The sequence below is a fragment of the Primulina tabacum genome, chromosome 15 (genome assembly GCF_025594145.1).
Source record: "Primulina tabacum isolate GXHZ01 chromosome 15, ASM2559414v2, whole genome shotgun sequence".
Taxonomy (NCBI): domain Eukaryota; kingdom Viridiplantae; phylum Streptophyta; class Magnoliopsida; order Lamiales; family Gesneriaceae; genus Primulina; species Primulina tabacum.
In genome coordinates, this window is record NC_134564.1 from 29086924 (window position 1) to 29159012 (window position 72089).

General features: G+C 35.5%; 4 protein-coding genes across 10 annotated transcripts; all 4 read left to right on the top strand.

The window, feature by feature from the left end:
- The first annotated feature begins 19892 nt into the window (after window positions 1-19892).
- On the top strand, window positions 19893-29382 carry LOC142525776 (protein TOPLESS-RELATED PROTEIN 2-like). 2 transcript variants are annotated; one of them, XM_075630069.1, is made up of 26 exons: window positions 19893-20244; window positions 20380-20808; window positions 21272-21451; window positions 21542-21655; window positions 21736-21894; window positions 21992-22169; window positions 22251-22353; window positions 22456-22565; window positions 22694-22832; window positions 23038-23147; window positions 23249-23318; window positions 23418-23491; window positions 23564-23659; window positions 23732-23827; window positions 23959-24086; window positions 25340-25574; window positions 25677-25844; window positions 25927-26034; window positions 26155-26301; window positions 26542-26652; window positions 26732-26914; window positions 27008-27136; window positions 27515-27610; window positions 27736-27921; window positions 28190-28362; window positions 28940-29382. In XM_075630069.1, exons 2-26 carry the CDS (start codon window positions 20729-20731, stop codon window positions 29148-29150), a joined length of 3384 nt encoding a protein of 1127 aa, XP_075486184.1. In that variant the 5' UTR covers window positions 19893-20244; window positions 20380-20728; the 3' UTR covers window positions 29151-29382. The 2 variants fall into 2 exon arrangements, with proteins under 2 accessions (XP_075486184.1, XP_075486182.1); XM_075630067.1 differs by having other exon boundaries at window positions 19894-20244; window positions 22251-22377.
- Window positions 29383-34872: 5490 nt separating this feature from the next.
- On the top strand, window positions 34873-37348 carry LOC142527756 (uncharacterized). Of its 3 annotated transcripts, XM_075632673.1 has the most exons (3): window positions 34873-35006; window positions 35750-36147; window positions 36693-37348. In XM_075632673.1, the coding sequence occupies exons 2-3, from the start codon at window positions 35801-35803 to the stop codon at window positions 37180-37182; spliced, it is 837 nt and encodes a 278-aa protein (XP_075488788.1). In that variant the 5' UTR covers window positions 34873-35006; window positions 35750-35800; the 3' UTR covers window positions 37183-37348. The 3 variants fall into 3 exon arrangements, with proteins under 3 accessions (XP_075488788.1, XP_075488787.1, XP_075488789.1); XM_075632672.1 differs by lacking the exon at window positions 34873-35006 and having other exon boundaries at window positions 35013-36147; XM_075632674.1 differs by lacking the exon at window positions 34873-35006 and having other exon boundaries at window positions 35013-36147; window positions 36717-37348.
- A 752-nt stretch (window positions 37349-38100) lies between these two features.
- LOC142527867 (growth-regulating factor 4-like) lies at window positions 38101-42370 on the top strand. Of its 3 annotated transcripts, none has more exons than XM_075632844.1 (5): window positions 38101-38514; window positions 38732-39063; window positions 39900-40272; window positions 40888-41354; window positions 42069-42370. In XM_075632844.1, exons 2-5 carry the CDS (start codon window positions 38832-38834, stop codon window positions 42074-42076), a joined length of 1080 nt encoding a protein of 359 aa, XP_075488959.1. In that variant the 5' UTR covers window positions 38101-38514; window positions 38732-38831; the 3' UTR covers window positions 42077-42370. The 3 variants fall into 3 exon arrangements, with proteins under 3 accessions (XP_075488959.1, XP_075488961.1, XP_075488960.1); XM_075632846.1 differs by having other exon boundaries at window positions 38101-38445; XM_075632845.1 differs by having other exon boundaries at window positions 38101-38373.
- A 22193-nt stretch (window positions 42371-64563) lies between these two features.
- Window positions 64564-67789, top strand: LOC142527151 (WAT1-related protein At1g68170-like). Of its 2 annotated transcripts, XM_075631874.1 has the most exons (7): window positions 64564-64846; window positions 65353-65415; window positions 65544-65660; window positions 66257-66518; window positions 66860-67018; window positions 67105-67256; window positions 67352-67789. In XM_075631874.1, the coding sequence occupies exons 1-7, from the start codon at window positions 64653-64655 to the stop codon at window positions 67629-67631; spliced, it is 1227 nt and encodes a 408-aa protein (XP_075487989.1). In that variant the 5' UTR covers window positions 64564-64652; the 3' UTR covers window positions 67632-67789. The 2 variants fall into 2 exon arrangements, with proteins under 2 accessions (XP_075487989.1, XP_075487990.1); XM_075631875.1 differs by lacking the exon at window positions 65544-65660.
- Window positions 67790-72089: the final 4300 nt, after the last annotated feature.

The window sequence follows — 72089 nt, forward strand, 5'->3', positions numbered from 1 at the left end:
TTACAAGGCTCATGGACTTTTATTTAAATGTCTCAAACACATTTGAGTCCATTTAAACTTTACTTGATATTACTCAAGCCCACTAGTTTAATAATTATTTCTAGTTGGGCTCTACAAGGCCCAATGTTGTTTAATCAATTCAACACTTGAATTAATTTAATTATTTGAACTCTACTAGGTCCACAAGTATTTAATTAATTCAACACTTGAATTAATTTAATTTAGTCCATAATAATGTTTATGAAAATCACAATTTTCAAATACATTATTTGTTTGGCCAACTTTTAATTTAGGAACACTTCCTCAAATTAAAAGTTACATTCTCCTTATAGAAATAATACTTCTATTTTTCCTTACGCTTATAAACTCCTTTATAAGTCGTTCAACATATTGAACTATTTTACTTCTCAACGGGATCTAGAAAGCTAGCACTTGTGTGGCCCTCAATGGTTCATTGACAACTAGCCGTGTGTTCACTTCTCCATGTGATTCGGACTAAACATGTCCTTATACGAGCATACCCCAATTGCTCCATTCTTAATTATCAACTCCTTGATAATAAGAACGTCAGAACTCAAGTCTGATAGTACCCAACCAATCATGTTAAACGCCTAGCAGCGTCGCTTACATGATTATCTAGGTATCAAATGATAGTGTCTGCAAGAACCATTCAATTATGGTTAGCGTACAGTACGGTCCCTTCAGCTCATATATCTCGATCGATTCGACAACCATTGGTATATCGAGAGTTGTCAATAAATCGATACTATGTGTCATGTCGTAGTTGCATCGAAGGTGTAATCTATGAAACCCCTTTCATAATTACCATCATACTCTGATAAGAGATTTCATACTACATACACATGAGTTCACATAGGATATCCATACCCGAAGGTAAGCGGTGAATCCCCGACTAAAATGCATCGACTCCTATATGTTTCGATAAAACACCCAACCTAGCCACCTGATGATCCCATGAGAGTCGGTAAACAAGTCAAAGTGCAATGCTAGCATATAGAGTCTCAATGTTGTCCCGGATCATAAGGACTAATGGTGTACAACCATAAACTAGGACGTTTCCACTCGATAAGTGAGAACCACTTGGAAAATCCTTTATGGAGGGTTGTTCAGTGCACTCTACCAGGAGCAACTATCTGCATGCTCGGACATCACAATGTCCCCTACCAATGAAACATGGTACTCACATCGCAGATATTAGTCTCGAACTCGAGCGGCCTATATTCTTCTTAGCGGCGGCTGAATCGACTAGGAACTATTTAGAATATACAGTATTACAAATATGAGTTTCATGATACTCATCATATGATCATCTCATATTCTTTCTACTATTTTTATATTCAAGGACTTTATTTATGCAACTAGCATGGGTATACATATAAAGATGTGCCAAAACAATAATTTCAAATATTATTAAAATAAAGATTGTTTATACATAGAGTTTCATTGTGAACACTCGGCCAACACTTGGCTCGACGGGCACCTACTCTAACAATCTCTCACTTGCACTAGAGCCAAATACCCATATGCTTCAAACTCATCGATTCGCCATGCTTCTCGAATAATGGTCCAGGTAAAGGCTTAGTTAGTAGATCAGCAACATTATCTGCGGAGCCGACTTTGTCAATCGAGACTTCTCCTCTTTCCACAATCTCTCAAGGATATGGTACTTTCTCAATACATGTTTGGACTTCTGATGAGACCTTGGCTCCTTTGCTTGAGCAATGGCTCCCGTGTTGTCACAAAACACCGGGACAGGAGCAACTCCATTAGGAATGACGCCCAACTCTTGGACGAAATTCCTTATCCAAACAGCCCTCCTTTGCTGCAGCTGATGCATCAATGTATTCTGCCTCGGTGGTGGATCCGCTGTACTGTCTTGCTTGGAACTCTTCCAAGAGACAGCAGCACCATTGAGCATGAATATGAACCCAGAGGTTGACTTCGAGTCATCGATATAACTTTGGAAGCTAGAGTCGGTATAGCCTTCCAATTTCAGTTCTCCACCCCCATAGACCAAGAACAATTTATTGGTCCTTCTCAAATACTTGAGGATGTCTTTCACAGCTTTCCAATGTGGAAGACCAGGGTTCGATTGATATCTACTCACTACACTTAGTGCGAAAGCCACGTCAGGACGTGTAGATATCATCTCATACATGATGCCACCAATCGCAGATGCATATGGAATGCGTGTCATCGCCGCTATCTCTGCATCAGTCTTGGGATACATAGACTTGGATAGGGACACGCCATGACACATTGGTAGATGTCCTCTCTTGGACTCATCCATCGAGAACCTCTTCACGATGGTATCAATGTATGTGGACTGGGTGAGACTTGTTAGAGTAGGTGGCCGTCGAGCCAAGTGTTGGCCGAGTGTTCACAATGAAACTCTATGTATAAACAATCTTTATTTTAATAATATTTGAATTTACTGTTTTGGCACATCTTTATCTGTATATCCATGCTAGTTGCATAGATAAAGTCATTGAATATACAAATAGTAGAAAGAATATGAGATGCTCATATGATGAGTATCATGAAACTCATATTTGGAATACTGTATATTCTAAACAGTTCCTAGTCGATTCAGCCGCCGCTAAGAAGGATATAGGCCGCTCGAGTTTGAGACTAGTATCTGCGATATGAGTACCATGTTTCATTGGTAGGGGACATTGTGATGTCCGAGCATGCAGATAGGTGCTCCTGGTAGAGTGCACTTGTACAACCCTACATAAAGGACTTTCCAAGTGGTTCTCAATTATCGAGTGGAAACGTCCTAGTTTATGGTTGTACACCATTAGTCCTTATGACCTGGGACAACATTGAGACTCTATGTGCTAGCATTACACTTTGACTTGTTACCGACTCTCATGGGGTCATCAGGTGGCAAGGTTGGGTGTTTTGTCGAAACATATAGGAGTCGATGCATTGTAGTCAGGGATTCACCGCTTACCTTCGGGTATGGATATCCTATGATATCTCATGTATATATAGTATGAAATCTCTGATCAGAGTATGGTGGTAATTATGAAAGGGGTTTCATAGATTACACCATCGTCGCAACTACGACATGACACATAGTATCGATTCATTGACAACTCTCGATATAACAATGGTTGTCGAATCGGTCGGGATATATGAGTTGAAGGGACCGTACTGTACGCTAACCATAATTGAATGGTTCTTGCAGGCACTATCATTTGATATCTAGGGAATCATGTAAGCGATGCTGCTAGGCGTTTAACATGATTGGTTGGGTACTATCAGACTTGAGTTCTGACGTTCTTATTATCAAGAAGTTGATAAGTAAGAATGGAGCAATTGAGATATGCTCATATAAGGACATGTTTAGTCCGAATCACATGGAGATGTGAACCCACGGCTAGTTGTATCAATGAACCATTGAGGGTCACACAAGTGCTAACTTTTTAAATCCCGTTAAGAAGTAAAAATAGTTCAATGTGTTGCGTAAGAAAAATAGAAGTATGACTTCTATAAAGAGAATGCAACTTTTAATTTGAGGAAATGTTCCTAAATTAAAAGTTGGCCAAAAAAATAATGTATTTGAAAATTGTGATTTTCATAAACATTATTATGGACTAAATTAAATTAATTCAAGTGTTGAATTAATTAAACACTAGTGAGACTAGTAGAGTCCAAATAATTAAATTAATTCAAGTGTTGAATTAATTAAACAACATTGGCCTTGTAGAGCCCAATTGGAAATAATTATTCAACTAGTGGGCTTGAGTAAAATCAAGTAAAGGTTAAATGATCTCAAATGTGTTTGAGACATTTAAATAAAAGTCCATGGGCCTTGTAATTGTTACAAGCCCAAGTCAAAAATGTGCATGGAGAGGTGAAAGGTTGGGAGACAACTTTTTCAATGTCCAAGGCATGCCATGCTTTTGGGACACCACAACAACTTTTTCACACACCAAGAAAAGTCTCCCTTCAACCCACACATGCTATGGCCGAAATTTTGATGATTTTTCTCTCCATTTTTGCTTCTTCACTTGTTGATGAAAGCACACACTTCTCAAAGAAAAATGCCCTAATTTTTCTAGTGCAAAATTATGGTGGATCTACCTTGTTAGTGGTGAACCTAATTTGAAGGAATGAGTCCAAAAGAAAGGTGAAGCTTGTAGATTTGTCATCCTTTCAAGAGCCAAGTTGTTTACAACTTGGTTGGAGCCATAATATCAATCCTTGTGATTGATAGGTAAAAATTCTAAACACCCTATGTATGACATTTCGTCTTTTTGTATTTGCTACACACTATAGGCTTAGGGTGCTCGGTTTTGTTTTTTTGTTGAAAAACAAATTTTTGAAACTTCCGTTGCGCATTAGGGCACCTTAATTGATCCACTTTCAAGACCAAGCAATCTTCTTGATCTATCTCTATAGATCTGTATTCCCAATATAAAAGATGCTTCACCCAAGTCCTGCATCGAGAACTTACTCGCTAACCATATTTTAGTTGATTGCAACATTCCTACATCATTCCCAATGAGTAGAATGTCATCAACATAAAGCACAAGGAATGTCACAGCACTCCCACTGACCTTCTTATACACACAGGGTTCCTCAGGATTCTTAGTAAAACCAAACTCTTTGATTGTACTATCGAATCTAAGGTTCCAACTCCTATATGCATGCTTTAGACCATAAATAGATCTTTGAAGTTTGCATACCATATGCTCACTTCCGATAGATGTAAACCCTTCAGGTTGAGACATGTAAATCTCTTCCTTAATATCCCCATTAAGAAAGGCTGTCTTGACATCCATCTGCCATATCTCATAGTCATACCATGCAGCTATGGCTAGCAATATCCTTATGGACTTGAACATTGCAACTGGAGAAAAGGTTTCCTCAAAGTCAACTCCTTGTCTTTGAGTATATCCTTTTGCTACCAATCGCGCCTTCAATACCTTCCCATCCGCCCCAAGTTTCCTCTTGTAAATCCATTTACACCCTATGGGAACAATTCTCTCAGGTGGATCCACGAGATTCAACACTTGGTTCGAATGCATGGAATTCATCTCAGATTCCATTGCCTCAAACCACTTGAATGAATCGGCATCAGATAACGCTTCCTTCAAGGTCCTTGGATCACATCCATGGTTAGGCTCATCATGGCCCTCTTCAAGAAGCAGACCATACCTCATAGGTGGTCTTGAGACTCTCTCGGATCTTCTAGGAGCTTGTATCTCCTCTCTTGGCTCTTCGGGTGTGGGTTCTATAATTGTGAGTGTCTCTCGAATCTCTTCGAGTTCTATCATCTCCCCTTTTCTATCCAATAGAAATTCCTTTTCCAAAAAGGTTGCATTCCTAGAAACAAACACATTTGTTTCTTGGGGATGATATAAATAATATCCAACTGAATTCCTTGGATATCCCACAAAGTAACATAAAATGGATCGACTATCCAATTTATCGCCCACTGCATGCTTCACATAAGCAGGGCATCCCCATATTCTAAGATAAGAATATTTGGGTGGCTTACCCATCCATATCTCATACGGTGTCTTATCAACTGCCTTTGAATGGACATTGTTTAACAACAGTGCCGCTGTCTCAAGCGCATATCCCCAAAAGGATGGCGGCAACTCCGTGAACCCCATCATAGACCGAACCATGTCCATCAAAGTCCGGTTACGACTGCTCCGAAACACCATTCAACTGTGGTGTAGCAGGCGGAGTCCACTGCGAGAGAATCCCATTCTCCCTAAGATACTCTTGGAACTCGACACTCAAGTACTCACCACCTCGATCCGATCGAAGTATCTTGATGCTTCGTCCCAACTGTTTCTCTACTTCACTTCTGAATTCTTGGAACCTTTCAAAGACTTCAGACTTTTATTTCATCAAATACACATACTCATACCTCGAAAAGTCATCGGTAAAGGTTATGAAGTAGGCATGTTCATGCTTAGTGGTGATGCTAAGCGGACCACACACAGCGGTATGGATCAAATTCAATAACTCTTTGGCTCGCTCCACATGTCCCTTAAAGGGAATTTTCTTCATCTTTACTTTTAGACAGGATTCACAAGTCGTGAGAGCATTAATATCAGACATATCAAACATGCCTACTCCCACTAGCTTGTTCATCCTTCTTAGGGAAATATGTCCTAATCGAGCATGCCACAATTGTGCCGAATTTAGAGTATCTTGTTTTCGCTTGTTTGTTGTTGTTATTGCTTGGACATTGTTTAGTAGAATATCTTTCAATTTTAAGGTGTAGAGATCGTTTTCAAGTTCTCCAGTACCAATTAAACATTCATTCTTGTAAATGTTGCAAACACCTTTGCTAAATAAACAAGAAAATTCATCTTTATCAAGCATAGAAATGGAAATAATGTTTTTCACCAAATCTGGTACAAACAAAACATCTCTCAAAATCAACTTAAAATCATTGTTCAACAACAAGTAAACATTTCCTACGGCCTTGGCAGCAACTCTTGCTCCATTGCCCATCCTCAAGAAGGTTTCACCTTCCCTAAGCCTTCTACTTCTTCCCATCACCTGCAAATCATTACAGAGATGTGAGCCACAGCCGGTATCCAATACCCAAGAAGTAGAGTTAATTGAAATGTTTACTTCAATATAGAACATACCGTTACCAGAACTCTTCTGGGCAAGATATTTCCTGCAGTTACGCCTCCAATGTCCAGGCTTCTTGCAGTGATGACAAATATCAGCAGTCTTGTCAGCCTTCACTGGTATGGCTGCCACAGCGGGAATTGAAGTCTGCCTCTTCAAGGGCACGTTCTTCTTGGGACATTGGAAAGAATGCTTCTTTCCCATCCCACGTGGATCGGTCTTCGTACCAGATGAAGAACCCACATAAAGAACCGGCTTCTCTTTCTTGATGGTGGACTCAAAGGTCACAAGCATATTCACCAGCTCCTCAAGGGTAGGCTCCAGCTTGTTCATGTTGAAATTCACCACAAAAAGATCAAATGAGCTAGGTAGTGACAAAAGCAATACGTCGGTGGTCAACTCCGAAGGCAACATCAGATCCATGCCAACGAGCTTGTCAACGAGCCCAATCATCTTCAGGCCATGCTCATGGACCGAGGCCCCATCTCGCATGCGCAAAGTGATCAGCTCCTTGACTGGTAGCATGCCTAAGAGGCCGCGTCTGCTCACCAAAGAGCTCCTTGAGATGCAAATGAATGTCAGCAGCATTCTTTGCATCCTCAAAACGCCTCTCCAGCTCAACATTCATAGAAGCCTGCATATAACACCTGGCTTTCAAGTCATGGTCACACCAATCCTTGTAAGTCTGCAATTTCTCAGGAGTGTTGCTAGTCGGAGCCTCAACAGGGGGCAACTCAGTCAGTGTATATGCTATCCTTTCCGAATTCAAGACGATCTTCAGGTTTCTTAGCCAAGTGAAGTAATTAGGTCCAGTTAATATGTGTTTTTCGAGTATTGCAGATAGCGAATTGCGAATCGAAGACATTGTCAAAAATTGTACTGAAAAGTAAAATAGATAAATGTTAATGACTATTTTAAAATATTTAGTAAGATATAAAGTATGGAATTTTACTTTATAAATGTTCACTCCCACTGTTTTGACATCTTTCACTACCCTCTAGTGAAAACGGGAAACTCCTTTCCTCAGTAGGTACGTAAGGTACAATTAGCGAATTATGATCCCGAATAATATCAGTCAATCACAATTCCTAAAAGGTAGTTTCCAATTGCATCACCATGCAACCCTCTACGTAAACTTTTGTCTCACGTTTGATTAAGACTCAATAATATGACGTCGTTCATCTTTACGTGTCAAGCCTTACCCATCGATGTTGAACCTTAATGGACGGTCGCCATGAGTTCCCTCAATAATATGAGCCGAAATCATAGGAGTTCCACGTAGTTCACATCACCATGTCAATGGATGTCACAGCTTTCCGGCACCCAGGGCCCCCCCAATAATATGAGCCGAGCCCCGATCACGGGTAGCGTTCATCATGCATCCATTGTCGATGGAATACATGGAAATTATAAACAACTTTATAATTCCCCTTTTCGGGCTTTATATTAATTTTGAATCTTATTCAAAATGAGGGTTTTTAATTTTGAAAGGTCTCATCATTTATTTTATTTAAAAGCTCGCCATGTTTGATCTTATGTTTGCCGGATTCATGCAACTTTGTTATTATCATAATAATAACGCACATACTCATTATTTATAACATATCATGCATATATTATAAACAGTAAACAAAACAAGGATGATCAATCGTCCCAATACTAATGGCCCGTGTGAGCTAAGCACGGGCCTAGGTCCAATCCTAGGGAAATTCATGGGATGTAAATGCAACTATTACATAAGCTTCCAATATTTACATGTCTTCGATCTTCATAATCATCAAGGCCACCATCTTCCAATCTTGATCTTCTACTATTCTAATATTTACAAATAAATATCCATGACAAATAGGGATACATCTCATGGGTGGGAACATGCCATAAACCAAGCTCCACTTTATAAATTGATAATTATTACAATCATTCAACACAAAATATCATAGCATACACCTAGCAAATTGTGCTTGAGCTTTTGATCATCATTCATGCATAATATCACATATCATACACCATCAATTAATTATCACAATAATTAATTGATCCAATATTATATATCTTGATCCAATCACTAACCGTCACGATTATAAACTAAATTAACAAAGTATACAAACTCTTTTGTCTACTTTCTAATTAATTTATTTATAATCGAATTTCTTGTAAATCACAATTTACTATAAATAATTAAAGTCCAACTTCAATTATTTATTTTATGAGATAATATTAACAACTTTTGTGAATTTAAACTTAAGGGCCCAAAAAATCATTTTTCACCAAAAAATATTTTAGGCCCATTTAAATTCACAAATTGTATTAGTCATCTAATGACCCAATAACTTCAAGGCCCATGACACTTTGATATTCCAAAACACTTTTGAAAATCCTAGTCCTCATCGCCGTTACCGGATTCCGGCCAACAAGCAAAAATTTTTTTTTATTTAAAAACAAGGGGCTGTTCGGTTGCAGCCCAAAATGGGCAGCAACTTGCTGCCCAAAACCACCCCACGACGGCCTCGATTTTTGTTGCAAAAACTCATCTCATGCGGTTAGAAATTGACCTCAATATAATATTATGTATATGCTACACAAAATAGTATCCTTAGCTCATGATACCACTTGAAAGAGGATCGATTAAGGTGCCCGAATGCGCAACGGAAGTTTCAAGAATTGTTTTTATAGCAAGAAAACCGAGCACCCTAAACCTATAATGTGTAGCAAATACGAAAAACACGAAATGTCATACATAGTGTGTTAAGAATATTTTACCTATCAATCACAAGGATTGATGTTATGGCTCCAACTAAGGTGTAAACACCTTAGCTCTTGATGGCAAGACAATCTTCAAGCTCTCATTTCTTTTAAAATTAGGCCCACCACCAACTAGCTAGAACCCCTCTTATTTTGCACTAGAAAAATAAGAAGATTTTTTAAAGAGAAGTGTAGGATTTCGTCAACAATTGAAAAACAAAAATTGGAGAGAAAAACACTTAGGAATTTCGGCCACTATTCATCTTAGGAGAGAAGGGGAAGCTTTTTCTTGGTTGTGTGAAAAGTTAATGTAAGCATGTGCATGCCATGCCTTGGATATTGAAAAAGTAGCTTCCCATATCTTCACCTCCCTTGCATGCTTTTCTATTTGGGCTTGTAACAATTACAAGGCCCATTGACTTTTATTTAAATGTCTCAAACACATTTGAGTCCATTTAAACTTTACTTGATATTACTCAAGCCCACTAGTTTAATAATTATTTCTAGTTGGGCTCTACAAGGCCCAATGTTGTTTAATCAATTCAACACTTGAATTAATTTAATTATTTGAACTCTACTAGGTCCACAAGTATTTAATTAATTCAACACTTGAATTAATTTAATTTAGTCCATAATAATGTTTATGAAAATCACAATTTTCAAATACATTATTTGTTTGGCCAACTTTTAATTTAGGAACACTTCCTCAAATTAAAAGTTACATTCTCCTTACAGAAATAATACTTCTATTTTTCCTTACGCTTATAAACTCCTTTATAAGTCGTTCAACATATTGAACTATTTTACTTCTCAACGGGATCTAGAAAGCTAGCACTTGTGTGGCCCTCAATGGTTCATTGATACAACTAGCCGTGTGTTCACATCTCCATGTGATTCGGACTAAACATGTCCTTATACGAGCATACCCCAATTGCTCCATTCTTAATTATCAACTCCTTGATAACAAGAACGTCAGAATTCAAGTCTGATAGTACCCAACCAATCATGTTAAACGCCTAGCAGCATCGCTTACATGATTATCTAGGTATCAAATGATAGTGCATGCAAGAACCATTCAATTATGGTTAGCGTACAGTACGGTCCCTTCAACTCATATATCCCGACCGATTCGACAACCATTAGTATATCGAGAGTTGTCAATGAATCGATACTATGTGTCATGTCGTAGTTGCATCGATGATGTAATCTATGAAACCCCTTTCATAATTACCACCATACTCTGATAAGAGATTTCATACTACATACACATGAGTTCACATAGGATATCCATATCCGAAGGTAAGCGGTGAATCCCCGACTACAATGCATCGACTCCTATATGTTTCGATAAAACACCCAACCTAGCCAACTGATGTCCCCATGAGAGTCGGTAAACAAGTCAAAGTGCAATGCTAGCATATAGAGTCTCAATGTTGTCCCGGGTCATAAGAACTAATGGTGTACAATCATAAACTAGGACGTTTCCACTCGATAAGTGAGAACCACTTGGAAAGTCCTCTATGGAGGGTTGTTCAGTGCACTCTACCAGGAGCACCTATCTGCATGCTCGGACATCACAATGTACCCTACCAATGAAACATGGTACTCACATCGCAGATACTAGTCTCGAACTCAAGCGGCCTATATCCTTCTTAGCGGCGGCTGAATCGACTAAGAACTATTTAGAATATACAGTATTACAAATATGAGTTTCATGATACTCATCATATGAGCATCTCATATTCTTTCTACTATTTGTATATTTAAGGACTTTATCTGTGCTACTAGCATGGGTATATAGATAAAGAAGTGCCAAAACAATAATTTCAAATATTATTAAAATAAAGATTGTTTATACATAGAGTTTCATTGTGAACACTCGGCCAACACTTGGCTCGACGGGCACCTACTCTAACATGACCTCCTTATAAGTTCTCATGCGTTAAGCTGCTGACGTTACGCCGCTTGATCTGGTTGGCTAAGTAAACCATAAAAGAGTGACGCCATATTTTAACGGGTAATACTGTCTCTGCTAGTGACAAGGTCGATGGTAGGGAAAGGGTGAGACTGATCTCTAAGGGACATGATATAGCAACACCAGATAGACATGCACCTTCCCGTATTCATGGACCTAACATGTAAGGACTCAAAAATTTGAAAGGAGATTCAACAAAAGATAATGACAACTTGGTATCATCTACTGTCATTTAAAAGGGGCATTCAAGAGTTGTTTTGACTCCACAAGTAACATCCATTTTAAGGCTAATGAAGGCCTTAAAAAAGGGCTTTAATGGCCTTGAATGACAGCCTTTTCATCTCACTTTCATGAGCATATAAATACCCTGCAAGATGACCCAAAAGAAGACACAAAACATCCACAAACATTTTGAAAGTTTCAGCAGAAAGTTAGCCATATTTCGAGCTCCCTAGCCGCTATTCTCAAGCCTCGGTTTACCTCCGTACTACCCAAATTTTGTCTCAAGTTTTGAGCTAAAGTTGCTGCTCAAAGTACTGCCACTATCCGAAATCCCTTCAACTTGTTCGAAATTCCAGCAACGTGCCTCGGATTTTCAGCAACCAAGTCTTGTACAAGTTCGAGCGGAATTCCTCCCACAAGTTCCTCACGTTTTAATCCAAAGAAGAGAAAAGTAAGTTGGTTTTTGTTATACTCCTACGTACACTTGCATTTCATAAGTGTACTACTCGATATATATATCAACATACTTGTTCTTCGTAAGTATGTCCACATTTACTTAAAAATACACTATATATGTTTCTTGAAATTCGATCGGCATGATATATTCATTCCTATTTGTTTTGAAAATCCTTGAACAATGTGTTGTTTGATATTAGTTATAATATTTGAAAGAATGTTTGAAATATTTGAAATGCATTGTAATGATTCGAATTACAAATGACAAGGAAATTCTGATGTTTGATATGTTTTGACCCTGATGCGATGAGATATAATAATCATTCATTTGGCCTCACCCCTTAGAGGAGTAACATATAGGGGATTGGTCAGTGAACCATGAAAAGGAGATGATTTTCAATGCTTTTTGTATTTTGTTTATATTCGACTCAACATGCTTATTATTGAAATCATTATAATGTATTCATATCATTATAACCTTGATATTTGTTAGGCACGATTGACCCTCATTTATTGAATATTTCTCCAAATACTCACCTCTTACATTCCCATCCCAGATAAGAATGAGGAATAAATCGAAGATAAAGAGCAATAATATTTTTGGGGATGGTGATGAAGCTAATCCAATCCAATCCAAGACCAGTCTTGTCATTCTGTCTTTTAGTTATATTATCGTGTTTTACGCTTCCGCATGTCGTTTTAATCACATTGTATAGACGATTATTGATTTATGTCATAGACTGGCTTTCGGCTATTTGATGTACTATGTGGCTTGTTGTTACACAATTTTCAAATTGTAAAAAAAAGCCGATGGCACGTCTCGGTTGTAGGGCGTACATTTAAGTGGTATCAGAGCCGCCAGGTTCATAATCTGGCTAGGATCTTCCCGATGTGCATATATTACAAATAAAAAGAATATTGGTAACTTAGGACTCTTATTAGACTTCGGACAGCGCAAGGGACGCTGGGGCGGTATAGTTTGACCGCCCTAGCGCGAAGGGTTCTGGAGTCTGCAACTTTGGTCAGCGCAAGGGGCACTGTGGCGGTAGAGTTTGACCTCCCTAGCACAGAAGGTTCTTGAAATTTGCGAATTTGGGCAGCGTTTGGGGCGCTGGGGTGGTATTATTTGGCGGCCCTAGCGCGGAGCTCTCAAGTTCATTCTTGTTTTGACCTCATTTCATAATCTAGCACATGAATAACATCTTCTAACTTCATTGCTATGCATGATGATTTGAGTATTGCTTGTACGATCTTGACAACGCAACTGTCTGGCGTGCCCGGCCAGATTCATATAAAAAAAATTCCGAACTTTCTATTCTTGGAAATTTTCTCGAAAAATCCTACTGGGTGTCGAAAGACTTTAAGCTATCTGTTAATGTTGCTATCAATTTTATTCTATTGTTCTAAACCTTTTCATTTGTTTTCATTTCAAGAAATGACTTCAAATTCTTCTATGCCTCACACTCGGACCACGGCTCGCATGAATGTTATATACCCGTCCCTGACAAGGATACCATCATTCTTCTATGCCTCGCACTCGGTTTAGGATACATGTTACTTCTTAGCCATCGATTCTACACCTTCCTAACAGTTCCTGGACCAGCCTAAGAATCGTCCTAGCCCAGACCGAGCCCCCTGATCACGCTGTGAATCCCCACATCAGCAACAAGAGCCGCGCGTGTCTGTTTATATGCATATGAGTCTCTTTCTCGCATGGGACTCTTTACCCGAGCCACCACCGAGCCCAAGCCTTCTTGACCCTCACTGGACCTCCCTGAGACACCACCTAGACCATCTAACCAAGCCCTTAGCCCCTTGGTTGCAGCAACCCTCGGCCGCACCTTAAACACGCATGGGAAGAGTCCATGTGTTGGAATTTTTCAAGTTCGCAATCTTGATTTTGATGTTAACAAAACTTGTTATTGTGTTTCTAACATATTTACTCAAGTGTGAAGTTGCAAACACAAGAAGCAAGCTGAAACTGAATTTTGCACAAACTGAATTTCTGGCGAGCTTTGGTATTTTGATAATATCTCTCAACTGGATTATCCAAATGACAATCCGCCAACTGGACTGATTAGAAAACTCAATTTGAAACAAATCGTATTTCACGTCAGTTGGGCAAAATCGGATGTTATCATGGTCTAACTGATCGCTCAATTACCGAACTGATCACACAAAAACATCAATCAGTTGAGTTTGAGCAGCTGCGGTATTTTGGTCATATCTCTCAGCTCGGTTATCGAAATGAAGCGATTCAGTATGCGTTGGAAAGATAAGACAATGATCTACAAATCATCTTCAGAAGTCAAAGTCTGAATCAAAGCTTAAGATGCTGATAAATGACGATGAAATTACTGGTTCTGCACAAACTGAAATCAGCTAGGCTGATTTCAGCACACCAGCTGAAACTGAACCAACTGCTGACCAGCTGACCAACCAACTGAACTGAACCAGCTACTGACCAGCTGAAACTGAACCAGACCAGCTGAAGACCAGTTGAACCAGACCAGCTGAACTGAACCAGCTGAAACTGAACCAGACCAGCTGAAGACCAGTTGAACCAGTCCAACTGAACCGGACCAACTGAACCAGTTGAACTGATTGACCAGTTGAGTTGACCAGAGTTGACCAGTCGAGAAAATGTCCAGCAAGACGAATTTGACCGTTGCAATTTCAGAAACAGTACAGAAACTTTCCAACGGTCATATTCTTGTGTCTAACGTATATATCAGTGTTGGAGCCTATAAATACAACATATTGAAGATCAAACAATAGCTTTTGATGTGGATTCAAAGCATGGGCAGTTAGCATGAAGATATCAGCTAGTTGAGAGCACAAGCCCTTGTGTGAGGATACATTTGAGATATACACTGTAAATGATAAATTCCTCACACACAATCACTCACACATATACAAGAGAGTTGAACTTCAAAGATTAGTTGAGTGAGTCTTGCACAAAGACAATAAACTTGTGTATGTAGCTTTGCATATGAGACATTAAACAATATGCTGATTGTGAGGTGCTTCCTACAATCTTGAGTGCTAGGAGTTCTAGTTGGGTGCTGCCCTTCCGGAATGGGTTTGTACAAGTAGTTGTATAAATCAAAGTCTTCTAGTGGATTCTTCCCAAGGGGAAGAAGGGGTGACGTAGGAGTGTTTGAAATCTCCGAACATCCATAAACAAATTCGTGTCTATTTGTTTATTGCATTTACTCATCATTTTCATAGTTTTAAAGAAGCATTGTTGAAGCATTTTATGTGTTCTTCAAATACCAAAATGTTGCATATCAAGTGTTTGATAAAATACTTCAACTGAATATTTTTACTCATTCAACTTGCATATATTTTAAATGGTTAACAAAATATTTAATCGGTTTCTACGAAGGATTATTTCGAGTATCTTCCGCTTGGTTTTTAACCAAACTCGATTTAATTCATCGGTGTTCAATATTTCAAGAACTGAGCTATTGTAGCTCAACGATTACCCCCCTAATCGATCCCAACACCATGCGATCATGGACTCTTCCCTATCATGAGCCACGTGGCTAGGACCCTACCAGACCCTAGAACATGACCCTGGCTGAGCCCCAACCAGCCCTGACCGTGCCCCAAAGCACCACACACACCAGCCGCCCCCATGAAGTTGCATGCGATCAAGTCCCTCCTAAAAACCTTAGGTGCTTTGTTCCTTTGCCATGCTTGATTCAGCCCTCGAATCCACCTTAAATCATTCGTATTCTACCCAATCAACCCAAGTTGGCAGCCTACCCCTTAGAATCCATAACGTTAAATAAACAAGCGTAAAATCGTTAAATTTTGAAAGTAATCGTTTCATCATAAAAATAATCGAGCGTCGATATTTTTCATGCAACAATAAACAAAATATGCATATTATGGTTTGAATGATACGTAACAAAGGTTTAGTAATGTGCCTTTGCGTTTAAAACACTCGAATATTCAATCGTTGGCGAGGGACGCGAAGAAGAACGAACGGCGATAAATAATCCTTGTTTTTTCCCTCTCCTCCAATTTTCGAAATTTTGTGGGTGAAGTGTGTGTAAGAATCAGCTGATATGATGTTTAGAAGCCTAGGTTTCTATTTTATAGTTTTTAATTTGCATGATAATGGGCTTGAGTTTTGGGCTTTGATTATTAAGAGCAATTGTGCCTATTTAATTTAGTTAAATTGGGCTCAATAACCCTTATTAATTGTAAAATAAAAGTTTATAAGTTTCCAAAAATAGTGCCTTTTGATATTTTAAAAGTACATTTTTTGCCCAAAACCGGCTTCTCGAATAAAATCGAGTTCGTCTAGTAAAATAATTTGAATTCTGACATTTTTAGAAAAATTTAATCATTTTTAATCATATTAAGAAGTCTTGAAAATATTTATTTTATCTCTGTCGTCCCCAGTTTCTTTTCCTCAACCTATTATCGAATATTCAGATAAAATCTACAATTTCATGAAATCATGTCATATAATCATTTAATCATGCAATCATTCCTTTAATCGTATAATATGCATCAAGTAATCATTTAAAATCATTTAAATAAAACAATTAAGCCATTTAAATAATTTGCATGCATGTGGTTTACGTAGGTTGGTTTTTCGAGCGTTACATTATCTGCTACTTGATCTTGCAAATCACCAGCCCCAAAATTGTTATGACTCTTCTTACTCAACTTGTTCTTCGGTTTTATCTGGGAAGGTAGAGTAAGAGGTGAGTATTTTGGGAATACTCAGCAAGTGGGGGTCAAATCGGACACAATATAACAACATGCATTAAATTTTGAAACACAATTCATACATAACCAGACTCATATAACATGCATAACATAGACCAGACACTGAGATTCATCTACTTTCTATGGTTTACTGATATCAGTCCCTAATTTTTACTCCTATAAGGGGGCGAGGCCATATAACGATTACAATCCCATCGTGTAAGGATCATAAACATATCATATTTGGATTTCCGTCCATATACAGTCGAATCCTCACAGTGGCCAAAATCATATGACAATCAACACAAGAAAGAAGTAGAAGGAGAATTTGTACTCGACCGAATTTTCGAAAACGAACATATGCATAATCCGAAAATTTAACTTTAAAACAAGCCCATTTACTTTGGTTTTTGAATGCTAAAAACGTGGTGCACGGTTTCATGGATTGGATTGCTTCTTGCTCCTTGTTCGGGCAGCACTTCGGCTCACGATCTAGGATAACTTTTGACGATTTTTGAGAAAAGTTTCAGCTCGGATAGGCTGCTGGAAATTTCGAAACTTTCAGCTAGGGATCTCGAATTTAGGGTGTGAAGAATGCTAGGAGTGATGAGGTATTTATAAGTGAGGGAAAGGGAGCTAAATTTGGTCCCCAAATCATGCCAAATCTTACAAATTTGACTCCAACCATACCCTTCCATGGATGATGATTTAGCTACCTAAATTGTGGGATTTAATCATTGATTCCTACCCCATAAATTGGTTTGAAAATATGGTGCAAGTGAGGGGAAGATTTTCTTCCATTCTTCTATCTCAAGTTGAATATCATTCAATATTCAAGCACACCATATTTAGGCAAAATTATAGTGGAATTCGAATTTTTGCAATATCATGCCTTAATTCCTTGTATAGTATCTCCCAATCTGCACTTATTTCCTACCAAACTCGAAAATGTGCTTGCCTTAATGTAGATATTATTAACTTGATATTAAGGATTTTCATTATATAAAAATTTCCAATACATAAAGATTTACAATATATTTTCCATGTAACACAAGAATCCAAGATCCTAATTTCCTTGCAAATATAAATATTACAAGGTTTGAAAAAAAAAAGAAAAAAAAAATGGTCCTCACATCCATTGCTTGAAGGACGAGGCACGAAAGAAAGCAAGAGATGAAGCAAAGGTTCCACCATCTAATTACAAAAGGAAGACAACCCATAGGGACAAGACACAGATTAATGAACGTAGCACCCCTTCTCGGGAAGTAAAAGTCCTTACATCTAATCCTAGCCATGGCTCCCACACAATGAATAGGGAAGATAAGTCTTAGGCAATCCTGCCCACTCAATGCATCTCATTTACTACGACCATCTTGGCCGAGTCACTGCCTACGGGAATGAAAATACCAACCTCCCAGAATATGAACTAAAGGTGATCCACAAGATCGCCTCGACATATTTTATGCGAAAGTAAATTTGCATGACATAAGCTTACTTTAAGATTTTTCGAACCACCTCTGTCAAGACACACACTTGTCTGGTTCAACAAACTACCTCCCTAAACCATTGGAAGTTTGGAACAGTTAACTCAACATTTTCTCTATCAGTTCTCGATCAACAAGAAATATCCAAAGACATTGGCATACTTGTTTACAATAATTCAGAAGGAGAGAGAAAGCCCGCGAAAGTATGCGCAACGATTTTCGCAAGTTGTCCATGAGGTTCTTCATGTTAAACATGACTTGCTAGTTGGGATAATGCGGCAAAACCTTTGCCACAAAAATTTAAGGATTCGAAAGTCGGGAAGTCCTCAAGAACATTGGAAAAATTATTAGAAAAGACCGAAAATATATAAGCGTAGAAGAATATATTGAGACACAATACTTGGGGTAGAGAAGAAAGGTGGAAGAGAAATCCTCAAGTATAAAGAAATAAGAGCAAACGACTCAAAGTCACATCAACCTGAAAAAATTCTACGCTCAAGAGTGTCAACTCTTTGAATACTTTATTAACATCATTCTCCTTGTTTTGCATATTGGAAACACTTAGGTTGTAATCTCAAATATTTTGAAGTTTAATAAATTTATTATCAACAAATTTATTTTCTCATATGGCATAATGCATCTCCATTCAAAGAATGTTTAGCTAAAATGTCATAGACCCATTTGGTTGGTCAAAAAAAATATCCAAGCATAAGATGCACGACCAACCTTGCACGAAAGCTAAATCGCTGAATATGCAAGAGGTCCTAACGATAAAATTAAGTCCTGGAATACCTCACCATCCAAAAAGTGAGTTCAGGATTACCCTTTTAAACAAAATCTTGGAAACCTGTTCCACCCCCAAGTGCCACACGTTAAGCATCACATTATGGCTCATGAACCAATTATGAGCAACAATCACGATAAGAATGCACATCCACAATAAACAATACTGTAGGTCATAGCAAGAAGTAACATGGACTATAAAAGAGATGACAAATTATAAGGTCAATTTGATTATTTAGCCTACTTCACCTACAAAAGTCCAAGCGTATTAAGCACTCTTAAAAAGCTTATAGATAGAAGAGCACTCTCACTAAAGCTCAAGCTAGTTTACGCGACTAATTGGATCAGTTTACAAGTAATTCGGATCTTTTTACCCGATCTATATAATTCAAGCAATTGATTTTTTGGCTACATTAGATTACATTTTAATTGTATCACTATATTTTCAAATTTTTAAAACCATCTAAATTCACAAAAAAAAAAAAAAAAAAAAAAAAACTCATCTCTATCATTTGATACCAAACATTAACAATTTTGGTACAAAATGCATAGAAAAATAAGGATAAGTTTTTTTTCTAAATCGTTACTCACTCTTGAATGTGTCATTTCTTTATATTCATCGGACTCTAAAAATTCCTAAATTTTGAGGAGGTAAATGCGAGCTTTAGTTTATTTCCATTATATGGAATTTTAATTTAAAAGTTAGAATTTGATAATACCCACAAATGATTGAATCATAAAATCAAAAATAATTTGAGATATTTTGAAATATAAGCTTATGTCCAAGGAAAACCCAAATCTTACCTTGGGCAAATGGAATCATATTCATGTATGTGGCTGTCGACAGGTGGTAACGCAAATAAATCCCTACACACACACACTGTCTATATATATACTACACGGTCCACACAACAAGCGTTTTCAATTCCAGAACCCACGTTTAGATTTACGCACGATGACATATATAGAATTGGTGAGAGAAAGGGGAGAAACGTACAGAGGAGGCAAGTACTGTGTATGTGTAGCAAAGGAAAGAGTGAGAAAAGGAGGCGTCTTTCTTTAAAGAAAAACCCTAGCTTTGTGCATGGTTGAATTCTGAGCCATTGGGAGTGATTCTGTCTTTTGATTCACCTGAGTGTGTGCTCAGATCCAGGGATCGTACGATTTGGTTAAAATTTTATCGGTTCTTGAGTGGAAGACGGATTTTGAGGAGAAACTGAGGTGGGCTTGTTTGAATTTTTTATTTTATTTTTCATTGTGGGAGGGTTCATTTTGTTAGAAGTTTGGAGCTTCCGACTCTGTGGTGGGGGTGATTTCTGAAGTTTAGATTATTGTAGTGTTTTTTTTTTCTTGTAGGTATTTGGAAAGAGCAGTTCTTGACTCTTGCATTTTGGCTGTGAAGGCAGAAGAAGATTTGTTCTGTTCTTTTGAGTTTTTACTGAAATATACGAGCACATCATGTTTCTTTTGATTGTTGGAATTTGATTTTCCCGCCTTTAAATTACATTGATTCTCGCATCTAGCGCGGTCTGAGATTTGGATATCGTTACTTTTGGGGAATTTGTTGGGTTTGTCAGAGAAAATGGTGTACCTTGTCTGAATATTGATAGAATAGGTGGTGTACAAGTTTCCCTTCTATTTAATCTTCCGGGGTCACTGGTGGATATTTGCGCTGGAGTGGTTGGGGGTACCGGGAGGCGTCACCATGTCGTCCTTGAGTCGAGAACTGGTTTTCTTAATACTGCAGTTCTTGGATGAAGAGAAGTTCAAGAAGACAGTGCACAAGTAAGTTATTTTGTTGGTTTATACCTTAGATGTATACATTTAATGCACGGAAGAAGCTGTCACTTTTGCATTTGCCTGTAATGCAATGAGTTCATAGGAAACAACTCCGTGAAATGGAAAGAATTCACTGGGAAACTTGCCTGAGATATCGGATGTCAATTTTTTTTATTTTTTTTCATTTTTCAGTACAATATCGCTGGAATTAAGATAGAGAACAGGCCTGCTCATATGGTTGTTTAATGTAATGCATCAGCGTCTTCTGATTTTTTATAGTTTCATATTCATATTCTTTTTTTACAGAAGAAACCCCTTATATTCATATACGCATACTTTTTATTTCCATGACATGAACCACTAATTATTGACCAGAAAAACATGTGAAATTGACTGTTTCTTGAAAATTATATTCCATTTTGGTTGAGAAGAGAATTAATTTTTGGAATTGTGCATTTACTCATCTTAGGTTGGAGCAAGAATCTGGTTTTTTCTTCAATATGAAGTATTTTGAGGACCAAGTTCAAGCAGGTGAATGGGAAGAAGTTGAGAAATATTTAAGTGGATTCACGAAAGTTGAGGATAATCGTTATTCAATGAAAATTTTCTTTGAAATTAGAAAGCAGAAGTATCTCGAAGCTCTTGATAGGTACATTTCATTCCAAACCATTTTGATATCTTTGTATATGTCTTGTTCATAATTTTTGTATTTAAATTAAATACGTCCAATAATTTGCAGACTAGACCGAGCAAAAGCTGTTGAGATTCTTGTGAGGGATCTAAAGGTCTTTGCATCATTCAACGAAGATCTTTTTAAAGAGATCACCCAGTTATTGACCCTTGACAATTTTAGGTAACTCTGGCTTGTTAACTCTACTGCTTTTTTCCATGTCTCTAGTAATACTTTTTATTGCTCCATTTATAATATTTTAGGCAGAATGAGCAGCTCTCCAAATATGGGGATACAAAATCTGCGAGAAATATCATGCTGGTTGAACTGAAAAAGCTTATAGAGGCTAACCCATTGTTTCGGGACAAACTTGCATTTCCTGCCTTTAAGGCTTCAAGATTAAGAACACTGATAAACCAAAGGTATGTACTGATATTCAAGTATGAATATCTGATTTTTCTGCTAAGAGGTTCTACTTGTGGTAAGAATGTCAAATATTTTGTTTTCTTGGATTTTCAGTTTAAACTGGCAGCATCAGCTTTGCAAGAATCCACGTCCAAATCCGGATATTAAAACACTCTTTACAGATCATACTTGTGCTTCAAGTAATGGCACACGTGGCCCCCCTCCTGCTAACAACCCTCTCACTGGACCAGTTCCTAAACCTGGTGTTTTTCCACCTCTTGGAGGCCATGGTGTAAGTTGAGTATGGTTTTTTTGCAAAATTATATCATACTCCTTGGCATCTCATATTTTCTTTCTTTCTTTCTTTTGCCAGCCTTTCCAGCCAGTTGTTTCTCCTTCCCCAAGTGCTATTGCGGGCTGGATGTCAAGTGCTAACCTGTCCATTCCTCACGCTGCTGTTGCAGGAGCTCCTCCTGGTCTTGTTCAAGCACCTAATTCTGGTTAGTTAGCTGCAATAAAAGGAATTGTCTCACATTTAATGATTTGATGATTTGTGTTCTATCCCTTGTTATTTTCAGCCGCATTTTTGAAACATCCGAGGGCTCCTCCAGGTGGTCCTGGAATGGATTATCTGACCGCTGACTCTGAGCATTTGATCAAACGCTTTCGGTCTGGGCAACCTGATGAGGTGTGGAAAATAGTTTAATCCATTAATAATGTTATATTGCATTTTCTGTTTCCCCATCATCGTAGCCTCCTAGTTTGGATACTCTTAAGACACTTCTGTAATTTCATTCTCTGTTTTTTGTACTATAGGTTTCCTTTTCTGGATCTTCTCATCCTTCGAACATATATTCACCGGATGACCTTCCCAAAACTGTTATACGGAACCTTAACCAAGGATCTAATGTCATGAGCATGGACTTCCATCCACAACAGCAGACTGTTCTTCTAGGTTGATCCTTCATTGCTCTTTTCGATATAGCTTTTGCGTCTTTGATGGAATCTATTTTCTTCTCATATTCACTTTGATGGATGCAATTTAGCACTGTGTGAGTGTCATTTACCGCTACGTCTCTCTGCAAGCATATAAACATAGAGTTAGTAATATGCAACTCGGAGTATTTTTTAATTTGTGCCAACTGCTATCTGCATTGTAGTTGGAACAAATGTTGGTGATATTAGCATATGGGAAGTTGGGTCCCGAGAAAGGCTAGCACTCAAAACTTTTAAGGTTTGGGACATATCATCTTGTTCAATGCCATTCCAAGTGAGTGTCCACAAAACATTTAATGCTTAGCTTTTTGGTTTTGAAACTCTTTCAGGTTCTCATTGTCGATCTAATTTAAAATTTAATGTGCTGTTGTTCAGACAACTTTGGTTAAAGATGCTACCATATCAGTAAATAGGTGTGTATGGGGCCCAGATGGATCTATACTAGGTAAAAAAGGCCATGGTGTTTCGAGACTCTGCTTAAAATTTCAACTTCTTGACTTTGTCTAGAAGTTACTGATTTTTTTTAAATATTTTACTTTTTAAGGTGTTGCTTTCTCCAAACACATTGTTCAGATATATACTTATAATCCAGCTGGAGAGTTGAGACAACACTTGGAAGTGAGGATTACCTAAAACCTCTCTCTCTTACAAACACAGTTTCAAGTAGTGATGACATTTTTCAAACTGTAGATTGATGCTCATATTGGTGGTGTTAATGATATTGCCTTTGCACATCCCAATAAGCAGCTGTGCATAGTTACATGTGGGGATGACAAGACGATAAAGGTATCAGCCATATGAAACTTGATAGAGTCTTACTCTTTGTTACTTGAAAGTTTATGAACTGTTGTGTTACAGGTGTGGGATGCTGTTGCTGGTCGCAGGCAATATACGTTTGAAGGCCATGAAGCTCCCGTATATTCTGTCTGTCCTCACTATAAAGAGAATATTCAGGTAGATTAGTAGTTTTTGTTATCTCTCTTATTTCAGGCTGAGGTCTTCTACTATTTGCTTAATGATCTTTATTTGGAATATGTGATTTGAATTCATGAAAGGAGGGCAATCTGAATCTATTCAATCTGCAGTTTATATTTTCTACTGCTATTGATGGGAAAATAAAGGCATGGCTTTATGATTCCTTGGGATCAAGAGTAGATTACGATGCCCCTGGACTTTGGTGCACAACAATGGCATACAGCGCTGATGGAACCAGGTGCATTAAAATCCTGTTTTGATATTTTTCGCGTACCGTCGTGACTGACAAATTTAGTTTTCCTACTTTGTGCATTTCTACAAAAAGAATATATTTGACTTCCTTTATCACCGCTGTTATTTCACTTTTTAACATGCCAGAAAATTTAATGATATGAAATCTAGAACTAGAATTGGCTGGGTTTCAGCATCATGCACCAAAGTATTGAAATAAGCATGTGAAGACATGAACCCATTATATGTGGAGTCATTTCATGATATTATCCAACTTCATAGTTAGACTTGTGCAAGTTGGGAATTCTTTGGAAATCACTGAAATTTTTTGAAGTTGATTGTCTACCAGCGGGGGTGACTGCGCTAAAAAAATAGATCACTTTTCAGCCATATATGCGAGTCAAAGAAACCCCTCCCTGTAAGCAGGACATACTCAATAGAAATGCACCAGTACTCAAAGTTGGTCTTCTCTTGGATTTGAAGATGAGAAGTTGTAACCTAGAAAGCAAATGCTCATCTGATCTTTTAGCAAGTACCATAAGACGATAGGGGAATACAAGACAAATAATCAACTTTCCCGTTCTGTTGCTGGTAAACGTGAGATAAACCAACTGTTAAGCTTGATACTGTTTCGAAGAAACAAAAGAAGTGGATATCGAGTTGATTAAGTTATTGAGTGGTCCAGTTGTGTCCAAAGGGATTGATCAAATGAGTACCATATTGACAGGAAGAAGTTGGGGAAGGAAGGTGCCTGAACCATCTACTGCTGTAGAAGTAATGATAGTCTACCCTAGAGTTTCAAATCAGATACTTGCGTTTGTCTACAGGACAACTGCTTAGCTGAAAGAAAATGAGTCATGATCTCCACTCACTGTTAGTAACTGGTCTTTCTATCACATGAGCTCAGCTGACCAGCTTACACTCGAGTATATGTAAAGAGTGTCTTATGTGCTCTTGATGACTTATTGGAAAACTGCACTGGAGTAGTATTTGTTGTGAAATGTACCAAAAATGTAACTTGTGAAACTGAGAATCTGACGATGGCATGCACGCATAAATTAGAAGAGATGAGTTATGATGACAGAATTTGATTCTCCTGTTGTAGTTGAATTATAAATTATAAACTGAAATCAATGTTGTTGGGGAGCAGCAATTTGTGCTTCTTAGTTAGGTTTTAATGTATGCTGATATTTTTATAGGGATGTTTTTGGGCATATGATTAGTCAGATTTAATAAAATATTTATAATTATTCCTTTCAGACTCTTCTCTTGTGGAACAAGCAAAGATGGTGAATCTCACCTTGTTGAGTGGAATGAGAGTGAAGGAGCTATCAAGAGGACATACTCTGGTTTTCGGAAGCGTTCTTTGGGTGTAGTGCAGTTTGACACAACAAGGAACCGTTTTTTAGCTGCTGGTGATGAATTTCAGATAAAATTTTGGGACATGGACAATACCAACACGCTTACTTATACAGATGGCGATGGTGGACTGCCTGTTAGTATTTTTATAAATTAACCTTGATCTTCATGCAGCATACAAAATGTTCTGCGAAAGGGGATAGTCCTGAAGTTGCTATGGATAACATTTTCCTTGCAGGCAAGCCCTAGGTTAAGATTTAACAGAGAAGGCTCATTGCTGGCAGTTACAACAAGTGACAATGGAATTAAGGTTTTGGCAAATGGTGATGGGCAACGCATGTTGAGAATGCTTGAAACCAGAGTGTTTGATGGGGCTCGTGGTTTTTCAGAAGCAGGGAATGTGAAAGTATTTTCTATTTTCTCATGTACCATCCTTCAAATGTTTCATACTTTTAGTTTTAAGTCCTCACATGCAACTTCTATTGCAGCCAGCAATTGCTGGTTCATTAGGTCCCATTCCTAATGTTTCTGCTTCAGTATCGCCCATCTTCGAACGTACTGATAGAACTCAACAATCAATGTCCCTTGGCAATATGGTGATGCTCTTATTTTCATTTCAGTGTACTGTCTATTGATGAGTGTGTAATCCAAATTGAAATTTCGTTACATCTTTGTACCGTTCACCGATTTGCTCATTCCATTTGAAAAAATCACAGGCCACTGTAGAATGTAGTAGGGTGGCTGACGTAAAACCACGGATTCTTGATACCGGTGACAAAGTTAAAAGCTGGAAGTTCCCAGACACAGCTGATTCATCTCAGCTCAAGACTTTGAAGCTTCCTGATCCACTGACAGCTAGCAAGGTATGTTATGTGGAAGATTTTTCGAACTTTGATGGAAGAAAGTATAAATTGAGGAAAAATCTTCATCATTATCTATGTTGAATTAATACTTTGCCTGTAATTGTTGTAAGAGTTGAGTTGCTTAATGCATGCTATATTCTTCATTCTTGAAACTATTTCGACTCATCTCTATATGTTATGCCTCCTTTTGTATTTTTTGTTTCCTTCCCCTTCATATTTAACCAGCTCCATGTCCTGCAGGTTGTGCGGTTGCTGTACACTAATTCTGGTCTAGCTGTGCTTGCGTTGGCTACCAATGCTGTTCATAAGTTGTGGAAGTGGCCCCGCAATGAACGGAACCCATCTGGAAAGGTTGAACTTGAGTATTCTATTCAACATGATTTAATTTGTATTATACAGTTCTTGTAACCCTTTGATCTTTCATGTTCAGTCTTCTGCCTCCAGTGTGCCACAACTGTGGCAGCCTACTAATGGGGCTCTCATGTCTAATGATACGAATGATGTCAAAACTACAGAAGACCCGGTTTCCTGTATTGCCTTGTCAAAAAATGATTCTTATGTAATGTCGGCTTCAGGGGGGAAAGTCTCCTTGTTCAACATGATGACCTTTAAGGTTTGTCAACATTTCAGCTCAAAACCTATTGAAATTTAATTTTCATTTTAGACATCTTTGCGTGTTCATTTAAGAGTGTTCAATTTTGCTCAGGTCATGACGACATTCATGCCACCGCCTCCTGCAGCAACTTATCTTGCATTTCATCCTCAGGACAACAACATAATTGCTATTGGGATGGAAGACTCTACCATACAGATATACAATGTCCGGGTTGACGAGGTAAGCTTTTTGGTTTCCCTATGATCAGAACCTTGGCTGTATATCAGTTTGATGAAGCTACGGTTTCATGGTCGCTGCATTGTTTGGTCATTGGTGGACTAGGGGAGCAAAAACATTCATGGTCTTGCGTTGTCAAAAGAAGAGAACAATGTTTGAGTTAATTCTCTCTTTAATAGCAGCATAAATGATGAATCGATATTAACACAAGTTAAGTTACCTTTAGTTCGTTTTAAATACATCATTTATTTGCTCTTGTTTCTAAACGAAAGGTTTGCAAGTTGTTGGTACCCCATGTCATTAATTTTTATGACCTTTATGAATTGGGTCACTCTGTTAGTTGATATGTTGGGCGCTCATTATGTTCACTTTACGCAATAGGTCAAAACCAAGCTGAAGGGTCACCAAAAACGAATTTCAGGGCTCGCATTTTCACAGAGTTTTAACATATTGGTATCATCTGGAGCTGATGCGCAGGCAAGTCTACTGTTATAGAGATATTTTTAACCTTTATGCACACTTTTTCACGTTGAAACAATTTGGAGTTATGATGCTTGATGATTATTTTTCATGGTAATTTTTTCTAAATAATATCAATGCAGTTGTGTGTCTGGAGCATGGATGGGTGGGAGAAGAAGAAATCACGGCCTGTACAGGCGCCTCCTGGGCATCCCTCTCCTCTTGTAGGAGATACGAGAGTTCAGTTCCATAATAATCAATCTCATCTTCTTGTTGTCCATGAAAGCCAAATTTCAATTTATGATGCTCAACTGGAATGTTCAAGATCGGTGAGTGTATCATCATATCGCTTTGAATTTGTTTCAAATTAGAAGTAGATCAAAGCTAATTCACTTGTTTATCTACTGTTGTACGTCATCAAACTTCTCCTCCTATGTGAGATTTCAGATATTTGGGTGGAAAGTAGTATTTTTGTCACTAGACTCACTCCATCACGTGGTATAGTTAGAGTTTACGACCGTGAATAGTCCTTCGCGTTAATGTAGTTTCTGCCTTCCAAAAAGATTATTTATTGATGTAGTGATACATTAATGTTAGTGGTACCCGAGGGACACACTTTCTGCTGCTATCTCCAGTGCCATATATTCGTGCGACGGCATGATGATTATTACTGGATTTTGTGATGGTGCTGTTGGACTCTTTGATGCTGACAGTTTAAGCCTTCGATGCCGGATAGCACCAACTGCTTACCTATCTTCATCAGTTTCCAGGTATGCAAGTATCCTAGAAACTTGTGAATTCTTGAGATAGACTAATTGAAATGTTTCTTTTTATCATCATAGTTGCCCCACTCCACCCCATTCACCACTGTCTTACAACGAAGACCGGCATGGGTTTACATATTGTTTTAGAAGTAACTTTTTCCAAAATCATGGGAGGTGGCCTAACAATAACTTCATATTTAATTGCACTTACATGTATGCTGTAAATCTGGGAATTAAGATCGACATGTATGTTTGTTGGCATGCTTTAAGTTACAAAGGTCCATGAATAAGTTCATAAATCTACTTAATAAAATATACAGGGGATTGCACACCAAGGGTTTGGACATGTGACATATTTGCTCTGATATTATGTTGGAAACCATTTCCCTAAAAAAGCTTGAGCTCCCTTGGGTCGAATTTGATGCTGAAGAAAGTTACCTATTGAAAATTTACCATCATCTTCAGTATTGCATGCTGCAACCTTTAGTTTATTTATTCCTCTTCTGTTGAATATTTACCCACTTCTCAATGTAATTTCATGGTCCTCTTCTCAATTGTTTGGGGAAAAACTTTTCTTGTGCAGCAACATTACCTTCCCAGTGGTTATAGCAGCTCATCCATCAGATCCAAATCAGTTTGCACTGGGCATGAGCGATGGTGCAGTTCATGTCATCGAGCCTTCAGATGCAGAGACTAAGTGGGGTGGATCGACCCCTCAAGATAACGGGGTCTTACCTTCTATTCCTTCTAGTTCTGCTTTAAATAGTCAGCCATCTGAAACCCCGTCTAGGTGACAATGTTGAAAAGGGGTCTCGAGTGATACAACCAGTCTTAGAACTTGGTTTTTTGGGCATTCTACTGTAAAGTTTCATCTCTTTTTCTTGTTTTCTTGCCTTTCGTCGTCTCTTTCTACAGAAAAAGAAAATCAGTAGAGGGTAGCTCAGCAAATTGTTTTATTCATGTTTCCATGCCTTTTATCTGGTTCATGCTCTACAGTTTTTAATTTTTACAAGTGCTTAACCATGCCATCTTTCTCCATGTGGTGTACAAAGCAAATTTTAAATGCCGCTACTTTATAAATAGAATACAGAAAGTACACCTCTCCCATGCGCAACCCTAAACGCTGCTCCTGTGTGAACCATAGCTTCCCCACGCATCTGTCCGGACGCAACCATATCCTCCTCTGCTCGAGAACTTTTCTCCACTTAAAGAACTATGTCTACTGATTCCATAAATTCTTTACTTATGGTGACGCCTCGGTTGGCAAAAGCTCCTAGACGTTGCTCCTATTCTATCTACTCTACGGCCCATAAACTCAATGGCAAATTTTTTATTTTTTTTGGCCGGCGGACACAATCTGGCAAAATTTTTGTTTGTGTCCGTGGTAAACTGAGATCTTTTTGGTGGAGTCTCCTTACTACCTGTCATCGACCCAAAGTATTCTACTCGGCTTGTTGAAAATTCAATTGTTCTTGCATGGCTCATCAATTCTAGGGAGTGTGGCTATATCTGGTTCAAAACCTCAAAGGATATAAACAAGGCACCGAATTTGCCACCCAATATTTTTCAAATCTTCAAGACGTCTAGCAGGAGTTGGATTTGTTCTTTGAATATGCAAATCCTTGTGCGAATGTTGTGTTAAGCTGCCACGTCACATTGAGAAGCAACACATGTTTGATTTTATGGCTGGTTTAAACATCAACTTGGATGATGTTCGTCGGTGTGTTTTCATACATGATCGTCGTTTAATAGCCTTGAGTTTTTGAATGATTCATAGGAACATCATCCACGGACGTGATCCTTATTTAATCGTGGGTTAAATCTCCTTATTTGATAAAAAGAAATTATTAATTTACTTGTGAATCGTGTCAATTGGCTTAAGCATAGTCATACTCCTTTTGCTCCAAAATCATATATGACATCTACACTGTTCGCTTTGATTCGCGGTGATATTCGGGGTCCATTTCCAATTATTACGTCTCAAGGTAAACTATGGTTCACAACGGTCATTGATGATCACACACTAGTTAGTAATTTTTTTACGGAGTTTCATAAGATGATCCAAATTGAATTTCACTCTCAGATATGCAATTTTCGTACCGATAATGTAAAGAATAGCTTAATGCATTTCTTCGTGACTATATATTTGACAATGAAATCTTGCATCAGAGCTCTTGTGTCGATAATCTACAACAAAATGAGGTGTCAGAGAGAAAAAACCGTCAAATCTTTTGGAGATCGCTCATGCTATCGTGTTCATTGGCCTTGTTCCTAAGTATCTTTGGAGGGATGCCATTTTATTATCCACTGGTCTCATAAACCGATTACCCACTCGACCTCTCTCAACTTTAAGACACACTTGTCTACTCTCACTAACCATTTCCCTCATATTTGTCACTCTTACAAACTTCCGCTTCAAACCTTTGGATGCACCGCATTTGTCCACAGTCATAATCCCAACCACTGTAAGCTTGATCGTCGGGCTGTCAAAACTGTCTTTGTTTGGTACTCTTATACTCAGAAGGGTTATCGGTGCTATTGTCCTCTGACCAAACACTTCTTTGTCTCTCCAGATGTTACTTTTTCGAACATAACCTTTATTTCTCTCCCACTATGCTTCAGGGGAACCTCTGGTGACGCTTGTTGGCAGGGATGAAAATGAGAGCAGGTCAGGGGCGGGTTCTCCATCCCAATCCCAGATTCAATTACCCATTAAGTCATAAAAAAATATATTCAATTTTACTTAAACAATATTGATATAAAAATCTAATTACATATTTAAATATTAATATTATTGAAATAATACACATATAATAACATCGATAATTCATGATTTAATAAACAGGAAACTAATAATAATAATAATTTACTATTATTATATTATTATTATCATTAAGACGAGTTCGAAGACGAGGATAACGTCTAGTAATCTTGTTTTGATATCACTTGAACTTCTTCTTTCTCTGATATAATGTCTCCTAATTCTCTTTCTTTATTTGTATTTATATGTTCTTATTCAAAAACTGAAAGACTGAGACACCGATCTTACTCCTATGATATGATATTTATGCTCTGATTATGGTTCGACTGCACACGAGTGGTTAGAAACAATAAATACTTTAAGTGTTGTAAGTATCCAAAACTGATCATACGAATTTTCCCTTTTGGATAAATACAATACTCAAGCTGTCGGAAAAAAAAATAGGAATGATCTTTAAGTAAATGAGTGGTTTACTTTGATTAGAGCAGAATTGTAAGATTTCGATAATAAAAAGTGGAAGTGTTTACAGTTATAAAGTATTGGAGAAAAGCAAAAAGAAAAAAATCTTTATGGATTTAAGTATCTATCTTGTTTTTTGGCTGTTTTTTTCCTAATCATAGATCCTTCTTGTTCTCTATCTGTTCTGATCTGCTATGCTATTGTTGCTATTGAGGAGGAGGTTGAGGATAATACAATGGTTGCACTGCTTGAAGCTAATTATCTTCAAAATTTGAATGCCTCGAGCCACGACCTCCTTGTCCTTTGCTGCATCCTCTGGGGATAGTAGACCCTCTTGGAGACTGAGAGAATCGATGAACTTGTCTAGTAGCTTGAGGTTGATATTGGGTTGGTCTGATCTGCATTTTCCGACCATTTGGCTTTATCAAAATAATGTCTAGCCAGTTGACTAAGCTGAGGATCTACCTTACATAAAATGTTTGAATATTTTTCTCTACATGACCAACTCAATCTATTGAGTTTGGTCAAAAGCTCCATTCATCGTATAAGTTTTGGTGGCATCTACCATCATGAAGATGTGTGAAATCGCTTGTGGCCTTATTCTGATATACAACAATTTTGTTCTGAAGATTCATGATTTTTTTTTTTTTTTGAAGAGATGATATTTCAATTCCCATGATATCACTTTGAAAGATTTCATCAGACTGAGTCTTGGAGACAAACTTTTCGAGAGATTCTTCTAGCATGGGCTTAGACAGTATGTTGTCTTGAATATTCTACATCAGGAACCTATTTTATTCAATTATTTCTTGAATAGAAACAAATACCCAATCAGAGGGGGTTTAGAACTCAAATTTTATTGATTGTATTGGAGTGGCATGAGCTACATGTCTAACTAGAGCTGAGGAAGTTGGATTATGTGCTTAATCGGAAATTTCAAGTACTTCCTTTTTCTTGATTAAGTGATTTTTCTCTGTGTTGGTCTGGCTCCTCTGCTCTATTTTAAAAGTTGTCAAAGTTAAACATATTAAGCATGCCATCTCCATATGATCTTATTTTTGTATAACTGAATATATTCCATCACTAGGATCTTGAAGTTAAGCTGATTTGTTTACAAGTCTCTGCTCTTGTTCCTGCATCTCTATATCTATTTCTTTAGCATCCTTAAAAACAATGTCTCGATTAATTTTTATATGTTGCTCTATAAGTATATCCTATATTTATGTATCTATGTGTGTTTGTACAAACTGTTAACTGTTTTGTGTGAGGATCAGCTGGTGGTTCCTCTATGCTTGACTTTTGAGGTGTCAAGTCTATCATTTATCCAAAGTCTTCCAGCCTCAGTCTGACTTGCTTTTTCTATGGTGGATTTGTCACGCCCCGAAACTCGGGATTGACATCGGCGTTGTTTAACAATCACACAATCGAAACAACAAGCCTTTGTAGCACAGTATAAACCGAAACCTGTTTATGATTCATAATTTCAATGATTATAACACTCTAACATTAAAAAAAATTTACTATAAAAATATTACGTGACTTTTATATTTTAATATAATATCTAGAAATTCACAAAAATACTATTCAACATAAAAAAATTCATCATGCTTGCACGCATCACTTTAGTTATACATAACAGTTGACCTTATAAGAGGGACACTAATTTTTTTTTCCAAAATTACTCTTAGATTATATATATATATATGTAAATTTGATTATATGTATATATTAGTAATTCTAAGCAATTGTCATCAAATTTGTTCATATTTTTCAACTATTATAGATAAGATAAATAAATTTATTTATATATTATTTTATATATAAAATATCATAATTAAATAAATATGAGAAAAATGTTTTTTATATATAAAAGTCATAAATAAATGTATTCGAAAAATAAAAATGTACTATTAATATTAAAATATTATATTATACGCACGCATCATCATGTCAGCAAGTTATAGATAAATAAAAAACTTTAAGCCGTACTCTATTTTCATGATGCAAGTTATATATAAAATAAAAAATTTTAAACTGTAAAATTCTCTATTATTAAAAATAATTATATATTTTTTTTTACTTTCAAATGCTATTTTTAATGGAGATAGTAATTATTTTTTAAATTATTCATAATTTTTATATATATAAAATAAAAAATTTTAAACTGTAAAATTCTCTATTATTAAAAATAATTATATATTTTTTTTTACTTTCAAATTCTATTTTTAATAGAGATAGTAATTATTTTTTAAATTATTCATAATTTTTTTTATATTTTAGTTTTTAATAATATACATCTTTCTCGTGCTGTAATATAGTAAAATATCATTTATAAATTTATATTTTATCTAAAATATATGTGCATAAGCATCAGTATTGACGACAGTAGAGATGTCGATAATATATACTAGCGATTGAGGTACACACGTTGCGTATAACATAATATTAGATATTCGAAATATTGTTTAATCAATGGCAAAATCTGGTGTAAGATAGTCTCACATGTCGTATTTTGTGAGACAGATCTCTTATTTGGGTCATCCATGAAAAATACTATTTTTTATGCTAAAATTATTACTTTTTATTGTGAATGTCGGTAGGGTTGACATATCTCACATATAAAGATTTTTGAGACCGTCTCACAAGAGACCTACTCTCAATCAATTTATATAATGATATTGGACATTTGTAATTTGATATTAATATTATAATTAATGTGTTCGTACATATTGTTGTGTATGACAAAAAATCTATTTTTCTATTAAACTTAATTTCAATAAAAAATATAATAATATTATGGTAGGAAAAAAAAAAAGTTTTTTTGGTATTGAAAAGGAGGATAAAAAAGAAAAAAAATTTGGTGACCTCCTCAAACAGTTTTTCTAAACCTCTCAACTATTATAATATAAAATAAATAATAAGCTACTTTTGATTTTTTTTAATATTCAAATTATTATGAACATTGAATACATCAAATTTTTTTTATGTGAATAATATATATGCATATATATATTGAAATTAATTTACAATATTTTTTAAAAAAATTCTATGAGATTGTTTTATAAGTTAATTTTATAATAAAGATATTATACAAAAAAAATATTTTTTTTTATTTCGAATATAAATCAAACATCGTGATAAGTGAGACTGTATCATCTAAAGAAATGCAACATGTGACATGAACATCGCATGGTAATTTACGTGCAGCCGTGAAAAAGAGATACAATGATACCTAAATAATTTGCCGTCTTTATATCCTCCACCGTGTTTACCACTTTTATACCCCCACTGACTTTCTTCGATCCCCATCAATATAAAATTGTTAGAAAGATTCAGTTTCATGAGGAAAAAAAATCAATCTTTTTTAAAAGATTGTTTTCCCATATGGATTTGATCACGATATGAACGATTCTTGCTGAAATATATGCTGGTAATGCCTTCTTTCTTTTCCCTTTTTCAGTCGTTTTCAGACTGAATTAACTGAAATTTACACAAATATGTGAAAACTATGAGCTAAAATTACGTAATGATATCATGAGAAAATGGGATTCAATTGCCGTGCATTTTCCTATTTTTATTGTTTCACAGACGTATCGAGTCCGCTGTCCACGTTTTACATATTTTAGCTTTGAATGAACCGCCGCCATAGATATGGGCTTGGTGTTTCAATTTTTTGTACTGCCTTTTTATTTGTTATTTGGTTAATTTCTTACCAGCGATCCATTGTTGACTTTGGTTTTGCCTCTCTCTCATTTTCAAAGTTTGAGAAGAGTCTTAATTTTGAAAATTGGACCGAGAGGAATAATTTGGTTTACCAAACCTCATCGGCTTCCTTTTCTCTTCTTTACAATCATTTTCTTCTTGAATTAGGAGGTATATTTGATCAAGAAAATACTTATATGATCGGTTTTTCAAGAAACTCTTCAGCTATTAAAATTTGATATATATTTCTGTGGACAGGTTGTAAGCTAGATGAATTCAGGGAGAAAAATTTAGGCCTATCGGATTTGATTATTGGGATTTAGATTTTCATGCTTTTGGTTTGTGCTAGTGAGTTGCGGACCGGGAAAGAGGTGAGGGGGAGAGTAGTGGGGTGACTCACTGAGCATAAAAGAGTTGGCTGCGAAAGCGAAAAAGGGAGAACAAACACTTTCTTGGATATGTTGATTTCAGAAGAACTAGAGTAACGAGAAAATCTTGGTCTTGATTTAGTTCACCAAAAAGATGGGTTCTTTTCCAGGGCATGTTCTTCCTGGGACATTGTTTCTTGTTGTTGGAATTTGGCATATTTGGTGCTCAGTAGTTAGGTATGTGTCGAATCCCAAATTGTTTCAGGTCAGAGTTTGGAACCCTGTTCCTGGTTTTGAGGGGAGGTTCAAGTATTTGGAGCTTTACATTATTGCAGTTGGAGGCTTCATTGATCTATGCATTGAATTTTTGTATTCAACCCATCTCAAGATCGTCGTAAATGGAGTCTTGAATCCTTCTCATATGAACAATTTCGAGCACTCTGGAATGCTACTAATGTTCTTCATCTTTGCTGTCATTACACTGCTCTCAGAGAAAACAAGGTGATTATTACTTCTGTGCAGTCTTCCTATCCGTTTCTTCCAATTAAGGTTAAATTGTTTCAGCGAAGCTTAATCAAAATATATTGATTATCTTGTTAAATGATTCAAGATATGGGGTGGGTTTTTGTTTTCTCCATTCTCACAAACCTTAAATAGCCTCAAACCATTTCCTTAAAAATGTAACGACTAACAAGTAGCTGGATTTTTTAGAGGGTCTTTTAACAAACTTGAATTGATGTTTAGGAGGTCTTTAAACGAACTTGAGGCGGTGATGGAGGCTAGATAAGAACATCTCACGGCAACTTTCTAGGATTTTGTTACCTTGTATGATTGTTGCAATTGCAGCTGCTTTTTCATCCTAGCTAACTAACAAGACGGTTAAAGTGAACATAGTTTTCTGAACTTGCTGGTTGTACTTTCTCAAAAACTTTTCAGTTGTCCCCATCTTATCGCAATTTCATGGATTCATTGATCTGCCCCTACCAACAGGCAATGATTTGAAATTGGTTTAACAATTTTTATCTTTAAAAACTATATGATGAAAGGCAGGCTGGTTACTTCTTTGTCAGCTATCTTCCACTTCCAGAAGGTGCGTTATGCTTCATTGCCTCAGCAGCGTTCACTGCAGAATACCTTCTCTTCTACTTCCACTCGACTACGCACAAGGGACTCGAAGGGTATTACCATTTCATCCTTGTCGTCCTTATTGGTCTGTGTATCCTATCCACAATCGCTGGCGCCCTCCTGCCAACCAGTTTTCCAGTGGATTTATGCAGTGGAATTGCCATAGCTCTTCAAGGCCTTTGGTTCTATCAAACGGCATTCACCCTTTACGGCTCGATGATGCCAGAGGGTTGTCGCCTTCGAGAAAGCGAAATAATATGTCATTCGACAGAACACGAAGTTCGCGGTGAGCTACTTGCTAACTTCCAGCTATTCGTGTTGGTCTTTGGAGTTCTTGTTTTTGTTTCAGGGGCGTGTATCTATAACGAGCAACGATTTCGTCACTCTAATCTCACGAATGCAGAAGAATGATGGTATGTAGCACGAGATTTCATTTTTGTGGTGTTGGTTTTCTCCAACTGATCAGTAAGAGTGGTGGTGATCATAGGTAATTTTAGAGGTTTGCATCATGTAAATAAGGGATGATTCGAATTCTTTCACATGAACTATTATAAATAAAGTAATTGACGTATGATAATTGTTTTTAAATCTAATTATTGTTATTAAATTCATTTAGATACGTATTTTATTTTTATTTCAAGATTATTTTATTGATTATATTTTAAAAATAAATTTATATTTATCTAAAAAATTATATTAAGACAAATCAGTTTCATATTCTTCATTAATATTAACTCAAATCTCAATACATATATTACATACTCAAATATAATATATTTTTGAAATATTTATAAATAATATTATTACTCATTGAACAATCAAATATATCCCATATCTATTACTGAGACAAACAAAATCACAAGTTATCTGCTGACAATTAAAATATGTTTGGCATTTTTTGTCCAATTTGGAATCCCAAAAGGTTTACACACTATGCTCATCACTGGACCACAATCCAAACCGACTAAGCACTTCATCATATATATATATATATATATATATATACACACACACATATATATATGTATTGTATGTATATACTGTTAAAAAATTTAACCAATTTTTTAAATGTTGATATTTACAATAAAAAATAATATTTTTAATATAAAAATAATTTTTTTCACGAGTGATAAAATAAAATATATATTTTACAAAATTAATATCGTGAAATTGTTTCAAGTCAGTTTTTGTTTGTAGTTGTTTTATATGTTTAAAATTAAAATATAAATGGAGACAAATTTGTAGCGCCAGCAATTTGCACCCTACCCACCATCCACTCCATGGGTTTGTTCCCCACCGCCACTTCATGCTCCCTGTAATATCAGCATCACACAATAAAGCTCAAAGCTTTATCCCAAAACCCATCTGCCCCTTTACTCGCCTAAGAAAATACCTCAATAATTGTACTCTGCTCTTTTATTGCAAGTCTCAGATTCTCAGACTGCATCATTTGTAGTTAAAGACACTTGCTTTTTCTTCCTTCGACGACCTTGTCTCCCTTCTCTGATCTGAATTCCACCTTCCATGTTTGGCGAAACCCTAGATCTGTCTACCCACTTAACTGAAAACCCTTTCTGTCCAACTGTGCATAACCCACTGCAGGTTTTGAGTTCGCGCGTCTCTATCTCTCTGTGTTTTTTGTGGCGTTTTTCTGGGTTGTTGAGATTTTTCCCGGTTGGACCTATTTTTGAAATACCAGTGTGGCTTTTTCACGAACATTTAATTTGCATGCGCTTCTTTTTAGTTGGTTGGTTGTTCTCTTATATGATATCTGCTTTTATGGGAAGCGAGAGCGAAAATTTTTTGAAACCTTTTTACCATCATAAATTTTTTTTTGAAGAAAGAGAGAAGAAAGTAAGAAATAAAACGGAAAGATAGACACTTGCTTCTGCATGTATGAATTTCTTTGTTGACTGTTGTGATTGTGTTGATTAACTGTTGTGTCTTGATTCTGAATCAGATTCCGTGAGAACTGAAATGTGGATTATATAACTGAAGTAATTTTTGGGTCACAGCTAAAAGAGGTCGAAAACGAGCTAGAATAGAGAGGAGGTAAAAAGATGAGTGGAACAGCGTCAACATCTACGGCAGTTAGGGCGGGGGGAGGTGGAGAGGCAGGTTATGGTGGAGGATATAGGCCACCATTCACTACAATGCAGTTGCAGGAGCTGGAGCACCAAGCCATGATATACAAGTATCTGGTGGCTGGCCTTCCAATCCCACCGGACCTTGTCATGCCTATTCGGCGTAGTTTCGAGTCGATTTCTGCCAGTTTATTCCACCACCCTTCTTGTAAGAATCTATATCTTTTATATATTGCTCACTTGTTTGTGCAATTATGTTCATAACGCGCACTGTGAAAAGGGTATTGTCTTGTGTTCTTGGTAGGAACATATAACAATCACTCAAAAAAATTATTAAGTTGTGGTTGATTGGTATCTTATCAGTATAAGAAGCGAAGCTACCTGTGATTACTTGTAAATGTTAGCGTATAATTGTCAGGTCTGTCGAAGGATTCTTATCTGTTAGTGCACTCGTGTCTATGAGGTTTGAACTGGCGTTTTTGTTTGTGAAAGTGTATGTGTTCTTTGCAATCTGTACCATGTGATGGAAGGGTTTAATGTTATTGAAGTTTCTACTTGCATGTAATCGCCTTTCTGATGCCTTCTCTGAAAAGTGACATTTAGAATTGATCAGCTTAACTAGATGAAACAACCCGCTAGGGAATGATACCACTTGCTCTAGTATTAACTTGTTCTGAAAAATATCTATTTTATTAAATAGTTTTCTGGGGTTAAGTCGATCATGTTCGTGTGCAACCAGATAAGATTGAGTGTTTGAAGGTAAGATCTAAGTACAAAAGAATTGATGTTGACATTCTAATTGAAGGGTGATGGTATTAGACATGTAACTCATGTACAGTTCGTCTTTACTTCTGCATTTTAATTTATTTTCTTTTGTTGGAATTTCATTCTTTCGTAACAACATTAAGATTGCGGGTCAGCTTTAGTGCAGATGTTTCTAATGTAATTCTATACTTCCTGCCTATTCTTGAACTTCAAAATGAAAAATCTTGTTTTTCATCTATGTTCTGACTTTGGGACTCAGCGTTGGTATTCTTCATGCAGTGGGCTATTGTTCATATTATGGGAAGAAATTTGATCCCGAGCCTGGGAGATGCCGAAGGACAGATGGAAAGAAGTGGAGGTGCTCCAAAGACGCACATCCAGACTCGAAATATTGTGAGCGGCACATGCACCGAGGCCGCAACCGTTCAAGAAAGCCTGTGGAATGTCAATCTATTTCCCAATCCTTGTCAACTGCATTGTCTCAAATATCGACTGGGAGCAGTAGTAACAGTGGAAGCTTCCAAGGAAGCAGCAGTGAAAGCTTTCAAAACAGACCGTTTTACCCTACTGTTAATTCAAGTGGATCGTCTCTTGGTAGCAATTTGACAAAGCTGCAGATGGAAACCATGCCCTATGGGATCAAGGAGTTCAGGTACTTTCACTGAACGAGCTATTATTTCCGAATACTTGTTTCTCTCATTTTCCAGTCTTTATAAAAATGGGATAAAATACCTGCGAAAGAGTTTTTGGTGGGTTCCACGTGTATGGAAGTTTAAAAAGTTGTAATCTTTGTTGAAACCACTGATCATTTTTTATAATCAGATAAGGAAAAAGACCGAAAAAGAAAAAAAGAAAAAGTAAATCTTTGCTTGAATTTAATGGGTTCTTTTTTATCAAAAGGATGTGGTTTGGTAACACTCATTGGGGTTTTTCAGATTAGTTATGAGAAAGCCTATCTATGTTCATGGGTTTATATATAATGTGATAAATTAAAATTTACCATCACCTAGTTTGTCTTATTCTTGAATAAAATCTTGAACCCACAAATTGAATGGATTGAATTTTAATTATTGACCAAATTGTTTCCCTCTTGTGTTAGTATGGAGGATTTCCATACGCCCCCCCCCCCCCCCCCCCCCCCCCCCCGTCTTCAGGACAACTCTTTTGGTTTGATCTAGCCTTGTTAAAATTTACCCTTTTTCCTTTCTAATTCAACTCTTTATTTCTCTTGTCTTGTCTCTAATTTTAACTTAAGTTGAACATGCAGGTATATTCATGGGCTGAATTCTGATTCCAATGATAATAGTTTCTCAGCAGAAGCTTCTGGAAGTGTTGGAAATTTAGGCTTGGGCCCTAGCTCAGGCGGCGGCAATTGGCATTTCACACATTCTCAAGTTTCTTTGAGCCCCTACTTAAAGTCCGATTCCTCATTTATTGATGATTCTTCTTCCCAACAAAACATGCTTCGTGCTTTTGAACCCATCGATTTGACCATGCCAAAACAGCAGCCGAAAGACTTGTTTTTTGGCAGTGATATTAGTTCAGCAGGTCCAGTACAGCGTGAGCAGCTTCCAGTACATCCTTTCTTCAACGAGTGGCCTACGACTAAGGAATCATGGTCCAATTTCAACGATGATGGATCCAGCAAAAATGTCTTTTCATCGACTCATCTGTCCATCTCAATTCCCCGAGCATCTCGTGATGTTTCTCCAAGGAGTGATTACTCTCCTAAAGGTTAGTCACAAGAATTGTCATGCATAGAATTTCATGAAAATTCTTGGCTAGACCAGCTGTTCTCAAAATAAGTTATACTTCATATTCTTGATTATGGTATATCATCCCACTGACTGGTATTGTCAGAGCAAGATCACAGGGCAGCACAATAATAAACTGGGTCGAGTTTTCCCTGACTTTGTGTTTGAATTTGAGACCGATCGGTTTAAAAGCTAGCATCAAGGCTTGAGCTTGCTAGCTTAGGGAATTTTAGATATAATTATATATAAATAAATGTAGTGAAGCTTGGATCATGCCATAAAATAATTTGGGATTGAATTTGGCTAGAATATATATTCGAATATGTTTGAGCACAATTTACGAATGGAATAATATTCGAGCTGGCTCGATTTGTTTGCACATGCAGTGAAGCCTTTTTTAGCTACAAAAAAATCTAAAAATTTGTCCTAGAATCAGTCTTACTGAATGTAAGCATTTGCAAGAACTGTAGTGCTTCAAATTCCCAGCTAGGTCAGCTCTAGCAAGTGCGATGCTTTGTGATCTTTATTTTGTCCCAGAATCCAGGCTAGGCTGCATAGTGATACCCTGTGTGATGAAGAACACGGAGATTAGAATATCATTGATGCTAAAAATGATCTCGATATCTTGTCGTAGCATCATATTACTGAATGTAAACACCCTAAACTGTGTGTTTCCTCTTTTTTTGGTGCACAGATGCTTGAAGTCGGTTGAACAATAAACGCCCGGACAGTTCTCTACACATTTTCGTTGTTTTATGGCGCGTAGATGCTTAAACGGGCGTTGATGAGAATAATGAACGCCTGTCAGTTCTTTCTCCTTGTTGATTGTAGTCTGTTCCAAGAACTGATGCTTACCATCAACCATGTAAGTCAGTTGACTAGACATTTAATAGTCCATTGTCGTTGTATTCCTTGTTTATGCCGTAAACTAATACTGGATATGTAATCGGATTCAGCATCTTTGAATAAATCTATCTTTTTCTTTTTTTTTTTTTTGCTAGAAGATCGTACAGGCGTATTTGAACCCGACTTCTATCGAGTATTGTTGAAAACGAATCGAGAAAAACAAATATATATATACACACACACACACACATCATCAACTATCTTTTAATATTTTTTGATATAAAAAATATATATATATATATATATATATAAATTTTTTTATTTAAAAAATATTAAAAGATAATTGATGATGTATTATTATAATTATTATTTTCCTTTTTGAATGCACAAAACAAAATATCCCTCGGAATGATTTTACATTGAAAGTGCATTTGGATCTGAATGAACCTTGAATGTACCATCTCGATTTTACTCCACGATGAGCTTTCTTCAACCACTTTAAGACGCTAGGAATAGTTTTCATGGCAAACCCAAATTGCGTCTGCATAAACCTTTCCCCATTTCCCTCTATATAAACCTGTTCCCTGGATCTGAATGAATCTTGAAATTGGTGATTTTATTTTCATTAGTTTATGATTTTGTACATAAGCTTAAACCGATACCAATGCACAAACAGCAATGGCATGGGGCTGCTGTTCTCTACAAATTGTCTGCGGTTTATGGCTTCAGCTTCAGTGTTTTGATTGCATACCTGCTGCCGCCGCCACTATTCCTCTGGCCCTTCTAGCTTGTTAAAAGGTTATCGCATTTATGTGATCATTTAAAATATTTTCTAGCATTTTGAGTTCAATATTCAAGACCGGATGTTGACATATCTCACTTACCGAATTGATATTATTTTATATATTTATGCGAAAATAGTAGGCTTATATTCGATTATATAAAAATTTACAATGAAAGATGCGAGTATTCTATCTATATTAGGTCTCAACTAGTTTGCAAGGTGAATATTAAGACAAATTTGACATGAAAAATTGTAGAGCAGACGTTTGTTTGTGTGTTGCTAGCGCAAGTATTCAAGTTTCATTGATTACCATGTCATTTTATGCATGTGTAATGTAAGATCGAGTGTTTGTCGTTTTATTAAAAGTTATATCTGTTTGTGATAACGACATAACTATCATATTTTTAACCCTACAACTGCTTAAGTGTCATGTTTCGATTGTTATCCTAGCAAAGACAATTATCGCACGCCGAATTTCTTACCGTCAATCAGAATCGAAGTTGTGATAATCTAGACATTAAATTGACAAGTTATTGGGTCAAATAGAGTATTTTCCTTACATAAGTAATACACTGAGTTAAGAACCATTTTGAGGTAAGAAGATACTGAGATAAAATCGTTCATGTTAATAAATGAAGTAATTATTCAGTAACCATCCATTTTAAAAGGAGTAAAATTCGTTTTGGTACTTGATCAATCATTATGCCAAGAGTGAAACCTAATCACTCATCAATAATAAGGTGAAATATTTAACTTATCGGAAGTGAATTTTTTGATCAATTTTTCTGATGTAATAATAATATCGACAAATACAACTGTGCATTAAATGCCTCCACTGATTAGAATTGATTACACTTTTCGTTAAAATTTAATTAACAAATTAATAAGTTGAGAATTTTTTGGATTAATGAATTGATAGAAAGTTTGAGTTCGAATTTTAAAATCATACACCATTACCTTTTTAGTATATGTAGGGATCGATTAAAGTATTATTTTAAAGTTGTATCCAAGAGTCTTTATTTATTATCAAATATGTGAGTTCACGTGACAAATCATGGACCTCGCAAGTGGCATGTAATTCAGCTTCATCCACTCTGAAGAATCGAGTGTGCTAGTGCTTTCGAAGGCATTTCGAACACTATATTCTCCAATGAGCTACAATAGCTCGTGTTCTAAGAATATTAACGCCAATGAATTAAATCGAGTTTGGTTAAAATCAAGCGGAAAAAACTCAAAGTAATCCTTTGTGAAGAAAACTGTTATATTTTAGAAAAAAAACGTTTTAACTTATGTAAACTGAATAACCGAAAAAGGATAGATTAATTTTTTTATTCATCAGTTCAGTTATGGTGACAACTGAACTGACGAATACTCCAACTGATCCAAACATTTTGAAAACAGCAGTTAATCAGTTAAATACACAAAATATGTTTATGGATGTTCGGAAACTTCAACTGCTCCTACGTCACCCCTTCTACCGCCTCGGGTAAGATCTACTAGAAGACTTTGATTTATACAAAAACTTGTACAAACTCATTCAGCTAGGCCTTACACTACTGTCTAAACTGAACTCCTAGCTACGACTGAAGGCAACACCTTCCAGCCAACACTTCTTTAACGTCTATGTGTCAAAGACTACATACACAAGTTTAACGTCTTTGTGCAAGACTGTAAATGAGTGGTTGAGAGAATTTGTGTGTAAAACTGAACAAGGATGTTCTTACACACTGAGAAAAAATGGCTTCTAAACTAAGCAGATAACACGTTAAAGTGTCACTCTAGGCTGATTGCTTCTGATAGCAGATGTGCAATGTGCTTGCCCTTTCTTTTCTCTCTTGAAGAAGCTTTTTGTATTGTATCTCGTTCTTTTTCTTTAGCTTCTTCTTGTTGTGTATATTTGAGTCTTCACTGATCTTCTCTTTATATAGGCGGAAAAACTGAACGTACAGTGAGACTCATTTATTTTATCCGTTGCATCTTGAATTCGTTTCTTGGACTTTGTGTATCGACTTTTCAACTGTCCTTCTGAAACGTTCTGTCTTTAATGCTCTGATGCAACGTCCATTATTGTCTTTTGACTGGACAATGGCTTTGTACCTTCATGTACAGTTGGACTCTACTGAAAGAGTTTGTCTTCATCCATAACTGAAAGATTCTGACTGATGCTTCGAACTGGTCAGCTAAACTGATCTTCAGCTGGGCTGGTGAAATCAGCTGACTCGTCGGTTGAACTGATTTCACTCTTGTTCAGTTGGACTGATCAGCTGGGTTTCTTAATCAGTTGAACACTCCTTCTGCTGGCCAGGCTACTGAGGTTCTCCTGCTGAACCACCTATCAACTGGACAATCAGCTGGACTGCTCAATTGACGTAACAGTTAAACTGATTCAGTTTGTGAGATTAGTTAGGTTTTCAGCTTGCGATGTAAACAGCTCGTGAGTGATCCTAGCTACTGCACACTAAGGTAGATTATTAGTAACAAAAATTAACAAGTTTTGTTATCATCAAAATCAAGTTCGAGTTCGAATTTTAAAATCATACACCATTACCTTTTTAGTATACGTAATGATGGATTAAAGTATTATTTTAAAGTTGCATCCAAGAGTCTTTATTTATTCTCAAATATTTGAGTTCACATGACAAACCATGGACCTCGCAAGTCGCATGTAATTCAGTTTCAGCCACTCGAATTTTCGATATTTTTTTTTATTTCTCATCAAACGAATGTCATATTCTTTTCGAAATCCTAGCTATTCTTAGCATGATATTGGGAAATATCATTGCTATTACTCAAACAAAGCATGAAATATATGCTTTCATATTCGTCCATAGGCCAAATCGGATATGTAATGATTGGAATAATTGTTGCATGTAATAGTAATAGTAAATGTAGATTGTCTGATATATACATAGATAATATTCTTAGAAGGATGAGTTGAACTCAAACCGAGTTCCGTAAGTTGACTATAATCTATTTTTTAATAACAAAAATTTGTAATTTAATATAATAATAAGAAATAAACGAAATGATTAATTAGAAAAGCCGTTAATACAGGATGGATTAGAGATGGTAATGGGCCGAGGCGGGGCGAGTTTGTCATCCCCGAATTTCCATCCCCGCTTTTTCGGGTTCGGGGAACTTCAGGAATCAACTTTCCATCCCCGCTCCCATCCCGTTTCAAAAATATTAATATGGCAAGACGATGACGGATTCGGAGATTTTTTTCTCAAACTAAAATTTATTATTATCTATTATTATTAGAGATTATATTAATATTAATATCAATATTAATAATAATATTATTATTAATATTGATATTATTTTCGGGGCGGGTTCGAGGATTTCGGGGATGAAGATAATAATTTCATACCTGTCCCGAACTACATCGGGGATTTAAAAAAAATCTCCGAACCCGAACCTAAATCCGAAAAAATCGGGGATCCCCATTCCCGTTTCGGGTTTCTCCGTGGGGCCCCAAATCCGTTGGGAAAGTTGATATCCCTAGGTTGGATCCATTAGATTGGCGGGTTATCAATCAAATTAAGTGGGTTGGGTTGAGAAAATTCAACCAATTTAAAGGTTGGTTAGCCCGTGCGAATCGCAGGCTTAGACGGGCCGAGGTGGCACGCGGGCTAGGAAATTGTTTAAAAATAATGTATATAGATTTTTTCTCTTGTAAATCTTGAATTTTTTGTGATAATTACTTTAGATAACATGTATGTATATATACCCACAACCCACCCTGGGTTGGGTTTCAACCCGTCAGGAGACGGGTTTTTGTCGGGTTGACCCGTTTAACAGTTCTATTTATTAGAGTTGCATTAATTTTGATGTGTAGATCATAATTAAATGGATCATGTCTCACGCATTATATCTCAAATGTAAATTTGATATCGCAAACGCCTCTCCTTTATCGCGTGACAACACAATCCAAGATCACCTCAGCATGTGTTTGTTGCCCTTCAACATTATTTGTCGACGTTCCTAAAATTCCGACAATAAACGACAGAACTAACATTCTCGTAATTATTTTTTTAAAAAAATAAATAATACGAAAAATAGCGACAGAATTACATTATAGTTTTTGCCAACAATTTTTAATTTTATATTTTATATTTTGACGTGACATAACCTTAAAACAACAACAACGTAAAAGTACGTGGAAACTATATATCAAATTTAGATGCTTGTTCCCGTGAACATGAGAATAGATATTCCAACCGTATTGGTTATGTGTACCCATTCGTTTTCTCAACTTCATATATATATTTCTCATTTTTATTTTTTGAAATACTTTGTTAATAAATATTTATAATAATAATAAACGAAATACTTTGTTAATAAATATTTATAATAATAATAATATTTATAATTTTATAATAAATAAATATTAAAAATAGCAATGAACTAATATTAATAATAAAAAATATTAATTTTAAAATTACAATAAATATAATAATTATATTTAATTTTTCTAAATTATAATATATAAATAAATAAAAATAATAATTACTATTTAATGAAATAATAATAATAATAGTAGTAAAAAATAATAAATTAAATATGATTAATAATTAGTTCAACAATAATAAAAATAACTATAAATATTAAATCATAGATAAACAAATAAAAAATACAATAGTAATAATAATGATAGTAATAATACAATATTAATAATATTTATTAATATTTAATAATAAAACTATAATAATGATATATCAAATAAAATATTAATAATTATTATTTTTAATAAAATTTATAATTATAATAAAAATAAATTATGATGATGATGGTAGTAATATGAAATAACTGTAGAATAATTATTATTTAAATATTTTAAATATAATATGATTTAATTATTAAAAATAATTGTATTTCATTTTATTCCATTTTTTCTCATGCTAATCATAGAAATTGCATAGATATACCATTTCATTCTTATCTTCATTCAATTCCAAAACTCATTTCATTTCTCTTATTCCATCCAATCATACCAAACATTGAACGAGTGTTTCCTATCCAAATCAAGGGTGCACTTGGATTAATTTATATTAGATGAATTTAAAATTCACCTATTTATTATTTTATGTAGATGTAATAGTAATTGTGACATATTTAAAATACATCTAATTAAGAAATAGTGTTATTTCAAATTCATTTTTCAAATCAAATATCTTCTTCGAAATCAAATCATTTTATCTGAGCACAGTCTAAGAGAAAATAGTTAATTTAGTCATCTAAGTTATCATGTTTTATGTTTTCATCATCTAATATGTCAAAGTTGTGTCTTAATTCTGTAAGTTGGCTTTTTATTCTTATTTCGTTGGAATGTCGACGCGATATCGAACATATGATCAATTTTCAGATATCATGTTACAGACATTTTCCACGTCACATTTGCACTCCGTCGAAATCTGACTAAAAACCAACAACAAAAAGCAAAGTTACACAATTAAAATCAAACTTTGATAAATTAAATGACGAAAATATAAACATGATAACTCATCGTAAAAATTTAATTATTTCCCCTAAACTAATTAAAAGGTAGTGAACTTAATAAAAAAAGCTGAAAATTAATTTTACTTGTCACAAGTTATTAAAATAAGTAGAGACATAAAATTCAAGTCAAAAAAAATGAAGTGGGATGTCTTGAATGTGCACACGGTTTGAGGGGAAAATTACACAAAGTCTTGTAATTTAATTTTCTCATAATCAGGAAATATGTGCTGTAAATTCAAACTTTGGTCTGTAAATGCATTATCTCCTCTTTACTAGCACTAAAAAAAATAGACAAAATTTAGTGGACTTAAACGTAGGACATGACGTAAGTACATATCGTTAAATTCTAGTTTGCTATTTATATTAAGGGAAAAATTATTTTTGTTTTCTCAATATTTTAATCCGATATTTTATTAAAATTGAGTTTTAGTCATTTAATTTTTTTTTTCTTTTACAATTTTAGTAATTTGTTTTCAATTTAGAATATGTATCTTGTGAGACGGTTTCACAAATATTTATCTATGAGACGGGTCAACCCTACCGATATTCACAATAAAAAATAATACTATTAGCATAAAAAGTCATATTTTTTCAAGTATGAACCAAATAAGATATCAGTCTCACAAAATATGACTCGTGAGACCGTCTCACACAAGTTTTTTCCTTCAATTTATTCTTCTTTTCATGGAAACGCTTATGTTTTAGCGCAACGTAGAAAATAATTGAGAGCGAAAAAAACCAGAAAGATAACAAAATAAAAATGAAGCTTGATAATATAGATGATTAAAATAAAAAATAAGTAGACATAAAAATCCAAATTTGTAATTTTTTCTTAATATCTATGACTGTATAAAGTCTAGCATGATAGTTGTCCGTGATATGAAATTTTTGTATTTATCAATATTACCCTAATTCATTTTGATAATTGCCATTTTACGCCCTTGACACTTAATTTTATAATTATCATTTACCTTTGAAACTTTTAATATACACCGATGCATTTATTGTATAGAAATTTGAACAAAATGAATGAAAAGTTTAATAATGAAAATACTATATATGTAAATATATAACATGTGCACCGAGAAACTACATGGGAATATGTTATCTTAATCGGATAGTTTCAAACGTTCTCTGAATGTATTTCCGAAAAAAATAAAATGGAGAATGCGGTGTATGCTTAGATTTTGTATTCTAAATTAGACAAAGCATGATATCATTTCAGAAAATAGAGATTGAAATTTTTTATGACATAAGATTACGTATGAATTGGATAAAATCTAATACTAATATAATAACAAATAAAGTGTTGATAAGAGGAATCGCAATGAGTAAGTTTTGTCTCACAAGCTCACTCGAGAAAGTGTTGATAAGAGGAATCGAACTCTTGATCATTAGTCAAACGCTCACTTATTCTATAAACTTGAACACCATTGAAGGCGAAAATAGAAATTATTTGGTTTTTAATATCATATTTTTGTTGTTGAAAATACACTATATATATATGTGTGTGTGTGTGTGTTTGGGCACAGAGATTGGTACGAAAGTTGGTGAATAACATAGAATTTTTGTGTGTATTTTATATAGTTTTTTATGCTGCTTACCAACCGCCGTGTCAACCTTCGTGTCAACCAATGATCTAATAGATAATTGTTACCTCATTGGATGAGTCAGAAGTTGGCACGATTAGAAAACAACGTAACAAAACTATATATATGTGTGTGTGTGTGTGTGTGGGGAAATTGTCGAAGGAAATATGGAAATAGATAGAAAGTGTGTTCTTCAAACATAATCGCCTTCATATAAATGAAAATAAAAATTGCGTTAGCTTTTATGTTCTAAATTCGAAAACTAGAATTTTACGTAAACGGTGACATTTGAAACCCTAATTATCATTACAATCTGAGCGTAAGCAGTGACGTCAACATCAATTCTGTTTTGATACATATGGTTTGATAGTCTTTAGATTACGCTTAGTTTGAGGCATAGTTTAGTACACATGATAGGATAAACATGTGATATATAATATAAAGATAAGTTAAGGATAAATAAGATGTAAGATATTATATTTAATGTTTGGTATGATTTTAATTAGAGTAATTAAATTTATATATTAGATTGTAATGATAAAATTAACCTTATCATAATAAACATTTTTATATATCTTTATTTATTAATTTCAAACGAAGATTTTCCTTTTCTTTATTTCTCCTTCCCTTTTTTTCCGATTTAATTAATTCATTACGTATATAGAAATTTTTTAATCAAATACCAACTACCTATATTTATTTGATAATCATTTTATGATATTATTAAATTATTAATTTACATGTAAATTGTCATAAACTTACAATTAATTTTTTTTAAAAAAATAATAAAGAAAGAAAGAGAAGAGGTTCCCGCAAAGCTAGGCAAGGTGAAGACGCCTTTGGAGAACGCAAGAAATCGATTCACCACGTGTCGATTACCACCACCGTTTCACACAAAGTCAATCCTTAATTAGAATTCCCAGAAGAAACCCTCTTTTTCTTAATTCCATATTGAAAACAACGAAAATTATGATTTTAGTATTATAAATTAGCTTATTTTGGATTTAAGTAACGTAAATTATACGTAGAAATCAAGATTTTGTAATCGTGATAATATTTTTGTAATTTAAGTGTGTTAGTATTATTCAATCTTTAGGTATTTATCTCATTATTTTATTTAAGAGGTAAGATTTGCAAGTTTATATAAAGTTGTGTGAATAATTATATCGTGTACAAAATTTATTTGGAGCTCGAAATTTAAGATAATATTATATATATATTGAACTTGAGATAAATAAATAAATTATGATCTAAGAAATTAAATACGGAATTTTTGGATATAAGAAAGTAAAATTTTGAGATAAAAATTCAAATTTGAAAAGATTATACCAGATAGAGATCTAATATTTGAGATGATATTGATATACCTGGATAATGAACAAGCAAGAGGATAATATGATCCTTAAATTTCAAAATCTTGGAGAGTATTTAATGTAGCATTTTCGAAATAATAGAGATAGTGAAAAATCTACACGAAAAAATACATGCATGAGAAAAATTAAATGTTTGCCTACCAGATTTTAGAAAAAATCAAAAGTCATATTTTTGGGAAAAATTACCATTAAGTTCGAAATTACTAAATGACGTTTTTGGGATTTAAGACCGAAGATTTAATTGTATTGGAAAATAAAAGATCTACCAAATATTGTAAATTAGACACAAAATTCGAAATTTTGCAGGCTTGGACAGAAGAATATTTCGAAAATATATCCAAGAAATGGATATATAGATTTCGAAATTATCCAGTATTATGGATAAAGAATGTAAATTATTCTAGATTTAAAGTTTGATTCAAAAGTTCAAACGCGAGGATAATACACGATCATGATAGCAGCCACCCCTCTATAAATAGGAGAAGCTCCAATTCAGAATTTACACTGAAATTTTCGAGTTTCTTTTCCAATTTTTCGAAATTTCCTCCCAAAAATTCTATACGAGTCATCAAACTTCTGTGCAAAGTCCAGAAATTCGTTTCTCTCGATCGGGTTCTCGGAATCCAATCTTCACCGTTCAGAATATGCTTTGAACAGCATACCTACGGTTTTTTTTATCCATAAACAGGATAAAATGAGTTCCGAACCTGATCTCCACTGTTCATAATTTATATGACGTACTGTAAATGTGAGAACCCGAATTTCCAACATTTCCAGCATTTCAGTAGCAATGCAAAATTTCCGGCAGAAGATAATATTTCAGAAGCTGGTACTTTTCCAGCAGATTAGAAACCAGCAGCAGACAGCAGATTAAAATCCAGCAGCAGAAGATTAGAATCCAGCAGACAGTTACTGGTTCAGCATAGGAGTTGTAATTGAAGCATTTAACATGGAATAAAGGCTGTTAATGACAGATTATAACCATTAATTGGGAGGCTAACTGTGGGGACCCGGACGCTAATCAATTCTTAATCGTCATCAGGGTCAATTTGCTAATCAAGTAATTAGGGTCATAAATTTTTTTTTTTTTTTAAATGCGGAATATAATGAAATCAAACTAATATACAACTCAGTATAAAATAAAGTACAAGTCATGTACCGTCTACAAATCAGTAAAACTAAGGTTCGACATCTAAATATCAAGTGTCAAAACTCTATATACATCAAAGTCCGAAGTCTCCACTCTATCACGATCTCTCCTCATCTCCTGGACCCTGATTCTGTCCCACCTGTTGTCATGTACACATACAAACAAGACAACAGCCGGATAATTCCGGTGAGAATATAATCCCAGTATAAATCAACGAAACATGCAATCATATTATAAACATAAAAGTATGGATAGATAACAGCAATATATATCAAAAGCTGAAACATCATCAATATCAAACTGTCGACAATGCTCGTGACTCCACGATTCAGACTAGACTCAATCCTAGTCTAGGGATCCCGGTTTCCAGATGTGGTATTCCTATATCGACCAACAGTAATAGAAAAGACTACAGTTCTATCCACGTCGATATAACCAAACATCCAGTGTCCTGACCTAACCGTCATGGATTGTGGCCCTATCGCCAATATCTTATCTTGTGACATCGTGCAATGTGCCCGTGGCGATCCCACCACTATCAGGCACTTCTGTCCCAAGATTACTCGTCTAATACCTGCTATCTATAATTCAAGATAACAAGTACATCAATCAAATCAATGCAAATATCAATGCAATAAAGTAAAGTATGTGATTTAGGGAAACTCAAGTACATCCTACTTGAGTCGATGTCCCAATACCACATTGACTTATACCTTCCGTTTGTAGTCTCGGTCTGAAGCAATATCAGTTCTAAACTCAACACTGTCTCTGTAAATCTGAAACGATATATTGAGAATCATAATATCAATATTCTATTCTCAATTCAACACTGAATCTGATTAATCTGGATTCAATTCAAATCACGGTATAACGGAACAATTTCAGTATCCCCGTCACTACCATATCAACAGACATCAATTACAAATCATAACTCATATCCGATATAGTCTGTAACTCATTCATAATCTAAATCTGTCCGATTTCAAATCAATATAATCAGAAAATCATAACAATTTCATAATCAGTCTGTTTCTCAATCTGACTTCGATTCTATGATGTCTAACATGTCAAGAACATCATATATGAATCCTATTCAATTCTGACAATGACATAATTTCAAAGCATGTCAAAACGTAGCAAAACTTACGTCAAGTTGTAGTCTACGTTGATAGGATTGCAGTACTGAAGTCATATTACAATTCGGACGGACGGATTTTTCACTCTTTCACAGAAACCTTTTCTCAATTCCTTCTGCTGGTTTTTGAAGAATATAGCAAGATATACGTATATATATATCAAGTTGCTCGGTTAATGATACGCGTCTATTTTTCATGAATTTCGGTCGGCGCTCGGGCGGTGCTAAACTACCGCTCGAGTGCGGCATTCTCTGTCCGAGCTCCTTTGGATTACACATTGGCGCTCGGGCGGTCACAAACTACCGCCCGGGCGCCACATTTTCTGCCCGAAGCATGCTCCCGATGCACATTGGCGCTCGGCGGTTATTTTCTACCGCTCGGGCGCCAATAATTCTGTCTCAAAATTGCACCCTTCATATGTTTTGGCCAATCTGGTCTTGTAATAGCCCGTCTATAATTATATCAATTCATAATCAAGAATCTCATATTAACATCATATAAAATCTCGGACATTACACTAACAGTCACAATTGTTGCTTATAAATAGCACCCTTAAGCTCTGAAATTGTTGTTACCAAAATCTGGAGTTATCACTTGAAAATTTGAGTTAAGAGAGCATCTTTGTTCGAGCAGAAAAATCCAGTAGCAAAAGCAACCAGAGTCCAGTAGATTTCAACCGAAACTCTAGCAAATTACTGTAAGTGGGCTTATATATAAATATCTTGAAATCCGTTTGATAATTCTGTTTTAAATTTCAGTTTCTGTATGTTTGATTTCTGATATATGATTTGAAGCACTAAAACTCCCTAGTGAACTAATGGTAGGAATATATATTCTGAACATTTCTGAATTCTGATTCTGATTCTGATTCTGGTCTCACCCCTTAGAGGAGAGAACATATAGGGGACTGATATCAGTTTAGCCATGAAATTCACTAACGTGCTCAGTGCTTACTAATTCTGATTTCTTTTCTGAAACCTGTGATTTCTGAATTCTAGTTTCTGTTCTGAAAAGATGAGTTTCTGTATATTATTGTATTACTGTTTCTGTTGAAAATGATTTCGAAAACTGGGAGTTATTCCCGCCCCTGCTTACTGAGTCACAATCATATCACTCACCCACCAAACATATCTCAGATAAGAACGAGGAAGAAATATTAGAAGAAAAAGAGCAGATCCAATTCTGGGGCTGGTGAAAAAGATTATTATTCTCAGTTTATGTTATGTTAATTCCGCTGTATCTGTTAAGACAATGTTACGTCTGGTTTTACATTTCCGCTGTAAAACATCAGTATTCGAGTTGTAACAGACAATTGATTTATTTCGTATTATGAATAAAAGACTGGTTTCTGAATTCTGTACTCTGAGGCTTGTTGTTTTCGAATGTAAATTTGAGAGCAACGCCGGTGTCAACCAACCCCCGTCTCGGGGCGTGACATTGAAGTGGTATCAGAGCAAACCAGGTTTCATAATCTGGGGAGGAGGAACTAGAAATAATAAGTTCTAATAGACTTCTGAAAATAAGTTCTGAAAATTTCGGGAATAGACTACTGAAAATAAGCTACTGTAATAGACTACTGAAATGATAGACTGAATACGTACAGTTAGGAAAATCAGTAGGGAAACAAAGCAGTAGACCAATAGATCTGAAACCAGAACCAGTAAATGGAAACCAGAACCAGTAGATGGAAACCAGTAGTATCAAATCAGTAGCCGAAATCAGAACCAGTAGATGGAAAACAGTAGATCTGAATGCAGAAGACTGGGTCAGTAGACTCGAAATGCAGCAGACTGGTTCTAATAGTGCTGGAAAGCAGCAGACAATGCTGGAAAAGCAGCAGACTGATTGCAGTAGCATCAGAATTGCAGTAGACAGTGGATTCCAGCAAGCGAATGCAGTAGACCTTGCAAATGGCATGGAAGTTGAGGTGTTTTTCGCGCAAACTTCAAACGGCCATAACTTTTGATCCAGGAGGAATTTTTACTATTAAAAGTAGGCGTTAGAAAGCTCTCGACGAGGAAAACCTAACCTCGAACCATTCAATTGTGCTAGCACCGCCGACGAACCCCAAAATCCATCGTTTAGATTGTGATATCGTCATTTCCGTAAAATTTTCCAACTTTTCAAAAATTTGAGGAATTTTCATTTCCAAACGGCTTAGCATTTTTACACCAAATTTGGTACCACTTATGTTCTTGATGTGAAGGATTTTTAGTAAATTTTTCACGGAATTCTGAGACCGAAAAATTTTGAGCTATTTTCTTTCATTGAATGCATAGACAGTACTGATTTTGTTCATTCCAGTAATTGTCTATAACTCAACCTGTACTCTTGAGATCAATTCTGAACATTCACTCTCCTGTTTTAGATGAAGATTATGACTGACCAGAGTAGCTACATTAAGAGCTTAGAGAAGAAGAAGTACCTATAGATGTAGTGGAAAAAGAACAGTGATAATGGAGAGATGATAAGGTAGACTAGATTGGTATTATCATACGAAAAGAAAGAAGTGTAACATTCTTTGGAAATGTACCAAGATAAGTTGAATCATATTGGGAATGTACCTATCTGATATAAGTTGACTTACATTTTTGGGAATTTGTCTATCGAAGATAAGCTTCTGACTTAAGATGAATTGTTTGACTCGCGGATAATATATTATTTATGAAAATATGAGATAAGGATTATATAAGCTTTGAAATTCAGATGTAGAAAAAAATTTTGTGTCAATAATTAATGATATATACATTAAATTTGGGATGCTAAGTAAAGGACCTCCAATGAAACTTGTTAAAACATGCTAGACTCATAGTCTTGATTAAGGAAATATTTAGTAAAAGAAGAATTATCTGAGGATTTAGTTTCTTCCGTTCAAGGTTGAAAGAAATTTTAACTAAGCTATAATTATTGGGACTTGAAGCAATCGGCTGATAAGGAGTTATATTCTAAGATTCTATATTAGTTTCAAGATTTGAGTTAGTAATCGTGTTAATTTTAAGATAGAATAAAATAAGTATGGATACGCATATATTCAGTGCCGATCTTATACAATGTACTTTGGGAATTGATTGGTTGGACAAGAATCATGTAATGGTAGATTGTCGGAGTAAGAATGCCAAACCCCAATCCAAGAAGAAATCGTACTTTGTGGTAAAGATAAGGAACAGAAATCCTTCATTTCTACTTATCAGACCTAGAAAGTCTAACTAGCAATGATCGATCAGCGAGGTAAAAAAAAGTTGCTCTAAAGATAGAGGATATTCCAGTTATTCAGGAATTTCCGGACGTCTTTCCCAAAGAACTCCCTGGCACAATCCCCGAACTTGATTCCTAGGGCTACACCAATCTCAAAAGCACCATACCGAATGGCTCCGGCAGAGTTGAAAGAACTCAAAGAGCAACTTCAAGAATTGTTGGACAAGAAGCAAATCCGACCAAGCGCATCTCCGTGGGGAGCTCCTGTCCTATTTGTTAAAAAGAAGGACGGAAGCATGAGATTGTGTATTGATTACAGAGAACTGAATAAGATCACAATCAAGAATAAATATCCGCTTCCAAGGATAGATGACCTGTTTGACCAACTCAAAGGAGCTTCAGTCTTTTCCAAGCTCGACTTAAGGTCAGGCTACCACCAATTGAAGGACAAGACAGACGATATTCTGAAGACAGCATTCAGAACAAGATATGGACACTATGAGTTCATGGTAATGCCATTCGGATTAACCAACACTCCAGCAGTATTCATGGATCTCATGAACGGGGTGTTCAAGCCATTTCTTGACAAGTTTGTTGTGGTATTCATCGACGACATTCTAGTGTATTCGTCAAGTGAAGAAGACCACAAGGAACATTTTCGTCTCACCCTCCAGACGCTGAGTGAAAAGGAACTGTACGCCAAGTTCAAGAAATACAAATTTTGGCTAGAGAGCGTCACATTCTTAGGACACATAATACCAGCAGCAGGAGTAGCTGTGGACCCTAAGAAAGTAGAGGCAATCTCAGATTGGCCTAAACCAAAGAATGTGACAGAAATTCGAAGCTTCTTGGGATCAGCGGGCTATTACCAAAAATTTGTTGAAGGATTTTCTTCAATAGCCATACCCCTCACCAAGCTCACACAGAAGAACTTCAAGTTTCAATGGAGTGAAAAATGTGAGCAAAGCTTCGAGACTTTGAAGAAGAAGCCTATCTCAACTCCGGTGTTAGTATTGCCAACTGAAGGCAAAGACTTCACCATCTACAGTGATGCATCTAAAGAAGGTTTAGGATGTGTACTCATGCAAGAGGGAAGGGTGATTGCATACGCATCGAGACAGTTGAAGACGTATGAACAGAATTACCCAACACATGACCTTGAGCTAGCAGCAGAGGTATTTGCACTCAAGATTTGGAAATACTGTTTATATGGTGCTAGATGTGAGATTTTCACCGATCATCAAAATCTCAAGTATTTGTTCACTCAAAAAGAACTAAATATGAGACAAAGACGGTGGATTGAACTCATGAAGGATTACGACTTGACGATAAGCTACCATCCAGGCAAAGCCAACAAGGTAGCAGATACTTTGAGTCAAAAGAATATGAGTAAGGTGATCCTGATATCACTTTCAGCACAACCATGTCTTCGAGAGACAATCAAGATAAGTCAGGATAGAGATTTCGCTTTGGTGAAACTAAAAGAGCAAGTTAAAGAAGGGAAAGCACCAGATTTCGAGACGGATAACAAAAGAATCTTGTGGATAAAGGACAATTGTGCGTACCAGACATCGATAACATTCGACAAGAAGTAATGTCTGAGGCACATAAGTCAAAATTTTCAGTCCATCCTGGCAGTACAAAGATGTACAGAGATTTGAAGAAAAATTTTTGGTGGAGTGGAATGAAGAAAGATGTGGCAATGTATGTTTCCAAGTGTCACGTGTGCCAGCAAGTCAAGGCAGAGTACCAAAGACCTGAAGGACTTCTGCAACCTCTAGAAATTCCAGAATGGAAATGAGAGCATATTTCTATGGATTTCATAGTGGGTTTACCAAAGACAAGACAAGGTCATGACGGAATATGGGTAATCGTAAATAGACTCACAAAATCTGCGCATTTCCTACCTCTCCGCATGAATTATAATTTGGACAAGCTAGCCACCTTGTACATGAACGAGATCGTGCGATTACATGGAGTACAAGCTAGTATACTATCAGACAGAGATCCTAGATTTATATCTCGATTTTGGAAGAGCTTTCAACTAGCTATGGGAACTAAGGTTACTCTTAGCACGGCCTATCATCCTCAAACCGATGGCCAAACAGAGAGTACAATTCAAACTCTAGAAGATATGCTGAGAGCATGTGCTCTAGACTTCAGTGGTAATTGGAGCGAACATCTGCCCTTAATCGAGTTCGCGTACAATAATAGTTACCACAACAGCATTGGAATGGCACCATACGAAGCTCTGTATGGACGAAAGTGTCGATCACCACTATATTGGATTGAGGTAGGGGAAAAAGCAATTTTTGGATCCGAAATGATCCAAGAAACAGTGGATAAAGTCGCTTTGATCAAGGAGAGACTAAAAGCTGCACAAGATCGACATAAAAGCTGGCTGATCAGAAAAGACGACCCTTGGAATTTGAAGTTGGAGAAAAGGCATATGTGAAAGTGTCACCCATGAAGGGTGTAATCCGATTCAATAAGGCTGGGAAACTAAATCTCAAATACGTCGGACCATTTGAAATTCTTGAGAAAGTGGGAACACTTGCTTATAGATTAGCACTTCCCCCTGATATGTCAAGGATCCATAATGTTTTCCACGTGTCACAATTAAGAAGATATATTCCTTATCCAAGTCATATTCTTGACGTTGAACCACTGTTGGTTGAGGGCAATTTAAATGAAGAACTGAAGTATGAAGAGATTCCGATTCGAATTGTGGATAACAAAGACCAAGTACTGAGAAATATGTCAAAGTACAATGGTCCAATCACACCGAAAGAGAAGCTACTTGGGAGTTGGAAGAAAAGTTGCGAGAACAATACCCTTACCTCGTTGAGGATCATGTGTAGCCAAGTTTCGAGGACGAAACTTTTCATAAGGAGGGAGGGATGTGAGAACCCGAATTTTCAGCATTTCCAGCATTTCAGTAGCAATGCAAAATTTCCAGCAGAAGATAATATTTCAGAAGCTGGTACTTTTCCAGCAGATTAGAATCCAGCAGCAGAAGATTAGAATCCAGCAGACAGTTACTGGTTCAGCATATGACTTGTAACTGAAGCATTTAACATGGAATAAAGGCTGTTAATGACAGATTATAGCCATTAATTGGGAGGCTAACAGTCAGAATTGTTGCTTATAAATAGCACCCTTAAGCTCTGAAATTGTTGTTACCAAAATCTGGAGTTATCACTTGAAAATTCGAGTTAAGAGAGCATCTTTGTTTGAGCAGAAAAATCCAGTAGCAAGAGCAACCAGAGTCCAGTAGACTTCAACCAAAACTCTAGAAAATTACTGTAAGTGGGCTTATATATAAATTTCTTGAAATCCGTTTGATAATTCTGTTTTAAAGTTTAGTTTCTGTATGTTTGATTTCTGATATATGATTTGAAGCACTAAAACTCCCTAGTGAACTAATGGTAGGAATATATATTCTGAACATTTCTGAATTCTGATTCTGATTCTGATTCCGGTCTCACCCCTTAGAGGAGAGAACATATAGGGGACTGATATCAGTTTAGCCATGAAATTCACTAACGTGCTCAGTGCTTACTAATTCTGATTTCTGTTCTGAAACCCGTGATTTCTGAATTCTAGTTTCTGTTCTAAAAAGATGGGTTTCTGTATATTATTGTATTACTGTTTCTGTTGAAAATGATTTCGAAAACTGGGAGTTATTCCCGCCCCTGCTTACTGAGTCACAATCATATCACTCACCCACCAAACATATCTCAGATAAGAACGAGGAAGAAATATTAGAAGAAAAAGAGCAGATCCAATTCTGGGGCTGGTGAAAAAGATTATTATTCTCAGTTTATGTTATGTTAATTCCGCTGTATCTGTTAAGACAATGTTATGTCTGGTTTTACATTTCCGCTGTAAAACATCAGTATTCGAGTTGTAACAAACAATTGATTTATTTCGTATTATGAATAAAAGACTGATTTCTGAATTCTGTACTCTGAGGCTTGTTGTTTTCGAATGTAAATTTGAGAGCAACGCCGGTGTCAACCAACCCCTTTCTCGGGGCGTGACATCAAAGGTTTAAGTCAGATCCAACAGTTCAATAAGGCGCAATGAATTTTTCAAGATGGCTGATTTCCAAGCAATGTGCTGCTGCGTTTTCGAGGTGTCAGTTGCATGATTCTTCTATGGTTTTAAAATTTTTCATGTTTTCTTCCAGGTCTAAGGTAAGTGAGCTTGTTTTAAAGATTTAATTTCAACTATATTTATAGGCTTTGCTTCTAACGGTAATATTGAATCCATTTGAATGATTTATATCCGTTGCATTGTCCTTTCTGATTGTGTCAACATTCTTCTGACAATAGTACACTGTATCATTCTGATATGTGGCGCTCCCACTATAGGTTACAATCTGCTATGTACAAATTTTCGGTTGTTAGATATGTTTCAGCTGATGACGTCTTCAACTGATTATCAGTTGAGTATATAGTCGATTAGATGCGCTGAGTATAACTGACCTCTCATAACTGATAGTTCAGTTGTCTTCATACATTCAGTTGGCTTTGATCAGTTCGGTTTGCCTTTGATTATTTAACACACTAATTATCAGTTCAAGCAACTTCAATTTGAGCAGATTCAATTAAACTAATCAGTTCTGCAATCTTTTGTCATTTAATTTGTCAAATTCCGAAATTATGATTCCAACACTTACGTTCATCAAATCACATATATATTCCGCGACATAGTTATGTGGTGAAGTGAAACTTCCCGTATGTATCAATAAAGCACGTATCTTCTCATCATTAACTCTTTTCCAGCCTTTGAAAGCATCAACTGTAAATGCAGGTAAACTGGCCTCTTTTCCTTGGAAAATGAAACATTGGAAGCAAAAATGCCACATCTTTATTAGAAGTACTCCAACCAAGGAAATTGTTCAAGCCATCTTTTTCGAAATCTTCGATGATGTTTTTCTAATTTGATTCGCGGATACTCCATAACATATTGGCATGACCCCCTTAAGATATAAGCTCGTCTGATTGCATCTCTTTCATTGATAAGACACTGCCAAATTGGAGTACGCATGACGGATCTAGTTGAACATAACCACTCGCATCACTATCAAATATTTGATACTTGGTCGGATGTTATTCATAATAGTTTGAGATCTCAACATTAGTTGGAGAATGCTAATCTCTAGTCGATGTACTAAATTTTGGTTAAAATATGAAAATATATTTTTCTTCTTGTCTTCTTGAGGTTCCATTGGAAAAATCAACCTATAATATACAACAAATGAGGAATTATGATCGTCGATCGATACCAGAAAAGAAATCGAAAATTCAGATAAATCGAGAGATTTAGCTTTGCAAAATTGTGGGAGGAAGAATCTCGATTGAGCAGCGGAATCATAATTCTCCTAATATCATATTACAGTTGGAAGAGTGAACTCATACATGTGAATATGAATCTTATTGAACAAAAATGAACTCAAAAAATGTAAATATGTTAAAATTTAATCGTATAGAATAAGTACTGCTTACCTTAACTCTTAACTAATACATAAATTAAACTCTAATACCCCTCAATTATGAGGTTTCGTTTGTACAATAATTTTAAATTTTTTAGTGTTTTACAAGTGAAAAAACTTGAAATATGTGTTTGAACTAGAGTTTTTTAAAAAATTTATGAAATGTTTTTTAAAAAATTGTTTTCTATATATAATTTTTAAAGAATGGATGAAAAATAAATTTTTATATTTTTATGAGACAAAATGTCAATTTTAATCTTGTATCTATTATGTTGTGACATTTTTAGTCCTATGTATTTTTTAAAATCAATTATGGTCTTGTAAATATGTCTCAATTATCAAGTTTAGTCATTCTACTCAAAATTATATAATATAATGGATAATATCATTGTTAAATTTTTATAATTACATTGTTAAATATATGAGCATGTTATGGAAATTTTTTTAATAATGTAATTATAAAAATTTAATAATGATATTAGCCATTTAATTATAAAATTTTGAGGAGAATAACCAAAATTGATCATTGTTACATATTTGTAGGACCATAATTGATTCAACAAAAGATATAAGAGTAAAAATATCAAAACTCAATACATATAAAACTAAAATTGTCATTTTGCTTTTATAGAATAATAGAGAAGTTGTTCAAACACCTTTAACTATAATAAAAAAATTATAGAATAGTTGTATAAATAACTATTTATTTTTAAAAAATTAAAATATATTTTTAAAATCTTTCTAAAAAAACACTTTTATAAAAATATTTTATAAATATTTATTTAAAAATACCTAGGGATCAAATTAAATTTCAATTTTTTAAGTATACAATCTAAGCGTAAGCAGTGACGTTAACATCAGTTCTGTTTTTATATAGTGTGAGTCTTTAGATTACACTTACTTTGAAACAATTAACATTTTTATATATCTTTATTTATTACATTCAAACGAAGATTTTCCTTTTCTTTTTCTTTTCTTCACTTTTTTTAGATTTAATTAATTCATTACGTATATAGATTTTTTTTAATCAACACAGCATAACTCCACTACCTATATTTATTCAATAATTTATGATATTATTAAATTATTAATTTACATGTAAATTGTCATAATTTTACAATTAAATATTTTTTTAAATAATAATAAATAAAGAAAGAAAGAGAAGAGGTTCCCGCAGAAGCTAGGCAAAGTGAAGACGCCTGTTGAGAATGCAAGAAATCGATACACCACGTGTCGATTATCACCGTTTAACAAAAAGTTAATGCTTCATTAGTATTTCTTAGAAGAAACTTTTTTTTTTTAAATCCCATCTTAAAAACAAGAAAAATTACAATTTTAGTACTATAAATTAGCTTATTTTGGGTTTGGAAACGTAAATTATCAAAGTTTGATTTCGTACAGTAACTTGGATTTTTTTTTTCGAGTCATATTTGTCCGAAAACATTAAATCCACCAAAATCATTTGACAAAAATAAAACTTATATTACACACATTAAAATATATATGAACAAAAATAAATAGAAACAACAAACTTTTTCCTCTAATTTTCAAGTATTGAGAGTTGTTTTGTCCTATTTTTCCCTTTATTTGTTTGTCAGAATAATTTAATAAGAAAAAAATATGAGTTTAATTCTTGTCATACGTGTAACATACGAAAAAATCAGTGCCAAATAAACCATATTTAGCGGATTTAGTTGTTTCAGACATTAAAAAAAACAAATTATTGCATTAAAACTAAAATTTGGCGAATTATATCAATAAAACTCAAAACAAACCCACTTACAAAACTAAAATTACAAATATCCCTAAAAATTATCTCCCCGGCCACTTAGATTCATCACTCAACAACAATTTTAATGGCATCTGACAATGAAATACATACATACACACAATTATAGTTTCAACAAATGGCTCTTTCTAAACTGCATCGAATTCGAACCTCTATCGCACCACGCCATATCCACCATGCATGACCTTTAACACAAAACCCTCCAAATCCACTTTACTATACACATATAGCTCACGTCTCTCCTCTCCATATCACCTTTTTCTTTTCACCCCCCCCCCCCCCCCCCCCCCCCCCTCTCTCTCTCTCTCTCCCCCCATATAAATATAGATTACAATTTTGTTAGATAAAATTTTCTTGGTCTTTATATATATACACAAACGTACTAAACACAGATAAGTGCAGATTCAGGGATCCCAAATGTGGAGACTTTGTGATTCGATGCATGGGTTGAAACCCACGATTATGATGGTGACAGTACAGATTGCACTAACGGGCGTTAACGTGTTCTACAAATTGGCCGCAAACAATGGGATGAGCATGCGAGTTCTTGTCGCCTATCGCCTCATCTTCGCTGCTGCAACTGTTGTTCCCATCGCCCTTATCATTGAAAGGTACTGTATAGTTAGATCCAAGACAGGTGAATTTGAGTTTCAAGAAAATTATTTACACGTTCAAATTTTATGCTTTTTTTAAAAAAGAAAATTTAAAATATTGCGTTTCGTTAGATCAGTCCTTGATAATTATGGTATAATTAAACTGAAGATGACGTTTGCCTTTTTTGGATTTTTAAAGGGTAAAAGAAATTTCTTACTTCATCTTTTTTTCACGGGAAGAAAGCTTCGGGGATTCAAATTAATGCAAACCAATTTTCTCACACGGGAAAAAGAGTTGGTGTCACATTCAAGCACGGGTTCTTTACCAAAACAACAGCCTGAAATCGACATAATATATATATATATATATATATATATATATATATATATATATGCTGTATATATATATATGCTGTATTATTTTAACATTTATATGTGACACTGATAAAATCACAATAGTGTATGTAATTTGGTTTTGAGATTGAAATGCATAATTATTGTACAAATCTTAAATTATATTGCAGGAAAAACAGGCCAAAATTGACAAGGAAAATAGCTTTTCAGACATTCTTTTCTGCATTGTTTGGGTGAGTACATATGTTGTATAGATTGGTTTTACATTTTTAAAGATGGTAATTAATTAAAAAAATAATATATGATTTCGTTGAATCAAAAATTAATTTGATTTGATGCATAAAATATTGTAATTAAGCAGGGGATCAATGGCACAAAACTTGTATGCGGAGAGCTTAGCCCTGACCACAGTCACGTTCGTCGCAGCTATGTCTAACCTCATACCGGCTGTCACCTTTGTTTTAGCAATACTTTTTCGGTAATTGTTTTAAAATAATTTTTTTTATGTTATGCACATACCATATACATATATATACATGTGTATATATATATGTATTATGCTTATTTTGATGAATGAGATCATTTCGTAACCTTCAAATTTGTATAGCATAATTGACCCAATTCCCACATTTTTCTAATTTAAAATCATATGTTAGTTTGCATCTTTTCTCCCCCCAACAGAATCAAATAAAATCGAAAAAGAGATTAATAAAGTAGATTTGGGGGATTATCATGGGGAAAATAACTTTTTTTTCCTACTAAAACCTATTAACTCGTTATTTAAATTTTGTTTTAGTGCACTAATTTTTAATTTTAAATTATTTTGTCAACTTAATGGTACGTTGCGGCATATGTCAGTATTTCCCAACATCACATCTTCAATTCCTAGTGTTACGCCAGGATTTTTCACACTATGTTATAATTTTTCGGTGTTACATTAACACTCCGATTAAATACGACTAAAAGTTACTGGAAAAAAAAAAAAACCAAACTTTGAAAGCACGGTGATTATAGACATTTTTTAATCCTAAAAATATACTTTTATCCATGTGTGAATATGGTTTGATTATTTAGGATGGAGAAAATGGGGTTGAAGACAATGGCTGGCAAAGCAAAGGTGACGGGAACATTTCTGAGTATAGGAGGAGCTATGCTTTTGACTTTTTACAAGGGTTTGGAAGTCAAAATTTGGTCAACCCATGTTCACTTTCTTCAAACAAATAAACATGCAAATGGCCACGTGGCAGCAGCCAACCAAAAGTCCATTAATGACATTATAGGCCTTTTGCTCGCTCTCGCTTGCTGCTTCAGTTATTCATTTTCCTTGATTATTCAGGTAAATTAATTTTCAAACAGTAAACTAATTTTTTTAAATATTATTATTTTGGTTATATATATATGTGTGTGTGTGTGTGTGTATATGTAATTAAGATATTGATCTTTGGATATTTTAATATATGAAGGTAAAAGGTGAATTATCTTTTCAGCTAAGAAACAAATTTGAAATTCTACCAATATGAGTGCACGGAACAACTTTTGGCTGCTTAAATTGAAATCTGGATGAACGATTCATTTAGTTTCGACTTGACTATTGATCAGTTCGCATATTTCGTCGAGCATACAAAGTCTTCGAATTTCGTATGTGTGTGTATAATTGGTTTCACAAAATTGAGACAGGCTAAGGTGAGTGAGAAGTATCCTTGCCACTACTCAAGCACAGCTCTAATATCGGTAATGGGGTCGATTCAAGCTGTGTTATACGCATTGTGCACGGAAAGGGAATGGAGCCAATGGAAACTTGGATGGGACCTCAAACTCCTCATTGTAGCTTATATGGTAATGTTTCTTGATTAGGTACGTGATATATTTTAGTTAATCCGTCCTGAAAAATAGGATGTCGGTACATATATAATTTGGTGCAGGGAATAGTTGGATCTGGAATAATGTGGGTTTTGATAATGTCGTGCTTGCGAATGAGGGGACCATTGTTCGTCTCTGTTTTCAATCCGCTATTGCTTGTGCTCGTAGCACTTTCTTGCTCCATATTTCTTGACGAGAAGTTATACTTGGGAAGGTTGCAAATTTATTGCTCCTTCTTTTTCAAGTTTTAAAATATTTTTCGATCACAAAAACTTATAATGTGCAATATTTTTTCATTTCGAGTTACAGTGTGCTTGGAACCGGGATAATAATATGTGGGTTGTACTGCGTGTTGTGGGGAAAAAGCAAAGAAATCAAGAAAGTATGTAGACTTGCGCCATCGAGCGAAGATCAAAGCTTAAAGGGCGATCATAATGTCATCCATGGCGGTGGTGGCATCATGGCTGTGGCACCAAAATTTGTACCAGACACTGAAAGCACTCAAGTTCTCTGCGGAAAGGAAGACGAACCAGATTTAGAGGCTAAGGTTTCAGAACATCAATTGATCGTGCCAAAAGAAAATGCGTAGTTGGAGCAAATTTTTTCAAATCTTTATCATGCTGAGGATTGTCATCGACACATCTTCACAATTCAAAGACATTCTCGCACGTTAGTTCTAATGAGATTTGTTTTTTTTTTCCCAATCTTTTAAAAAAAATGTAGATGTATCAAGTTTAAAACTACATATTCGCGTATAGGAGGAGCTATGCTTTTGACTTTTTACAAGGGTTTGGAAGTCAAAATTTGGTCAAAACATTTAATATTAAATAAAAATATTACAAACTAGATATAAACTACCGAAGATGTGTTATGCAGTTTTTCATTGAATAGAAAAATTCAATTATTGAATCAGTGTCTATCCTTAAAGTAAACTCTCTTTCAATGTAAACATTCATATAATGTGTTAATAACTCTTCTTCTATCTTATTTTGGAGAGAAGTTTGAAGAAATTTCGTAGCTAAGAATGATCGTTTTGTTTAAATAACTTAAAATTTTCTCGAGATTCCAAAGTAGAGGTAAATCTAAGAAATTCTACGGCCCCATTATCGAATCTACTATTGAGTTCTATCACTTCAAAATCTATTGCAACATGAAATACTACAAAACAATAATGAGCTGAACTATAATAGAAACCATTTGTAGCATGTACATCTTGTAGCATATCTATAACTAGCATTCATATATGTTATCTCAATACCAACTGATTGCACAATCATCAAAAGAATATCATAACCTTATGCTCTCAAAGTATAAAGTAAAACTTTGCTAGTTGGGACAAAATCCATAAAATGTCTTAAAACTTCTCTTGCAAATCTCAACAAAGAAAATTGTGATAATCATAATCTTATGTATTAAAACATAAATATGGAATCAAATGATCTCAATGCAATCAAATAACATGTAGCCTCCCCCGCCCCCATATAGAATTCGAAGATAATCACAGAGTTATGCATATCTATCATACTGCAAATCGACTCAAAATGTGAACACCAATGCATCTTGCCAGCTCGCTGTGTCGCAAACAAATTAGAAATGAAATTATTAATGAGAACTCAATTTTATCAATGAGGAATCATATGATCGAGATTAGTATATGTCTCGCGAATACCAATAGCTACCATATCTTGCTCCATATTTCTTGACGAGAAGTTATGCTTGGGAAGGTTGCAAATTTTATTGCTCCTTCTCTTTCAAGTTTTAAAATATTTTTTCGATCACAAAAACTTATAATGTGCAATATTTTTAAATTTCGAGTTACATCGTGCTTGGAACCCAGATAATAATATGTGGATTGTACTGCGTGTTGTGGGGAAAAGCAAAGAAATCAAGAAAGTATGTAGACTTGCGCAATCGAGCGAAGATAAATGTAACGTCCGAAAAAATCAGTCCACGTAAACCACATGCATGCCAAAATTATTTTACTTGCTTGATTGTTTTAATTATTTGATTTTAAATGCTAGCATGATATTTACTATATGATTAAATGTATGATTGCATGATTAAATGATTATATGACATGATTACATGAAATTAAGGATTTTACCCGAATATTCGATAATAGGCAGGGAAAAGGAGACCGGGGACGACCAAGACAAGAATATGTATTTTTATTTAAATAATGGCAAGGCTTCCTAATATGATTAAAAATGATTTAATTTTTCCTTAAAATGTTGGAGTTCGAATTATTTTACGAGTCGAGCTCGATTTTTCCAGGGAAGCCGGTTTTGAGCAAACAAGGAGTTTTAAAAGATCAAAATTATTATTTTATAGAAACTAATTTTATAAGCTTTTATTATTTAATTAATTAAGTTTTATTGGGACAAAATTTAATTAATTTAAGTAGGTTCAATTACCTTTAAGATTGCAAGCCCAAAAACAAAGCCCATTATTATGTTAATTAAATTATAAATAAGTGTTCCTAGATCAACTAAACCTCACCATTCACCCCCATTCAGCCGTGAAACACATCAAAGCACACATCACAATTTTTGAAATTAAGGAGGAAAAGAAAAGCTTGTGTTCTTCGTCGTTCGGTCGTCCAACGTCGCACCCTCGCCGAAGATCGTATATTCGAGCATTATAAACGCAAAGACACGTTTTCTAAACCCTTTCAAACATCATAAAAATCATAATATGCGTGTTTTAATTGTTTATGCTTGAATAAAATAGGTATTCGATAATTTTTACGGTAAAACATTTATTTTCAAAAATATATCGATTTCACGCTTGTTTTGAAAACGATTTTGAATCCAACGAGTACACTGCCAACATAGGTTGTTATATGAATGAATTGTAGTAAAAACATGACAATTTGAAAGAAAAACCATGCTGGAACCGTAGGATTTTTAGCCAACAAAGAACCGTGAGTTTTGAGTTTGTGTGCATGTTATGGTTCAAGGGGTACGGTGCTTTTGCATGGGGTCACGGGGCTGGCCAAGGCTGGTTGGGGGCTTGTCCAGGTCAGGTCCGAAGGCTAGGTATGGTCCTAGGGCGGTTAGGGTTCGAGCTTGGGGCTGGGGAGAGTCCCACTTCATCGCGGCTGCTGTGGTTCGGGAGAGAGGGCAGCGGGTCTAAGGGCGAGTCAGGCTGGCTAGGCTGGTCCTATAGGGTCTAAGGAAGAGGGTCAAGGGCTGGGCCAGGGGTTGGTGCGGCTGGGTTGGCTGTGGCTTGAGAAAATGTGAGTTGATCCATAGAGAGCGCGCCGGCTGCCATCTTTAGTGTAGGTGGCTCGTGCACGGGTTCTAAGGCCTGGGCTGGTCTGGGTGGGGTCTGGACGTTGTCCATGGAAGGTTAGGGTCAGGTGGGCTCGGTGGTGGCTCAACTGGAAGTGTCCTAGGGTGACTAGGAGACTTGAGCGCGAGTAGCATGCTGGTGCACAGAGTGTGTACCTTCGGGCAGGGCTTTTGCTTGGGTCAGGGGCTGGTCCGAGGGCTTGGGCTGGTCTGGGGCGAGGCTGGGCATGGTCAATGGTCAGTGAGGGTCCGAGGTGGTTGCTGGTTAAGTGGCTGAAAGTGTCCTTGCTAGCTAGGAGTCTTGGGCGAGAGGGGTTAGAGGTGCACAGGTTTTGGGTCTTCTGTCCAGCAGGGTTTGAGCGAGCTAGGGCTAGGTTCTATGGGTTAAGGTTGGTCAGGAGAGTGCCTAGGTGGGTTGGCTAGGGTTTGGCTCGAGGTGGCTTGGGCGTGACTCGAGTAAATTGGGAGATGGCTCGGTGTGTTCATTGATGTGTCAAAAATGAAAATTTAAAAGCTAAAATTAGAACCATGGGTCCAAGGGTGTGGCTCGTGATTTGAAAGGGTAGAATAAATACTAAAAACGGTATGTTTAAAAGTTGGGATCAAAATAATGAGTTTTGGATTTATTCGGGATTTAATCGCCGCACGAAACGTTAATTAAAGAATTAATTGAAAATCCTATTTTTAAGCTTTATAAAATTATGAAAAATTATATTTAAGCTTAAATAATTATTTAGAATAAACTTATGTCATTAAAAATGAGAAAAAAATAAATTCGAGAATTTTTACGTCCAGAGGGCAAAACGGTAATTTTATACCTACGAAAATATGAAAACGCTTGGCAGTGTCCCAAAGGATCATAATCCTTGTAAAATGATATTTTATGATTTATTATGATGATTTTGATAATAATATGTTATTTTACAATTTTTGGAAAAGCTGTGCAATTTTTACTGTCAAAAATGTCATTTTTGGAAGTTACGTTATTTTATGATTTTTAAAGAAAAGTAAAAATATTTTGAGGGATGTGAATTGACTATGACATATGATATATGATTTTTGGGGGATCCGTTTATGTTGAGGACAGTGAACTTACAATTTTATAGGGATGTCGTGCGGGGAAAAAGCCTAGAGGGAACCCATTTACGGGAAAAGGCCCTCGAGGGAACTCATTTATGGGAAAAATCCCCAGAGAGAACATGTCTATGAGAAAAGGCCCCCGAGAGAACCCCGACGGTCGTATTTCCATGGCGGTGCCTAGTGCCCGTCCCCATGGGCCATGTGGAGCTGAAGACTAATCAGTCGACCGAGGAGAAAAGCTAGTCACTTACAAAGATCAAACTTCACCCAAAATGATATATGATTGAAAGCTTTATGTTAAAAATGATTTTTATGATATATGATTTATGATGATGATTAAAGTCATTTTTAAAATGATTTATTTATGCTCAAAGCTTATTTTAAATGATTTTTAAAGGATTTATTTATACTTAAAGTTATTTTAAAATGATTTCACTAATTATGATTTAATTATGCTTAAATGATTTTAACTTATTTATTTATGTTCAAAAGATTATTTTAAATAAAAGTATGATTTTAAATGTATGTGTTTGTATATGTATTATTTGTTATCCATGTTTAGAACATGACTCCGTTTGTATGATGCAGGATTTGATGATTTATGGGAGGTGGTGACGCTTGAGTGGATCGAGTGCAGCAGTACACACTCGAGAGTCCTTTATATTTACGCACTA

What these genes read in the sequence shown, in the direction of transcription:
- LOC142527756 (XM_075632673.1), top strand. Translation starts at nt 35,801, where the DNA reads ATGGGTTCTTTTCCAGGGCATGTTCTTCCTGGGACATTGTTTCTTGTT. An exon ending in CTGCTCTCAGAGAAAACAAG is followed by an intron (nt 36,148 to 36,692) that starts GTGATTATTACT and finishes ATATGATGAAAG; the next exon opens with GCAGGCTGGTTACTTCTTTG.
- LOC142527867 (XM_075632844.1), top strand. Translation starts at nt 38,832, where the DNA reads ATGAGTGGAACAGCGTCAACATCTACGGCAGTTAGGGCGGGGGGAGGT. An exon ending in TTTATTCCACCACCCTTCTT is followed by an intron (nt 39,064 to 39,899) that starts GTAAGAATCTAT and finishes TTCTTCATGCAG; the next exon opens with TGGGCTATTGTTCATATTAT. An exon ending in TATGGGATCAAGGAGTTCAG is followed by an intron (nt 40,273 to 40,887) that starts GTACTTTCACTG and finishes TTGAACATGCAG; the next exon opens with GTATATTCATGGGCTGAATT.
- LOC142527151 (XM_075631874.1), top strand. Translation starts at nt 64,653, where the DNA reads ATGTGGAGACTTTGTGATTCGATGCATGGGTTGAAACCCACGATTATG. An exon ending in GTTTTAGCAATACTTTTTCG is followed by an intron (nt 65,661 to 66,256) that starts GTAATTGTTTTA and finishes TTGATTATTTAG; the next exon opens with GATGGAGAAAATGGGGTTGA. An exon ending in GAGAAGTTATACTTGGGAAG is followed by an intron (nt 67,257 to 67,351) that starts GTTGCAAATTTA and finishes TTCGAGTTACAG; the next exon opens with TGTGCTTGGAACCGGGATAA.
- LOC142525776 (XM_075630067.1), top strand. Translation starts at nt 20,729, where the DNA reads ATGTCGTCCTTGAGTCGAGAACTGGTTTTCTTAATACTGCAGTTCTTG. An exon ending in ATCCACTGACAGCTAGCAAG is followed by an intron (nt 26,302 to 26,541) that starts GTATGTTATGTG and finishes CATGTCCTGCAG; the next exon opens with GTTGTGCGGTTGCTGTACAC. An exon ending in ACAATGTCCGGGTTGACGAG is followed by an intron (nt 27,137 to 27,514) that starts GTAAGCTTTTTG and finishes TTTACGCAATAG; the next exon opens with GTCAAAACCAAGCTGAAGGG.